Raw genomic sequence first — 64,808 nt, 5'->3', positions numbered from 1 at the left:
TCAAGTAATTCAAGAATTCCCCAGTCATGGGTGGAAGCAAAGGAGAGGAGGTAAGAGAGAACTGAGAGCCCTAGCCGGTTGGGCAGTGGTTAGTGTCAGCCCACGAACTGAAAGCTCTCAGGTTTGATTCCGACCAAGAGCATGTCCCTCGGTTACAGGTTCAATCCCTGGCCCCAGGTCAGGGCACGTGCAGGAGGCAACCAATTGACGTGTCTCTCTCACATTGATGTTTCTCTCTCAGTCGCTCCCTACTCCCTACCATTCTCTCTAAAAAAAAATCCATGGAAAAATATCCTCAGGCGAGGATTAACAAACAAAAGGAGAGAACTGAGAGGAAGTGAGAGAGAATGAGAATGTGAGGAAGCAGCTGTGGATCCCTATGCACAGCCAGGTGCATACACGCCTCCCTCTGACACTCAGGTGTGTGAGGTGTCCTGCAAGGCTTTGCACAGTTCTCTCGAGCAAGCCCTCCTCCTTTCTCATTTCCAAACCTGGGACTCTTAAGTGGTCCCCTCACCAACTACCTAGTACACACCTCACAGTTGCCCACCACACAACCACGGGCCCAGGGACCATGGTGGAGACCGCTGGTTGCTCAAGCTGGGAGTTGGACCCCACCTGCAGTCAACAGAGCCAGGTTCATCGCTTCCTGCAGCAAGAGAGAGATGGCATCTCAGGTCCTGGGCCATCTCAGCAGAAGGGCCTCGGGGAAAGAATTATGGAGCTTTTGAGACTAGAGGAAGTCACGGAGGGTCTTGGCAGGGGTGGGTCAGGTTGTATCAACTAGAGAGTGAGTGGTCTTGTGTTTCTGAGGGAGCAGGGGTCAGATGTTCATGTTTAGCCATTTGTGACACCAGCGCTCTGAAGGGTACAGTTTACAGGTGTGTGAGCCCTGGGGCAGCCTCTGAAATGCTGTATAGAGAGGGTGAGGGGAGGACAGCGGGAATCTGGGGCCTGCAGAGCCTGAGTGGGGAGTGGCTCCCATTCTGTCCCCAGTCCTCCAGGCTAATCCTTCCTTATCCCCACAGTCAGTGAATCTTTATGAAACGTGCTGATCGACCCTTTGTTTCAGCAGTGACTGCTGGAACAAGTAGAATGATCTCATCACTTGTTATAAAGTTAGCCAACTTCTCTTTCAAAAAAGAAAAACAGCCACCATGTTTGAAAATCAGCCCCCAGAGGGTCCCCAGTGACCCTGCACTCCCTGGGAGGTGCCCTGGCTAAGGCAGCAGCCGGCACACTGGTGCAGTAGTGCAGGGTGCTGACGACGGGCCCAGGGCTGCGGCGGGGGCTTTGGGCCAGACGTGTGTGCTCGGCAGCTGGTGGTACCCATGTTCCCGGATGGAGGGGACTGACTCTCGACAGATGTTCTGGAAGGGAGACTGGGGTACAGGGCATCTTAGTTTCCTGGGACTGCTGTATCAGTATCACAAATTAGGAGCCTAAAATCCACAAATGTCTTTCACAGTCTGGAGGCCAGAAGTCAGCTCAAGGTGTGGGAGGGTCCTTCCTGCCCATTCTGGCTTCTGGTGATTCCTGGCAATCCTTGGCATTTCTCGGCTGTGCAGCATAATGCAGTTGCTGCCTTCGTCTTCACCTTTCTTTTCTTCTAAAGATGCCAGTCATTGGATTAAGCCCCACCCTAATCTAGTAGGACCTCATTTTCCTCTAACTAATTGCATCTGCAAAAACCTATTTCCAAGCACCAGGTGTTAGGACTTGAACATATCTTTTTGGAGGACACTGTTCAGCCAGCAACACACGGCCTATCCTGCTCCCAAGACAGGAGGTTGGGACAGAGCTGGGTTTGCCTTTAGGACCTAACATCCCTCTGTGGGAGGGAAGGCTGCCTCAACCCTTCTCACCCGCCTGGTTTCCGGGTGTGTTTTTTACAGCTGGCACAGGGAGCTGAGAGCCTTCTGCTCCTCAGGCCATAGCATGACTTCACCAGCCCCTCATCAGGGGGTCTCTCTCATTTTTTCCTCTTTCTGCCCTGAATCACTCGGAATAGTAATGCTGGAGTAACAAACAATCCTAAAGTCTCCATGGCTTACAACAACAAAGGATGGTTTTCGCTCATTCTGGCCACATCGTGGTCAGCAGCTCCTGGTGTCCCTCGGCACCCGAGCTGACGGAGCGGGCTCACCTGAGGGAGTCACTTCCATGCTGGAGGGGCAAGGCCTGGGGGATCCGACCTCACAGTTCACAGCACAGCAGGTCCTGAGATTGGTGAGATGCTGTGGGGACTTAACTCCCGTTTATGTCCATCAGCCTGTGGTGAAACTGGTTTCATTATATGTCATTTCACTTAAAGTTGCAGAACGCATGACAATGTTAGTGAGGACTCACTGTATTGGCCTTGGGAGACCAGCACCCCTTCTTAGCCAGGACTCAGCCCACCGGGCCAGCCACTGGGCAGAAGTGGCGGCCTACCTCAGGCGCAGAGTGGGGACAACAGGAAAGATTTGGCCAAATTCACCAACATCTGCCACGAACACCAGGTTTTGTCTGTGGCTTGTCCGTCACGTTGCCCTTAGTTCCCGTGAAGAATCTGCTTATTAAGGAGGCCCTTGCCCCTGTTTTCTTCACACTTGTCTTTCTAATATTCCCTTCCCCAGCTGCCTCAGGGCCCTGCTCTTTAAAACTGAATTAAAGCCAAATTGGTGGCAGCATTCATGTTGGTTCTCATGAAGTTAGGGTCTTCAGTTACCAGTCCATGGAGGAGTCCTGAGCACCTGCCAGGGCAACCGAGATGCCTGAGCTGGTGGGGCCGGGTTCCAGACCAGGATGCTTGGGCTACAAATAGCAAGGCTCCATCTCAGACCCACTCACACCACAACCACGTCGCCACCTGTAACAGGAAGTCCAGAAGTGGAAGGTTCCAGGCGGATTCCCACTAGGACCCCAGTCCCCAGGCACCAGCTTCCCTTGTTGTCAGAAAACTGGCTTCTAGCATATTTCTTCTCATTCCCTCTGCCTGGACCGTCCCTGGACATGCAGCCCCCGGGGAACGCCATACATGGCTGCCTTGGGCTGGTCTCTGACACTCACTGGCTCAGGATGATGCACATTGGTTGCCTTGGAGCCTGGGAGTGAGGGTGGGGAGTCCCCTTCTCCTAAGAGGGGGGCTGAAATGAGGAGTGTATGAGTTTGCTGGGGCTGCCATAACCAAGTACCACAGACGGGGTGGCATAAACAACAAACCTTTATTTTCTCACAGTTCCAGAACTGTGATCACCAGAAGTCTGAGATCCAGGCGGCAGTCAGCAAGGTGGAATTCTTCTGCGGCCTCTCTCCTTGGCTTGTGTGGGCTGGCCTCCCCGCCCCACCTCCACGTGGCCCCCCTCTGTGTGTGTCTGTGTCCTAATCTCTCTCTATGAGGACATCACTCATATTGGAGCTGGGCCCCCCCGATGAGCTCACTGTAACCTTAGGTCTTTAAGGGCCCCATCTCCAAGTGCAGCCACATTCTGAGGCCCTGGGGTCAGGACTTCAACATAGGAACTTGGGGTGAGACACCGTTCAGCCCATACCAAGGAGGAAAGGCTTCTTTTCTGGAAGGCAGAAAGGGGACATGGATCCTAGATGGGGAACCAACAGCATCCGTGATTTGGGGAGAAACAGAAGCATCAGGTAAAGAAACACATTCAGTCCAAATAGTGAGATGTGTTTTTTAAAGAAAATGAAACAGGGTAAGGTGATCAGGGACACTGCAGGGGGGCGGCGGCATCGGCAAGGGTGGCTGGACGGCCCGAGAAGAGGACCTTTGGGCCACCCCAAGGGAAGAGCTGAGCAAGGTGGGATGAGCTTGGCGGAGTCAAGAAAGGAGGCTGGAGCGCATGGCAGCGTCCTCAGTGCACATGGCAGCGTCCTCAGTGTGGGCCAGGTGGGCCGGGGCCGGATGACTCAGGGCTCTGGGGGTCGGGCTGCATCTGCGATCGCTGCCTTTCCGGGAAATGGCGAATATACTGCAGAGACACACCTGTCCCCTGGGCAGGCTCAGCACTGGAGTGGGAGAGACACTGGTACCCAGAGCCCAGTGCTCAGCCCCACCTGGCACCCCTGCTGCTGGGCTAGGTGAGGAACACTCTCTTCCTGCGATGGAGCCTCATGGATGGGCAGGGAGGACACGTGGGTTTATGACACAGAGATCTTTACAGAAACATGACTCAGCGACTGTGAAAGACAGGCAAGCTGACTTTCATACAAGGGCCACTGCTCAGCCGCTGTACTCCTGCCTCGGTAAGCCAGGTGTGTGTGCTGAAGAGCCTGTTTTCCCCTCAAAAGTCTGTCTAAAAAGCTTCCTGGAGATAAAGACCTGGATTGCAACAATCTAATTCTTCCTTTAAAGGTGGCCAGATTCAGAAAACTCTGTCAGCGCAAACCCATTTTCCATCAAGTCTTATACTCTCTGGTCTGCAGGTCAGCAGACATTTCCGTGGCTTTGCCGATGCCGGGTTTTGTTGGAAATCCTCCTTGTGAGAGCGAGGATGCCCAGATGTGGCATTTGCCATGAGATTTCCTCTAATCAGAACCCTTGAAGAGCCAACTTCTCCAGACATTGGTGCCAACCCTGCCAATGGTCTCTTTCCCCTGACCTCTGACCCTGGTGAGCTTACAGCCCATTGAGCTTTGACTGTTTTCACTGTTGTCAAAGGTACCCCTTTGAGGTACAGGTGAGAGATCTCATCTCCCAACTTGAGTACAAACCCTGTCCGTGGCAGGACTGTCTGCTTGAACAGAGCACCCACAGAGCTTGAGCACGGAGGAAAGAACGCGGAGTTTCTGGGAAAGCACAGGAAGCAAGGTTTCACGGGACACGGGACACGGGACCCCACACACAGTGTAAAAATGGCCCGAAGGCCCTTTGAAACGTCTCAAATTCAACTCAACCCAATTCAGCAAGGACTCACGGGCCCATGCCCACTTCCCTTGACTCAGTGGGGCTTATGACTTCTTCGACCAGCAGAGTGTGGCACAGGTGACCCTCTGTGACTTCCCAGGTGGTCAGAAGGCTATGCAGCTTCTACCTTGTTTTCAGGACACTCACACTGGGAACCCTGAGCTGCCACATCAGAAGTGCCACCCTCTGCGGCCACCAGGCTCTGAGGAAGCTAACCCATGTGAAGAGTCCAAGGAAGGGGTCCGCTTGCCAGTCCTGTCTGCCAGGCCAGCAGGCAAGTGCGTGCACGACCCTCAGGTCACCTGGCCCCTGGCCAGGAGTGTTCGCTGCTGAGGGTTCCCAGCAGATGATGTGGAGCAAGTGAGAAGCATCTCCCTGCGCTCCATCGAGTTCCGGTGCATAGAGTCCATGAGCATAAAATGATTGTGTTAAGCTGCTAAGTTTGGGGACATTTTATAGCAGCATCAATAACCAAATGAAAAATGAGGTTCTGTCCCTGCAGGTCCCCCAGGGCCTCCTTTCCCTCCTTTTCCAAGTCAGCAACATTGTGTCTCCACGAAGCTGCCTTTGCTTTGTGCACAGGAACCCACTGTGGTCGCCCCAGGCCTCCGCATATCCCCTCTGCATTCCCACACTCCAAATTCCGAGTCACAAGCCGAACACCAGGAGCCGGGGTCTGTTACTACACACGATGACAGTGTTTGCAAAATCTGGGCTAATGGATGGTCGAGCTGCACACATTCCCCGCGTGCTGACCGCCCTCATTTGCTGCTTTCATTTTCATAGCACTCACCCCTCCCTGAAATCACAAGTCTTTCTTGTTTACATGCTCATTATCTTCTCATTTGCTGAAATGGAAGCTCCGTGAGGTCAGGGTCCCTGACAGTCCACCCATTATATCCTAAACAACTATATCCACCCATTATATCCTAAACCTGGAACACAGGAGACATTCAGGAATTTTCATGCCGTTTATAAAAACCTACAGATTTTCAAATGTATAGGTAAAAGCCACAAAAGCCTGCCTTCCACCTCTGCAGTGCGAGCTGGGTAAGGGCTGAGGCGGTGGCTGGTGGAACGTGACCACTGAGTGTGATGTCACGTCTCTCCCGGGCACATGCTCAGATCCCCACAAACCCATCAAGTTTACTGTGACTCTGCAGTGGTATTTTGTTTTAAATGTATTTTCCTTTTTGTTTGCTTGTGTTGGAGGTGCTACACTTTGAAAAGAAGGTGAGTTTGTTTTGCCCTGGCTGGGGTGTGGCTCAGTTGGTTGAGTGTCATCCCGTGTACCCAAAGGTTGCAGTTCGATTCCTGGTCAGGATACATGCCTGGGTCGAAGGCTCACTCCCCAATAGGAGGTGTGCAGGAGGCAGCCGATTGATGTTTCTCTCTCCCCTTCCCTCTTTCTTTAAAATCAATAAAAACAAACGTTTTTAAAATTTAGTTTAAGGAACAAGAAAATAAGGTGATTTTTAAAAGTTATCCGAAAACCTAGCTAACTTTTCTTTCTGGGGAGCCAGTGATCCCGTGGCTTGTCTCCTCGCTTCCTGGTGGCTGTTGACCGCCACTCAGGAGTCCAGTGCGAGCGGGCAGGCAGGCTGGCTGTGGAGTAGCCCTCCACTCAGGCCTCTCTGTCCTTCTGGGGGTAGGTGGGGGGAGCTTTGTGCAGATGTGAGAACCAGGGACACCCCTGGGCCTTGTTTGGTTCAGGAACATGACTCTCATGCATTGTTGTTGGGAAGAAAAAGTAGAATAGAATCCTTATGGAGGGAAAACTGGCCCCGGAGATACAAAGGCAAAAATACAAAAAGACAAATGCATGTTGCTGCAGTATTTTTAATATGAAAGGACTGGAAACAAACCCAAATGTCAATCAAGGGTGGCTGGTTGGATAAACACTGTCCTTATAACAGAGCACTTTATAGGAGAACGTTCTGTCCGGTGCTATGGGGTGTTAATATATTCCATATATACTGTTAAGGGGAAAAGCAGGACCAAGGAAAGTTAAAACAGCATGCTATCCTTCACCATCTGCTTACAGTGTTTTAAATGGAGGGGTAAAATGGGAAAAGATATTGATTATCTATGGCAGAAAAAAGGTAATAGGATGGAGGGAATATAAAATACAGACGTCTCTGAATACAGCCCATGTTGTGGATTTGACTTTGGAACCATGTAAATAATTTACCTAATTATAAAAAAAATTAAAATTAAAAAGCAGTCTCTAAAAATTTAAGCAAAACCAAGTGAATAACCATAACCCTAATTCAAATTTGGGGTATAACCACAGAGAGAGAGGAACTGTTCTGAGTTATTTTAAAAACAGTAACTTGACTGTACATCCCTAATGGCATCGACCTAGGATAGTAAGAATTGCAAAAGAAAACTTGGCATTGTCATTCTGAGGATTTAAGACAATGTGTGACTATTTTGGTAATTTTGAGAAGGGTCTTTTTTAAATGAGAGAAAAAAAGAGCAGGTGTAAGGTCAATGAAGTTACATTAAAAACGCTACAGTCTTGAGTTGAATTGGGAATACCAATATAAACTCATGTAGTGTTTTTCTCTTTAAAGAAAAACCTAAGAGTACATATTTCCTAGTTCTGTCCACAAAACCAAGAAACAACGACCAAACCACTACCACTGAGCACTCCTAGCACCAGAGTTTGAGCTCTAATGATCATTCCCCACTGAAAGGAACCAGAGTCCTAGGGGAGATGGATGGCTTCAGGGCTGTGGCACAGAATATACTAGATGAGCTTGAAAGATCTTGTCAAGATCACTACAAACTATCAAAGACCACCAGGGTCGTGTCACAAGGAATCAGCCAACTTGAAGCAGTTCCCAAGCCAGAGGCAGCACCATCTGAGCAACGGGAAGACTGAAACTGCAGTGCATTGAAACTACATCGGCTATGTTTAAGCCTCTAGTTTATCACCTACTCAGCACACAAAACACTTCTCCCTCTATCCACCTAGGACACTGATAAAGAAGAAACAGTCAAGAAATTTTCCTGCCTTTCCTATACAGACCAAACCTCAGGATAACGAAATAATTGATGAAAAGAGGTTTCTCTTTAGAAATGTGCCAGCTAATAAACAAAAAAGAAACAACAGCACCAGGATATCATTTGCAACGCCTAATGGAGTCATGGATCTGTCAATAACCATTAATGGCTGCAAACATCAGAAAAGAAGAGTCAACAAGAGATTCTATAGCTCTCACTGGAAGTAATCTTGCAAAACTAAACCTAAAGGGACCCTGATTAAATCTCTCTCTATAAACATCTATATATAAAAAAGCCTAATGGACCGTTATGACTGGTTGACCGAAGACGCTCAATGCAGGAGCTGCCCCCTGGTGGTCAGTGCGCTCCCACAACTAACCTCCCATTGCCAGCCAACCTCTTGTGGTCACCCACACCTGGCTGGACAGCCCCGAGGCCCTGACTGGGACTGGGTGACACTGCCTGATCAGCCCCGATCACTGGTCAGGCCAAGGGACCCCACCCATGCACGAATTCATGCACCAGGCCTCTAGTTGATATATAAAAAAACAGAGAGGACAGAGGAACACATTAAAAGACATAACAGAGATGCATCCAAGAAAACCCAGACTGTGAGAAATTCTACAGGACAAATAACCCCGTCCATTGTCTTCTAATAAGCCTCCAGGTTCTCCAAACAAACATATGCTAAGATGTACAGATGAATGGAGACTAAAGAGGCATATCAAAAAATTATAAATCATGGACCCAGAAAATCATGGGCCATTCAGAAATATTTGAAGGTATTAAGGAATTATTGCTAATTTTTAGGTATGATTGGAATTGAAGTTGTGCTTTTTTAAAAGTACTTAGGGTTTAGAAATACATGCTGGAACATTTACAGATGAAATGCTACGAGTGATGTCCAGGATCTGCTTCAGAATCATCATTGGGGGGTCAGAGTAGAGATGTAAGAGACTGACCGTGTGTTAATCACTGAGGCTGGTGATTCGGACATGGGCTCATTACACTAGTCTCTCTGCTTCTGTGTGTATTTGCAACTGTGCACGATACAAAGTTTGAAAACCCCACTGCCAAATACTAGGAACTTATGCCTCTTGGCAAGGGTACAAGTTAATGCTGTAACTGTTAGCTACTCTGGCCTGGCACAGATTGTGAAGGGACAAAGGAGAGTTGGCTTTCACAGAGAACGTGAGGTGAGAGAGAAGAGAGAACTCTATCAGGTATTACCCCCGGAGAAGGCCCAGGCATGATCCACAGGAGGGCCCGAGCAGCCGGCACGCTATGTGGTTCTGCGAGGGCAGATCTCGGGTGCAAACCACTGCTTTAGACTGGCCTGTGTGGCATCCAAGTCATCAAGTCATCGTCTCACAGTGCAGGTGGGGCACCTGTCCTGGAGACACCCCCCCCCCTCACCTGGAGCTGTCCCTACCCCAGCAAGGAATGGGAGCACACCGCTGGGACACCTCAATTTCAGGAATGTGGCCAGGCCCTTGGACTCTCCCACCTGGCCTTCTGCCCAGGGGACTGGGTGACATGCAGGCTTCTGATCTGTCACAGCACCGCTTGGAAATACAAGGCTTGGGTAACAGTTTCAATAGTCTTGTAACAACCTGGAAAGCAGATTGGCAGGCCCTGGTTCTGCTGTGGCAGAGATGACAGCTAAATCCATGGGAGGAGCCAAAACCGGTTTGGCTCAGTGGATAGAGCGTCAGCCTGCGGACTCAAAGGTCCCAGGTTCGATTCCGGTCAAGGGCATGTACCTTGGTTGCGGGCACATCCCCAGTAGGGGGTGTGCAAGAGGCAGCTGATCGATGTTTCTCTCTCATCGATGTTTCTAACTCTCTATCCCTCTCTCTTCCTCTCTTCCTTTTATTTATTTAAAAAATCAATAAAATATATTTAAATCCATGGGAGGAGAAAAACGTCACTCACTCTTCGTCTGACAAATTAAGACAAGGATAGTGTCCCAGAAACAGCCTGATGTGGGCTTCACCACTCACCTGGCAACACACGTCCTCTGGCTCCATCTTACACCAAGGCAATCACAAAGTGTTTTTAAATAATGCACCTGTGATGAATCTCACCTAGATGAACATGTATTCGGATACTGACACCTCCTCACGGCTCAGCCAACTTCTAAGTTTTAACCTGAATGGTGTCTCCCACTCCCGCCCCGCCCTAGCCGGTCACTGCAGCGTCTCCCACCCTGGCTCTTCCATCAGAAGCAGAAGGCCTGGGATCAGTGGAATTCAAGCACCTTCTTAAACTCCCCACAGCCAGGTGTTGCCTCACCAATCTCCCATTTGGCCAGGCCGGATTTCCCCTGGGGGAGCAATCCCACATTCACCCGTGTGTTCTTCCTAAGTCATTCATCTTAGTGGGTGCGCCTGGACAGGAAGAGGAACAGGGCCAGCTCATGTTCAGGGGCAGGCCAGGTGGCAGGGAGAAGCAAAAGGCTTTACTTACTCAGTTAGAATACCAGACTATGTTTTGAGATACGATTTCTCAAAAGGAATTAATTCAGGCAGAATCTACTCTTTAATGGCGGTCTCTTGGTCTAGAAGAATCAGTGTGGGGGTCCCGGGCCCTGCATCCCTCTCTGGCGAGAAGGCACGTCACAGAGGGGACACAGACAACAGCAGAACACTAGGTTGTGGCCGAGGACCCACCCCGGGCCACGCACACAGGGCACAGTCTGACCCTCGGCATGACTGTCATCATATAGGACTCGCAACCACCTCAGACATCCATGAGCCTCCCCTCCCCAGCTAGCTCAAACCCACAATGCCATTCGCACAGCATTTTCAAAAGCTGCCCATTCCCCTGGAAAAGAGATTTTAGAAAATTAGTGCATCATCAAAGGGAACAACCTTAAAGCAGAAAACAGAAGCGATGGCAGCGGTTTGGGTTTTGTGGCTGCCCGTCCGTGCGACTGTGGGCCAGCGTGCAGCGCTGCCCTGGATACCTGGTGCCTAGGCAGGTGGGCAGGTGGGCAGGGAGGGCCAGTGTCTCGCAGTCAGTGCCCACAGCCGAGGCTTTGAAGAGACGTGAGCCCAGATCGCCACGCCCCGTGCTCAAGCACCCTCAGAAGTCATACGGGGACACGAAGATGGTGACCTTGGACACGTGGTTGGCCTGGAAAGCGCGGTCTAGGTATTCTGACATGTCAACGTCCACCTCCAGCGTCTGCGGCCCCTCCAGGGGCTGGACGAGGATCAGCTCCCCGGTCTGGCGGTCTGCGCGCTGCATCACAAAGTGGCCGCGGCTGTTCCCACCGACGATGCCAAACCGCAGGCTGTTGGGTCCGGGTCGGCCGGGCACCGAGGCCATGGCCATGCGGAAGAGCGTGATGGGCGTTGTCAGGTTGGAGGGCAGAGACAGGTAGTGGAAGGAGATAGTCTTGGGCAGGTGGTGGCAGGGTCTGCTGTCCATGGGGCAGGGGTTTCGCTCACATTGACTGGATCAGAGAGGCAAGATGTAGGCAGTCAGCCTCCGGGAGACGCAGAGGGGCTGCCCTGGCCCGGCTTGTCCCCTGCCTGCCCTCTTGCAGAGGCCATTGGAGTGACCTCTCCCAGCCACTGGTCCCCTCACCACAGGTGCCTGCAGCTACAGGCAAGTGAGTGTGGCTGGCGTCAAGGTGGCCAAGGGAGAGGCACTCCCCTAACCCACTTGTGTATGCGTGTGCGTGTTCCTGTGTGTGTGTGTGAGTGTGCATGTGGGTGTGGGTGTGCAGGTATGCTATTACCATAGCTGTTACAGAAAAATAAAGCCAGGGGAGATTAAATAGCAATGGTGATGCTGTGTTCAGACCAGGCCCTGTCTGCACATGCTGAGACCTCCATCGAATGTGGGGGCCCAAGCAGGTAGCCGGGGACCTCCTGGGATATGGCGCTCCCCATGCTGAACTTCCTAAATCTCTAAGGGTCACTCATTCCTACAGCAGCAAACTCTCTCTGCCTTAACCATGTGGGGCCAGGGGCCGGAGGAAGGGCTGGCATGTCCCACAGGAACACGGATGAAGGTAAGCTAATTTGGTGAGTCTCCTCATCATGGGAATTGATGCAGGTTGAATACTACGTCTGGCTGTTAATCAAGGATGTCCCCAGGCCTAAGATGTGTAGGCCCCTCTGTCCTTCACTCTCACTAAACAGCTGCCACGCGCAGGGCCTGCCTTTCTCACCGCTACCCCTCTCCTGTAGCCCCCAAAGCACTTCAAGTATCTAAGCAGGCGAAGCGGGTTCGTTCTAAAGACGACGCTAGAGCTCTTGGGATCTTTTTAGAAGAAAATGCACGAACTTTGTCCTGGTTGTAGTTATTCTCCTCAAAGGCCTGTCTCCCATCTTTCAAAAGGAAAAAGCTCTATTAAAGCGCGTGGCTCCCAGGAGCCCTTCTAGCACCGCGGAAAAGCCGGTGACACAGGTTAGCAAAGCGCGCAGGATGCGCTGCGTGAGCACCAGAAGGTGGTCCTCTCCCAAATCAGTGTGATGGACACCTGCCTCCTGGCCGCATCACCCGGCCGTCTTCCCTCCCTGAAGCGCCCGCGCCCTCCGCGTCCGCAGGCAGCACTGGGAAATGACTCCTGTCGGGCAAACTGGGTTCCGACTGCACAGAGCAGCGATGCAGGTTCTGCAACCACTAAAGGGACACAGGAGCTCAGAGAACCCAGACTCCCAGATCCGCCCCTTTCATCTTTCCTCCGATGTAACTGCACCTTCTCCCAAGACCACTTGGAAAACCCAGCCCAGCCACGTGGGATACTCACAAGGGAGAAGTCTTCACGTAGCTCACGTTGCCGCTGCCCTCCGGGCACTCAGGGCTGACACACTGGAAGCCTCCACCAGTGTTGATGCATGTGGTCCCCCGGGGACACAGGTGCTGTGAGCTCCCACACTCATCAATATCTGAAATACGGGCACCCAGTTAGGGTGAAGACCGCTGACGTCCCCTCCATCACTGGCAGGGCCACCGGAGTGTGGTGTCCCACACGTTCTAATCTTTCCAAATGTTCATGCTGTTTCTTAGAGTGGGGACCTCTCCTCCCGGGATCCTGTCCTCCCTCCTGGGTGTGACAGCTTGCAGGGGGCTGGACAGCACGAAGGAGTGCTCCTGCCACAGTGCTTCTCTCAGACCTGCCTCGTCCGCCAAGGTGCCCTGCAGTCTCCCCTCCATGGCTGTTATCACGCCCTTTATGATCAAATCATTGAAAGCTTCCTACTCGGCCTCACCCCATGCCCAAAGCAGATGGCCTCCCGCTCCTCTGTATGAGTTCTCTGCTCCCTTCACAGGTGAGTTTCCCCACTGAAGTGTGTGTTTCTTCCCAACCCCACACAAACACTGTAGGTCGGACAGATGGAAGAACAAATGAATGAGAGATGGATGGGTGGATGGGTGGATAAATGAATGGATGAAAAAGATGAATGGATGGGTGGATAGATGGAGGAGACAGATGGAGATGGATGAGAGAGATGGAATGATCGGTGGATGGACAGATGATGGCTATCTGGATACCTTCTCCTACACCAATCCCAGGTTACCATTTCTCTGAGTCCTGCAGTGGAACCTCAATAGGATGTCACTGGGGAGCCACCTCCTCTCGGTTCCCACAGCCTATGGAGCCTTCTGCCCTCTCTTCCTCCTCCTTCTCCCCCAGCAGCTCAGAGCCACAGTCCAGGACCAGCTGGGTTCTCTTCTGTGTCCTGTCTCCGTGGGTGACAGCCGAGGAACACGGATTTGTCCCTCCTCTAATGTGAGGCGGCCTGGGCTAGCAGACCCAGTTTTCTGCAACCAAGAGACCTGCTATAGCATCAGGGTTCCAGGGCTGAGATGTGGGGTGATCACACCAGGGCACAGCGGCTGTAAGGTGCTTCCCTTTCAGCTTTCAGGTGGAGATGCAGGCCTGCACCAGCCATGGAGAAGGCGCATTACACCCGGGGCCTCATGTCTCCTCCCGATTGCAGGGCAGGGGGCCCAACTGGCTGCTCTTCCTTTGGGTCCAACCCTGGCTAAAGGCACCACTGAGTGGGAGGACACGGCCTGACCTTGCAAGCAGGTACTTGCAGAAGGTCACAAGAGACTATTTGCCAGGATGGTTAAGCAACTCGCTTTCCTATTTATGTCACTGCCAGTGCAGCCTGATGAGAGGTCCTTTTGTTGGTGGCCTTTTTGTTGTTATTTATTGATTTCAGAGAGAGGGAGGGAGCGGGAGAAAGAAATAGAAACATTAATGAGAGAGAATCATTGATCAGCTGTCTCCTGCACGCCCCCTACTGGGGATCGAACTACAACCTGGGCATGTGCCCTGATTGAGAATCGAACTGCTCATGGGTCAATGCTCAGCCACTGAGCCACACCTGCCAGGCTGTTGGTGTTTGTTTTTTTTCCCCCCAAGTATATTTTTATTGATTTCAAAGAGGAAGGGAGAGGGAGAGAGAGATAGAAACATCAATGTTGAGAGAGAATCATTGATCGCCGTCTCCTGCATGCCCCCTACTGGTGATTGAGCATGCAACCCGTGCATATGCCCTTGATCAGAATCACACCCAGGACCCTTCAGTCCACAGGCCGACGCTCTATCCACTGAGCCACACTGGCCAAGCTGCTGGTGGATTTTTAAAGACTGAATATATCCGAGACTTTGACCCCCAGAACCTCCACTGCATCCCATTCTGAAGTCCTGGCTGGTCCCAGGAGTAGCAGTGACCAGGTGCGGAGAGCCCCTCTCAGCCCCACAGCACCTGCCTCTGGTGCAGGTTCACTCACCCTCACAGCTCTTCCTGTCGGGCAGGGTCCGGTACCCGCTGGGGCAGGCACAGCGGTAGGAGCCAGGTGTGTTCACACAGGTGTGCATGCAGAGCCGGGGGCGCCCCTCCTGCTCATAGAGCTCACATTCATTCACATCTGGGGACAGAAGTGCCTGGGATAACTCCGGGGGCCATGCAGTCAGCCCTGTCCTCAGCAGAGCATGGGAAGCGGGGCGGGGGGTGGGGGGAGGGGAGAGAGAAGTGGGCACTCCCATTCTGCTGAGCCAAGGGCCAGAGGGCATAGGGAGGAGTGAGGGAGCTGACCAGGCAGCTTCCAAGGCTCCTCCATCTAAGGCTGAAGTCCCTGGAAAGGGAGACCCCACAGAGGCTGGCCAAGCAGGGCCCCAGGGCAGCCCAGAGAGACAGTCCCTGCTTCACCCCCAGACTCCCGGCCTAGTTTGTGGCCCCCTCAAAACCTCTTTGGGTTTTGTTTCTGCTGCAGTAAAATGAGGCTGTTGGCACCAACTGACCAATTCTCAGGTCCGAACCACTGGTCTGAGTTGTTTACAGAAGGAGCTTTGGAGGGTAAGATGGTCACTAGAAGTGGCCTTGTCCATACAGCTAAGCCCACCTCTGTGATTCCAGCCAGGATGCAGGGACAAGAGGCTCAAGGCCAGGTTCTGACTTGGGGGTGAGCCTGGGACCCCTGGCTACTTGCTCATGATGGCCGCCTCCCGCCATGTCTAGGTGTCAGCTCCGTCTTAGCAGCCACCAGGTCAGCAGGAACCGGAAACCACAGTGGATGGGACCTCTCAGGCTGCGCTCCTCCTTCGTGCTCTGGGTGCGGGCTGGGTGCGCCCATAGGTGGGTGGGCGGAGGTGGTGCCCCTTCCCTCCTGCGTCCCCCCTGCTGTGCCCATCCCTGGCTGGTGGGTGCCCTATTGTGTCCTCCCCACTTCGCGTCTCCTCCCCGCGCGCCCGCCCACCTACCCTGGCAGACGCTGTCGCCGCCAGCAGAGCCGCTCAGCTGGAAACCGGCCTCGCAGCTGCAGTGCCGGGTCCTCTCCACCTGCGCGCAGCGGGGCGCGCGGCTGAAGGCGGGGTCGTCGGCCTGGCGCTCGGGGGCGACTGCGGGGAGAAGATGAGTCAGGGCCACCCCCTGTCCCCCTGGACCTCAGGAAAGCCGAGGAGCCAGAAGAAGAGCTCACTCTGCAGGGGGAGGAAGCGGGGGGATTCACCAAAACCCCCATGCACGGCCCACCCAGGGTGCGCGGCACACACGCCGCACCCCCCAAAGCCAGGCTGAGGGCGAAGGTGGGCGAAATGGCCTCTCTGTTCAGAAAGGCTTCACACTCAGGCAGCGCTAACAGCCGGCACCGCAGTTCACACCTCTGCTGGAGGGTTCTTTCGTGTTGTGTTCTTTTTCTTTTCTACAGTGTCTGCGCTTTTGGTTTGTTTTTGAACCAAGAACAGAAATAAATGTTCTCATCAGAAAAAAAGTGTTCGTTTTTGGAAGTTGTCAAAGGATGTGCGTGCTCTCACGTGGTTGGGGAGGCTGTAGAGGAATGGGGGTGAAAGGAAGGGGATGCACAACAGAACACAGACTGTGGGGTTCCACTTAGTGGTCCTGAGAGGAGTCGGAGACAGAAGTAGCAGGGTGGCCAGGGGAGGGACTGGGTGCGGAGTTCCAGCTCCGCACCGTGAAAAAGCTCAGGGATGGATGGCTGCAGGCCCAGGATGAGGCTGCCCTGCCGGCCCAGGGCCCCTCCAGCTGGTCGCCTGGGGGCTGCTCTCTGTCAGAGGGAAGGTGGGAGGCAGGCCCCTCTGGGCAGCCCCACGGCCTCTCCTCCTTACAAACAGGACAGAAAGGGAAACGGGCCCCTCACAACCTCGCTCCGCCTCCCCTCTCGGCCCTTGCCACAGCCTGCTGCAGGAGCTCAGACTCAGTGCCCGAACCTGCCACTGAAGCCTACACTTAAAATGGCAACTTTTCTGTTGTGTGTATTTTATCACGACAGAAAAAACAGAAAAAAAGGTGAATGGGTTTAAGAGGAAGTACTGAGCGAGAGACTCCCCCCCAGGGAGCCGGAAAGACACAGGTGAGTAAGCTCCCCAGGCGTCTGCTAGAAGGTCCACGGATGCTGCGAGGCAGGAGCTGGCTTTGGTGCACCCGTCACGCCCTCCTTCCCTGCCCCGGGGGAGGGGCCCCGTCATAGGCTGCTTTATACCTGAAGTGCCCTGGACCTGAGAAACAATTGCCTAAAGGTCCTGACAGCAGACGCCGTCAGCCTCCAGGACCAGCACAGCTAGGTTGTGAGGGGCCCATTTCCCTTTCTGTCCTGTTTGTAAGGAGGAGAGGCCGTGGGGCTGCCCAGAGGGGCCTGCCTCCCACTCCGTCTGACAGAGAGCAGCCCCCTGGCGACCAGCTGGAGGGGCCCTGGGCTCCTGGCAGGGCAGCCTCATCCTGAGAAAACTCCCAGCAGGCTGAAGGGAATCAGGACACATAAAGCAGCAAATTGCTGGGGGCAACACTTAAAGGTGACCTTGAGCTGGGTCCAGTGCAAGGACACTGAGTCTTGACAAAGCTCCTAGTCTCCGGACACTGTGCTAACCGCCCAACTCCCCCCCTCCCCCTCTCCCCCCCCCAGCTCCCTCAGATGCCACACAGAAACCACACAGGACGTGCCAGGCTTTGGGGGCAAAGGAACAGGATATATTTAGGATCTGATCTATTTGTGTCATTTGGGTTGCACCACAATGTGGGAGCCCTGTCCACCCCTATAGATTCCTTGCATTTTCTTGCCATCCGCACGGCAGCCACTGTGTCTACCAGGCCTTCTGGCTGGAGATATGCGGGGACTCCGTGCGGACAACCCCACCACCACGCAGAGGAGTCGTCGCCCAGCTCTAAAGACACCTGGCCTCTAACAGTAGCTACGGGCTTGCAGGTGTGATGGGAAAGGAAGTCACTCGCAGGGGAAACACCAACAAGGGGAGGTGGCCGCAAGGAAACATCTCAGCCCAGCCCCACCTGGCAGTTTTCAGGCTGTGAATCAGTTCTTCCACTTGAATTTTCTCCCATAAAAAGGTTCAAAACTCTGGTTAAACAAAAGCGCTAAACTCCATCCCCTGTAACTGCATCGGGGAACCAGAGAGATCAATGGATGCGGCACAGAGAGGAAGAGCCCACACTGGCGTGCGTGCATCTGGTGGCCCCTGAGCAGGGTCCCTCCACAGCGGATGTCCTCGCCCAGCCCCACCCGGCCACGTACCAGTCTGGGCCTGGTGCTGACAGCGGCTCCCGGTCCTTCCTGGAGGGCAGACGCATGTGTACTGGTTGACTCCTTCCAAACACGTCCCCCCGTGCTGGCAAGGCTGGCTGGAGCACTCGCTGATATCTAGGAAGATACGTAATTTTCAAACACAAGTCTGAGTTCTGATTCTAAAACAAACAAACAAAACCCAAGATGGATGAACGGTCTTTACGTCGCAGTTTGACTCGGGCACTCCGCCGCCCCCCTCTGCCCTTGCCACTGCCTGCTGCAGGAGCCCAGGCGCAGCCCAGCTCCCTCAGCAGGCCACGTGCCTGCCAGCCTGGAGCTCTGCCGGTGGGTGCGGCCCATCACCGGCCCGTCAGCCAGCTCCCACGTAGAACACCTTTGGACAGGAACTCAGTTTGGGGAGTTATAAGAGGGAGGGAGGGAGGGATGGCCCATGGGATGTACAGAGATGGGGAAATGCACTTCCCGATCCCACCTAGAAGCCCTCCCGTCAGAAGTTCTCCTGACCCTGGACCTCTCCTTAATGTTGGAAAAGGAAACTGTTCCTTGTTCATCTACGCACAGTCCCGTGGAAAAGCTAGGTAGAGAGATACATGTTTTAACGGTGTAATAGGTTTTTCTCTGTTGGTAGTTTTTCTTATTTACACTTTGTTTCCACAATGAACATTCATAAATTTCCAAATCAGGAAAAAAAAAAAAAGATATTTTGAGACCCTCAGGCCCCATCTGCATGTTGTGAATCCCGTAAGCCCCGTTTTGGCGGTGGCATTCGGGCACCAGGGGCGGGTCTGGGGTTCCCCAGGCTGACCACAGCGTCCTGGGGACGGTCCGAAACACCCCGAGCGGCACCCGAGCAGCCTCTCCTGCCGTGTCCTTCGAGAGGAAGGGAAGGTCTTTGCTCCCGATGAGAACAGCAGCCGTGTGGGGCGGGTTGGCCTCCTCGTGGCTGGGGTGTCGTGTAGACTGTGACATGGTTTGTCTTCATCGCGGAAGGACCCGGACCATCCAGATGCTGGGAGGAGCCATTTCAACTTCTCAGTGACCTCAACCCGGCTGTGCTCCCCGCACAGGTTCTGTTTTCAGACGGCCGGCTTCCAGGAATGTGCCGGGAGCCACACTGCACACAAAGCCCCGGGCGTGGAGCTCCCATTTCTACCCGTTGTCCAGCCCGTCGGTTCTCACCAGCAGAGTCTGAAAGCAGCAGACCTTGAGGCCCTGAGGTCGTGGGCACAGAGCCAGGATTTGAACACGGGAGTCTTTCAGTCTGGCCCCGGTGGGACCAGCGCCATGTCTGCCCCCAGCCAGGCCTCCAGCAGAAGGCACCGAGCCCGGTCGCACCTGGACAATGGGGTGCAGGTGGGGTGGGGATGGTACCCAGGTGCCCCAGGCCCCTGTGCGCTATCTCCCCTCTGGATCTCGTGGCCCAGGTTTTCATTTCCAGACAGGATCCACACAGACGCTTAACTTGATCCACTCTTGGAGGCGTGCCATGGCGTGCCATCTGTGTCCTGACTGAAGTCCCGCTGTCATCACATCGTGTCTGTCCCTGGCAGTGGCACTTAGTTAAGTGCATGGTGACTTCAGAGCTGCAAAGGGGGCCCTGGAGAAGCGGTGGAGAGGCTGGGAAGGCAAAGGCACTGTGATGAGCCTGGCACTGGCCGTGTGGCTCAGTTGGTTGGGCACCATCCCATTCACCAAAGGGTTGCGGGTTCAATTTCAGGTCAAGGCACATACCTCAGTTGCAGGTTCGATTCCCAGTCATGTTGTGTGCAGGAGGCAACCGATCGATGTTTCCCTCTCACATCGATGTTTCTCTCTTTCTCTCAAATATGAACAAAAACATATCTCCGGTGAGGATTAAAAAAACAAAAAGCTCTGTGATGATTCTGTTGCCCTACTGACTGTGAAGTGAGCACTTACTGTGTCCCTGGACCTGAGCTGTGTTTTACACGCATGATCTGACTTCTTGTCCCTTTATTTTTAATGCTTTCCTGTGTTCTGTCATCTAGTTTCAAGCTTCCCATTTCTCCAATCACCTCATTTCTGAGGTTTTTCTAATTTTTACTTCTGCCGTCCTTTCACCGTTTTTATCTTTTTAAAATTTCTTGCTGCTTATTTGGCACTATTAGTCACAGTTCTCATCTGTGTTAGGGGCATGTCTTTCTGGCATTTCTTCATTGTCTGTAGACTTTACGCTCTGTTTTCTTACAATAGTTTGCATGGGCTTGACAAGTCCTTTCCTATGACTCATCTTCAGGGAAGTACGTGTTCCTGTGGAGCTTTTCTAGCTCCCTCACCCCAGGTCACAGCCCCGCTGTTTTCCGCGTGGGTCACACTGGCTCAGCTCTGCCCTTTCCAGTCCTTGTCTGGACCATCTCTTCCATTTGCACCGATTTTCCTTGCTGGGCTCAATTTGGATTCTCCTCCCACAGAGTCTCCACCATCTCGGGCTTGTCCTGGAACGCCCTGCGCGTTGCCAGGGGCCAGACTGTTCCAGAGACAGAGACTCCCTATTGACCACAGGAGCCCACACCTGAGGAACCTGGCCTAGGAAGGCCAGTCACAGGTTACTATGTGTTCGAGAGATTTCTGATGCAACAACAGTACCGGCCGAAACAGAAGACACAGAGGAACACATTGAAGATGCTCAAGAAAAGGACTCTCACCGGTGTTTTACGTCCCATCGAAATGACACCTGATGGGAAAGCTGCACCTTTCAGGAACGATGGAGAACTCAGGGGCTTGCCCCTGGGAGGGACTGACTGGGAGATGTCTGCCTGCGGAGGGCGACGTCACCCAGGGGCAGTGTCACAGAAGGGAGAGGACCATGGGGGTGACTCCCCAACAGAAGTCTCTAGTGCTGTCCGGCCAAAACAAAACAAAACAAAACAAAACGCTGTCCAGAGCTGGCCGGGCCTCTGGAGTTAGCTCCCAGTTTATGAGGAATACAGAGACAAGGGTGCCAACGCCCAGTTACACGTTAAGTGCCAAGCATGGCGGCTGTAGCGACAAGGCTGTAGGACACACAGGAAAGTGGTGAAGAGAGTAAACCCTAAGAGCACTCATCACAAGGGAAAAGCCTCTTGTCCTTTTCTTTGTCTCGATATGAGATGATGAAATCTCTCAGGATCAAGGGAAATCCAGATTCAGGTCCCCCGTGTGTCCGCCTGTGGCACCACTTGCATTTCCTGGCTAGCTGTTGATGGCTCTGAGAGCTGGTACCTGTAACCACCCTTCAAACCGCGTTCTTCGTTCTTCCCAGGAGATGGGAACCCAAGCTGAGATCCGCGAGTGTGGCGCCGCTCGCCTGTGCTTCTCGGGCCAACCCTCACGCCCGGAGAGACGGTGCAGAGCTGATGCTCCTGTATGCTTGCAAGCTACTCACGCGTTCAAATGCTGCTCTTCAGAACCAACTTGTGCGTGTCCTATTTGCTTTTCCCCTTCACTTCTTGGGCTACAATCATGGACATTCTGCCCCAGCAGACGGGCTATGAGGCCGGCCCTGAAAATGACTGGTATGCATGAAGATTGGACCATACATTTTTGAAAAGCCAACACGTGACGCGTGCCAAGTCTGATTACTCTCGGCATCAAAGGAACACTGTTTCCAAACCCAACAGAGAAGAGAAGGCTTTCACGCCTCCCTCTCTCGCAGCGGCCTCCCCGGAGCCGGTCACACCACGTCCCAAATCAGACACAAAGGACACCTGAGGGACTTCTCCAACCCCACAGGCCACCAGCAGCCTCCCAGGCAGACTGCAGCCCAGAACGAACGAGACAAGAGGAGCGTTTCTGGGCAGCGTCTCCCTCTTGTCCTTCCCCACAACCCACAGAAGGCGTCTCGGCCCCGGCGGTAGGAGCGGAGTGAGGTGCCGAGGAACGGACGCTGGGGTCAGAGTGTTGGCGTCAGAGTGGATCAGCTCAGCCTGTCCCCCAGCTCTTAGGTCTTGGGCATTCTATGCCTCCATTTCCCCATAGGCAAAACAAGACTAAATTGTAGGGAGGATTTAGGGAGCTGGGACAGGGGGAGCTGAGTCATCAGACACGGTGTCCGCTTTCCTGCGGCTGAAAAATGGTGGCGGAATCAGGTGGCAAGTGTCCCGAGGAATGCGCCTTCCTCCCCAGCAGGGCCCGGCCCCGGGGACGGTGAGGAGGGACCGACCTCTGCAGTGGGGCTGCTCCCCGGTCCAGGTGCCGTTGGGAAGACACACCACACTGCTAGGCCCCACCAGCTGGAACCCGGGGTCGCAGGTAAAATGGACTTCGTGATCCACTAAGTACTTGCTTCCAAACTTCCTGCCGTCTGGAGGGGCGTTCAGAGCAGGGCAGGAAACTACGGGAGAAAAGGAAGGACCACAGCAAGTTAGACGTCACTGTCCACTACCAGGCTCCTCCGAGCGCCTCCTCCAGGCTGCGCGCCCGGATGCACCTTCTAAATGTCTCATCGACTCCTCCGAGCGCGCGTGGCCGGGGGCAAGAACTGCCCACTCAGTGAAGGATGAGGATTGCGGCTCAGAGACGCCAAGTGCCGTGCGTGGGCCTGTCCGCGTGGGAAGCTCAGGGTGGGATTCCCCGCAGCTGTGCTGACACCTGACACTCTGGGAGCTTCAGACCGGGCGTGGCCTATGTCCAGGCCTTGGCGTCTGCTCTTCTCTCTGCCTGGGATGTTCTCTCCACAGAACGTCCCATCTCTGGCTCCTTCTCACTCACATGGGTCTCCGCTTGAATGCAACCCCCTCACAGAATGTTCTCTGACCACCATGCTCTGCTAAAACCTCCCAGGGCCCCTGCTATGCCGTGAGCTCCCTTTGCTTCCTTCCTAGATTTGTGACCACTGGAGGCATCTTATCACCGTGTTTGTTTCCACATCTGTTGTCACTTTTCTCCCCAGGAAGCAGCTCAAGGGGGCATTATGCCTGGCCTGAGTCCCTGCTGCATGCCCAGCCCAGCCCAGCTCCTGCCCCACAGTGAGCACCCAATTCATAATCCTTGAACACAGGAGTAAATGAAAAGTTATCTATTGTGTTCTTACTATGTGCCAGCACTAGATAAGCACTTGGGAGAATCAGTGAACAAAACCTTGCTCTCTGAACCCCTTTTTAGCAGGGAGAGACCATTGATAACCCAGGCCCACGAGCAAGCGGCAGAGTGAGGTGAGAAGGGATAGTGTCATGTAGGAAATAGAGCCGGGAATCCTGCTGGGTTGCACAGTGAGGGGTGTAGTTGTGAATGTGGTGGTCAGAGGAGGCCTCGCTGGAGCCAAGAGTTGAAGACGGTGGAGGCATAACCTCGTGGAACTCAGGACAGAATCCAGGTGCCTGGCAGGCCTGAGGAATGTGAAGGGGACCACTGTCAGGAGGGAAAGGAGTGGGGTCTCTTTGGGGTGAAAAATCTTTAAAAACCTCAAAGAAAGGAAAACCACCTGCTGGAGCAACTCACAGGTTAACCATACCCGCATAGGTGGAATAGTATCTGGCACAGTAAGTGCTCAATAAATGTTAGTGGGATGAAAGAATGGATACAGATCAATAAAAATCAATTTGCAGCCCAGGCGGCATGGCTCAGTGGGTGAGCATCAACCCAGGAACCAGGAGGTCAGGGTTTGATTCCCAGTCAGGGCACATGCCCAGGTTGCAGGCTCAGTGATTCTCTCTCATCATTGATGTTTCTATCTATCCCTCTTCCTCTCTCTCTCTCTCTCTAAAAAAAAAAATCAATTAAAAACATATTAAACATGTTTAATAAAAAATCAATCTGTAGCAATGATCCAGTCAAAAAGCAGGACAAAATATTTTTATATATTTTTAAATCTTCTTAAAAGCATCAAGTAGGTATAAAAATAGTGACGAGAAATTAATCTGTGAAGAAATTTGGGAGGGTGGCCGCAGCATTTACGCTGCTTTTGCCCCTGGGGGGAGTAAATGAGAAAAAAATCAATGTGCAGTCACTTCCCCAGTGTGAGCCAACGGCCTCTGTCCGGTGGACGGCGTGCCCCGTGGACGGCGTGCCCATGGCGGGCTCACTTCACCACGAGCCCGTCCCAGTGAGCCTGCAGGCCACAGGGACGCCCCCTGCAGCTTCCACAATAAGCTGCGTGTGCAGGAGTGAGATCAGCAGGGAGCCACCCCGGGCGACGGATGTGCATGGAATGAGGCCGCCTGGGCAAGCCCTGACGCCCACAGGCTGTGATGCTCGCAGGAAAGAAAGGCTGGGAAAGCAGCAGGGAGACACTTAGGACAGAAGCCCAAAGAGGAAGACGTAGGAGTCCTCAGGACTAGAAATTATTCTTCCCAACTCCCCCAAAATGCCCTTAAAAAAACAGCCAATTTCCCACTACCTGCTCGTTGACCTGGGGCGAGCGTCTGGCTCCCATGGCCCAGGTGCAGTCACCCCACCCTGCGATGGGGGTCCTGACAGCTGCCGGACCCCATGTCCAACACACGGAAGAGGTAGAATGCACGGTGGCTGGCAGTTTTTTTAAAAAAGAGAGTGCACCACTTAAAAAATCCTTGCATGGCTGGAGGAAGAAAGACCCAGAACCTGGAGAGAAGAGGATTAGTGACTTAAGATCCACCTTTCTGAGTGCACTACGGGCCGTGGCCGGCGGTTTTAGAAATGATCAGCTGCAGTTTCTTCTCTGAAACTCCCGGTGGCTGCTGGCAGCTCTGAGCCCGTGGGAAGAGGAGGGACCTGTGCAGTCGGACCTCTAGCAGGAAAAAAGGTCACGAGCTCGGGGACCTGCTACTGCTAACTCACTTCTCTTGGCCGCGGTTCCCCCTCTGTAGCAGGAAGGATAGATGCCCTTGCCTCTTCTCAGAGCCTGGCTGTGGGGAGCCCCCACAAGGAGCCCCTGGCATCTGGGAAAGGGTAAGGGGGTCTGGCTGGCAGGTCTGGCTCTGCGCAGGGGGGCCGAGGAAATCAAGAGTTGACTCGGTGCTGTTGAGACTCCGGATTTGACAAAAAGGTACAAAATCCAGCGCCTTCCCCAGGAAACTTCGTCTCACACAACCAAGGTCCTTGATAATTTGTATTAAGTGAGTGAATGACATCAGATACGCCACAGGCTCATGACTCTCCCCCCCCCCCCCCCAGATCCCATCACCCTGAGGAGAGACCAGAGGAAATCCAGCCCCCCACTTCTTGGCCTTAGCAACGTGAAAGCCATTCCTGGGACAAGCAGGAGAAGACCCTGGTGTCCGTCAGAGCCCACCTGCTGTGCTCACCAGACAGAGGGACGTGCCCTCAGCACCCCCTCCCACCCCTACCCTCCTCCCCCGCTGGCACGAGTGGGCCCTCCTGCTGGAGGACTGGAATTCATGCCTGAAAAACTGCAGCCAGTGTTGGTTCCTGGGTGGACCAGGAGGGCCGCCCCGGTGCCAACACCCATGGTGGCGACGTCGTGTGTGTTCGGGAGGGCGCAAGCGGGAACTCTGTTTTCCCCTCAGTTTTGCTGTGCACTTTACAGTGCTCTAAAAATTAGTGTTAAAATGTTAAACCCCCTGCCGAAACCGGTTTGGCTCAGTGGATAGAGCGTCGGTCTGCGGACTGAAAGGTCCCAGGTTCGATTCCGGTCAAGGGCATGTACATTGGTTGCGGGCACATCCCCGGTAGGGGGTGTGCAGGAGGCAGCTGGTCGATGTTTCTCTCTCATCGATGTTTCTAGCTCTCTATCCCTCTCCCTTCCTCTCTGTAAAAAATCAATAAAATATATTTTTAAAAAAATGTTAAACCCCAGACTGCAGCCAGCTGGAATCTACCTGGGCGGGGGAGGGGGATGAAGGAGGGGGGAGAAACAGCTCTTGCTCTAAAAGTGGTGCCTTTTGAGGACTGAGACCTTAACATGTAGACGTGAGCATTATGCAGCCTAGAATGGACAGATCTGAGCGGGAATAGGTGACATTCGGACAGGGGAGCCAGCAGGGGAGGCCGGGAGAGGCCTGGGAACCCACTGTGAGACACGGTCAAGTGTCACAGGTGAAGGGCCTGAATGCCCTGTGCCAAGTCATGCCGACGTGGGGACCCACCTGGGGGGCTGTCGGGACCCACTCTGTTGGCAGAGCTCTGGAGCGCAGCCAGCCGGCTCCTCACGTTGCGGAGGCCCTCGGCGAAGCGGGTCTCCTGGACCTTCAGCAGCTGCTGCAACTGGCGGATGGCCGTGAGGACCTGCTGCTTGCTGAGGCAGCTCTGGGGACAGAAGGACCACCACCCACTATGGCTGGTTCACTCGTTCTCGGCTTCCAAAGCCACCCAGACCCCTGGCCCAACAGGGGGATGTGAAAGTGGCCTCCTGGGCGTCCTTCCCTGCCCAGGGTTCCCGCTGGACCAAATGACACCCCAACCACACGTAGCGTAGCCCCGTACACCCTTCAACAAAAGCAAAACTCCCATCTTCAGAGCAAAGGGCAAAACTGATGATTCTATATGACTCGGGGGGGGGACGCTGGTTTGTACCCAAAGTGCCTTATATTCAGTAGCCTTCACTCCAAGACGTCCCCTACTCTGCACGCTAAATCAATGCTGCAAATCTGAGCCTTTGTCAAGTTTTTCTTTCTCCTTTGGACTTTTTAAAAGCAGGTGGGCAATAAGACCTATAAAACAGGCAAAACAGGAACCTCCGTGGGCCCCATACTTTTAACAATGTAACAGGGCAAATAAGAAAAAAACTATAGAGTTAAAGAAGCACTCAACAAAAGTCAATGCCCAGTTCTGATGATGTTTTAAAAGCTTAAACACACACACACACACACACACACACACACACACACACACACACAGAGGAAAAGGCCCTAGCTGGTTTGGCTCAGTGGATAGAGCACTGGCCTGCGGACTGATGGGTCCTGGGTTCGATTCCAGTCAAGGGCACATGCTCAGGTTCAATCTCCAGTGTGGGGCATGCAGGAGGCAGCCAGTCAATGATTCTCTCTCATCACTGATGTTTCTATCTCTCTCCCTCTCCCTTCCTCTCTGAAATCAATAAAAATATATTTTAAAAAACCAGATAAACAGAAAAAGGAGGCTTGTGCTCTGCATGATAAAGACTAACTTAAAGCCACACCTGCATCATACTGAGTGATAAAAGTTTTCAGGTTCCCAATCTCAACTGAGGAGTGAGGCTGGAGGGGTAAGTACAGTGGGTGGTGATAGGACGCGGGCTCACCTGGGGGGTGCGTGTCACCTCAGTGTGGCCGCGTCTGACCTGACCCATTACCTGCATGAAAACAAAGGAGAACATTAAGACGGCAACGGCCATTTTCTGTAGGGATAGGCTTATGGATCCGTTTTCATCTTATTTTTTTTATATACTGACTTTTTTTCTACAACGATTATTAGTTTTATAATCTAAGTTTTTTCTAAAAGGGCAGCAGGGCGGCGGGAGTCACGGGGCTTCTGGCCACCACGGTGGAAACAGAGTCGCCGCGGCTCTCCCAGGGAGCCTGCCAGGCCGCTGCACCTCGGAGGTTTCGCCAACAGATGACTCAGCGGCCTGACTCAATGGGCGCTTTTGACAAAGCTGACTCCCCAGTTGCCCTGGAACGCATTAACCCACGGGAATCCTTGGCTTCATCTGCCCTGACCAGGGCCTGACGGGCCTGGCCCCCAATGCAGCTGCTGGGAAGAGAAGTTTTGTTGGTTTCCTTCTTCCTCTCCACCCCCCCCCCCCCCCCCCCCCGCCCCCCGTGTCCTTCCCACGCAGGCCTGGGCGCCCAGGCAGCGCCTCTGGCAGCCCCTGCCTGCCCAGCATTGCCCAGACATCCCGCTCAGGCCTCACTTCCCACACCCACGCCCCTCCCTTAAAAAAGAGCTGCTTTGATTAAATGGCTTCGTGGCTTATGTGTGATTGACATTGAGAAGTTCACTTCGGAGAGTACTAGTGGCTGGAGCAAGGCTTGGGATCGTGTCTGTCACCGACGAAGATACAGAGGCTGAAAGTCAAGCAGCTTTCCCGAGATCATGGGGCTTAGGCGCTATGGAGTCTGGCTGGGCCCCAGCTGGCTCCCATTTGCCAACCTAAGCCGTCCCCCACAAGCCCCTGGACGATGAGTGATCTTCTTGATTCATCTGAAATAGAAATTGGTAACTCGATGGCCCAAGCAAAATACCCCATAGGAGTAAATTTCTAACTCTTTGCAAGGCTGCATGGCCTGGATGGTGGAGCTGGAAGTGGAGAGGGAGTGGAAGAAACATCCCTCTCCACGTTGAGCCAAGCCAGCAGCTGCCTCCCTAGCTGGGAGAGGGCTCGCTGGGCTGGGGCTGCCCCAAGGGACACAGAAGGGCTGTTTTAAAATTGGGGAGAGGAGGAGGAGATTGGTGCCAAGACCACTGTGGCGAACCTGGGGGTGGCATGGAGCCCCAGAAAGAAGGGGAGCGTGTGTGGAGGGAACGAGGCGCAGCAGCCAAGTGTGTCTACGCCCGTGCATGTTTGGGCACAACCATCCTCTGGTCTAGGTACCCTTCCCGGGACCCCCGGCCCCCGCACTGTGGAAAGTGAGCACCAGCTGCTTTCCCCCTAAATGCTCATTAGGCGTGAGAAGGGCTCATCCAGTCATAATGGAAAACCCTTCAGACCAAGCACACTAAGGCCACATGCCAGGCGGGAGGGAGAGGTGAGTTGTGGGTGGACCTGCTGAGGGAAGGTTGGGAAGCCGAGGCCCATACATTCCCGCCTCCAGCATCGAAGGAGTGATGCTAGCAGAGGAAGATCCTTGAGAGCCTAGAAATAAATCCATGGACAGATGGTCAATTATTAATGCAAAGGAATCAAGAATATACAATGGGGAAGGAAGACAGTCTCTTCAACCGATGGTGTTGGGAAGACCGGACAGCCACAGATAAAATAATGAAATGGGACCCACCATACACAAAAGTCAACTCAAATTGGAATAAAGACTTGAATGTAAGACGTGAAACCATAAAACTCCTAGAAGAAAACATAGGTGGAAAACTCCTTGACACCAGTCTCGGTAATGATTTTTTTTTGGATTTGACACCAAAAGCAAAATAAGCAAGAAGGACTACATCAAACGAAAAAGCTTTTACACAACAAAGGAAACAAACCATCAATCAAATGAAAAAGCAACCTACTGAATGGGAGAAAATATTTGCAAATAACACATCAGTTAAGGGATTAATATTCAAAATATATAAATAACTCACACAACACAACAGCAAAGAAACCCAAACAATCCTATTAAAAAATGGGCTGAGGCCTGGCTGGTGTTGCTCAGTGGTTGAGCATCGAGCTATGAACCAGGAGGTCACGGTTCCATTCCCAGTCAGGGCACATGCCTGAGCTGAGGGCTCGATCCCCAGTAGCGGGTGTACAGAAGGCAGCTGGTCAACTATTCTGTGTCATCACTGATGTTTCTATCTCTCCCTCTCTGAAATCAATAATCCTATATAATAAAAGGGTAATATGCAAATCAACCAAACAGCAAACTGACGCTCAACGCAGAAGCTGCTCCCTGGTGGTTAGTGCACTCCTACAGGCAGAGCACCACTCTGCCAGAAGCAGGGCTCATGGCTGGCGAGCGAAGCGGTGGTGCCGGGAGCCTCTCCCACCTCCGACTGTGGACATCCCCCAAGGGGTCCCAGACTGCAAGAGGTGCAGGCCGGGCTGAGGGACCCCCCCCCCCCCCGCCGAAATGCACAAATTTTTGAACACCGGGCCTCTAGTATATATAATTGGACAGAGGATCTAAATAGACATTTTCCCAAAGAGGACGTGACTAACAGGTACATGAAAAGGTGAGTGACATCATTAATCAATCATCAGGGAAATACAAATCAAAACCACAATGAGCTAGCACCTCACACCTGTCAGAATGGCTATAATCAATAAACCAACAAACACGTGTTGGTGAGGATGTAGAGAAAAGGGAACCCTCTCCCAGTGTGGATGGGAATACAGATTGATGCAGCCACCGTGGAAAGCAGTATGGAAGTTCCTCAAAAAATTAAAAATATAGCCCTGGCTGGTGTGGCTCAGTTGGTTGGGCATCGTCATGTCCACCAAAAGGTTGCCAGTTCAACTGCTGGTCAGGGCACATGCCCAGGTTTTGGGTTCAATTCCTGGTAAGGGATGTGTAGGAGGCAGCCAACTGATGTTTTTTTCTCACATCAATGTTTCTCCCCCTCCCTTCCACTTTCTCTAAAAATCAATTAAAATTTTTAAATTAAAAATACAACTATCTTATGACCCAGCAATTCCACTTCTGGGTATTTATCTAAAGAAAACGAAAACTGTAATTAAAAAATGCACTCCTATGTTCACTACAGCATTCTTTTTTTTTTAATTGATTTTTAGAGAGACAGGAAGGGAGAGGGAGAGAGAGTGAAACATTGATGTGGGAGGGAAACATCCATCAACTACCTCCTACAAGCCCCTATTAGGGATTGAGCCCCAAACCCGGGCATGTGTCCTGACCAGCAATTGAACTGGCAACCTTCCCGGTGCATGGGACGACGCCCAACCAACTGAGCCACACCGACCAGGGCTACAGCATTATTCTCAATAGCCAAGACATGGACAGAATCTAAGTGTCCACTGATGGATGAATGGAAAAAGAATGTGATATGTGATATGATATATATATATAGTCCCAAAAACATATATATATGCACACTTTGAATAATTATAAAGGCAATGTTTATTAAAATACATTTCATTTTCACAATTGAGCTATCAACTGTTAAAGTGTGTATATATTTTGGGGGACACCCTGTATATACAATTCCGCCATAAAAGATGAAGAAAATCCTGCGATTTGCAACAATATGGATAGACCTTGAGGGCATTATGCTAAGTGAAATAAGTCAGACAGAGAAAGATAAATACTGTATGATCTCACCTGTATGTGGAATGTAAAAAACAACAACCAACAAACTCATGGATACAGAGAATAAATTGGTGGTTGCCAGAAGCTGGGGGTGGGTGATGGTGAAAATAGTTGAAGGTGATCAAACGATAAAAAGTCCCGCTATGGGTCCTGGGGACCTAATGTACAGCAGGTGATGTAGTCAACAGTACTGGGCTGCATGTTTGAAAGTTGCTAAGAGAGTAGATCATGAAAGTTCTCATCACAAGAAAAACAATTTGTAATTATGTGAGGTGATAGACATGAACTAGACTTATGGTGGTGATCATTTCACAATATATGCATATATCAAATCACTAAGCTGTACACCTGAAACTAATACAGTGTTGTATGTCAATTATAGCTCAATACAACTAGAAGAAACAAAAAGGAAAGCCCCCAAGAGGGGGGAATAAAGGAAGGCCCTTGAGGTCTTGGCAGCCAGCATGTGGGGTCTGGGCCGGGTACCAGGGAAACAGATTTAGTGCCTGCGGATGTGACGTTTGATGAGTTGGCGGCAGCTGCTATTATAAGGGTGGCTCCCTGATCCCAAAGTGCTAAATGGAGCCCTTGGGAGCCATGCTCAGAATCTGTCACCTGCCGTTACCTGAATTCATCTGCAGAGCCAGGTGCTCAAGAGATCTGCATTATGGGCACAAATGGGGCCGTGGAGGGCACAGGAGACCCGAGTGTGTCCCCTTTTTAGACCGAGAAGGCGTTATCATGTCACTTGGTCATAAAGCATACTCCCTACAAAACCTCAAGACAAAGAACCAACCCCGTGACCAGCGCCACCACTGCTAACTGCTGTCGGTCCCACTTTTGGATGGGACACACGTGCACACACGAGGGTCCTCACCACACGCTGGGCCACGGGGCGCAGGCTCCGTCCGCTTTCTTGTGGACACTGGGCTGTGGCATCGTTTCACACCAAGAAGCAGAGCAGCTTGTTGGACCCGGGCCTGGATACCACTTCTGCTCCTCTGTGCTCCTTCAGTCTGGGAGGGGCTCCGTGCTCCCTCCATCTGTCTGGCCGCTTCCCTCCCACACTCACCGCATCCCCTGCTCTGGACCACGAGGAGCCCCGGACTGAAGACAAACCATTTTCCTCCTCAAACGTAGCCTTGATGAGGTCACTGGGGGATGTGGGGGCCTCCGAGGCTCAGGGACACGAGCAAGTTGGACCCTCAGGTGTCACCACCTGCCCTTCAGCCTGGCCCTGCCACAGCAAAGGGGCCCAGATCCTAACTGTCCAAATCAACCACAGCTCACTGCCCTTCCACAGCTGACCTCCCGCTCCGGCGGAGGCTCCTGGGCTGTGATTGGGCAAAGGTCAAGTCCACACCCGGGAGGAAGGTATCCCAGAGGCTGAGGAAGGCTGGTGTCAGGGCCCCACCTCCACAAACCTCTTCCAGGGCCTCAAGGGACCCTCATCTTAAATATTTTTAAAGAGATCCCCTCAGATGGTGGAGGTTTCCATCCCTTCCGAGCCTGGCTCCACTACCTGCTTACACCGTGGATGATAAATAATGAAAATAGTTTCCGTTTCTTTAAATTAAAAACTTATTTGAAACGTGGGGGTGGCAGAGGTGGCTCTGAGCACAGGCCAGTGCTGAGAACTGGGAGGGTGGGGCCTGGCCCTAAGGCTCTGGGGAGCCATGAGGCCACAGAGCTACCCTCCACCCACCTCCTGCCACCCCCACAGGGAAATCGTGTCCATGCTCCCCCCATGCTTTCTCTTGAGCTCCTGCGGTGGTGGATCTAAGGGAGATGCCCAGAGCTCAGGGCACTCCCTCCCTCGGAGCCGAGACAGGGCCCTACCCGCTGGCCCAGGCGTGATGTCGCAGACGATGTGTGTGCCCCCCCATTCCAGCTCACCCCATCACTTTGCCAGACTTGGTAGGCCTGACTCCTCCCACTCCATCCAGGCCTCCTGGACTTTTGGGCTCAGTGATTGAGCATTAACCTTTGAACCAGAAGGTCAGTTTGATTCCTGGTCAGGGCACATGCCCAGGTTGCGGGCTGGATCCCCAGTGTGGGGCGTGCACGAGGCTGATCAATGATTCTCTCTCATCACTGATGTTTCTCTCTCTCTCCCTCTCCCTTCCTCTCTGAAATAAATTTTTAAAAAATCAACAAAATAAATAAATAAATAAATGATGTTTAAGACGCAGAGTCTGTTCTCAAGACAGCAAAGGGAGTGAAGCTCCAAGGACGCGTGGGGTGCATGGGGAGTGGGGAGTGTTCTTTGAGGCTGTTGTTCTCACATGACCTGTCTCGATGGTCTCCCCACCGTGACAGTCTTGGAACAGTGACTCTGAGAACCATCCCAGTGACCCCAAAGCGACCACAGATGACCCCGCAGACCTTGAGGGGCCGTCCCCTGAGCTGGTTTCGCTTGAGCCGCAGCTATGCGTCTTGTCAGCATTTTGCTAATGGGAACACATGTTTTGATACCGTTGGGTCTGCGAGAGGCCCGAGCACACTTGCCAAGTGGGTGCCTGCTAGCCAAGCTCGAGCCCTTGGCGTCTGAGTCATGTCGGATCTGCGCGGGTTCTTCTCCAGAAGTTATTTTCATTTTAGACCGAGTCAGAGGTGGGTTCTAACCCCCTCGACATCGCCTATTCCAGTGGCCTTTGCCCAGCACCCACATGGAGGAGGGGAGAAAGTGGGTGCTCCTGGGAAAGGCCCTGTGGCCGTCAGGGTCCCCCAGAGAAACAGGACCAAGAGGACGTGTATGGCACATGTTTACATCTGAGAGAGACAGTGAAGGCAGAGAAGTTTGCTGTGCGGAACTGGCTCACGCGATTTCGGGGCTGCAAGTCCACACCCGCAGGGCCGGGCAGGCTGGGACCCGGGAGGAGTGGAGGCTGGGACCCAGGAGGAGTGGAGGCTGGGACCCGGGAGGAGTGGAGGCTGGGACCCGGGAGGAGTGGAGGCTGTGACCTGGGAGGAGTGGAGGCTGTGACCCAGGAGGAGTGGAGGCTGGAACTGGGGGTGAGCGGAGGCTGGGACCAGGAGGAGTGGAAGCTGGGACCCTGGAGGAGTGAAGGCTGGGACCCAGGAGGAGTGAAGGTTGGGACCCAGGAGGAGTGGAGGCTGGGACCCAGGAGGAGTGAAGGCTGGGACCCGGGAGGAGTGGAGGCTGGGTCCCGGGAGGAGTGAAGGCTGGGACCCGGGAGGAGTGGAGGCTGGGACCCGGGAGGAGTGAAGGCTGGGACCCGGGAGGAGTGGAGGCTGGGACCCGGGAGGAGTGGAGGCTGGGACCCGGGAGGAGTGGAGGCTGGGACCCTGGAGGAGGGAAGGCTGGGACCTGGGAGGAGTGGAGGCTGGGACCCGGGAGGAGTGGAGGCTGGGACCCTGGAGGAGGGAAGGCTGGGACCCGGGAGGAGTGGAGGCTGGGACCCTGGAGGAGTGAAGGCTGGGACACAGGAGGGGAGGAGGCTGGGACCCAGGAGGAGTGGAGGCTGGGACCCTGGAGGAGGGAAGGCTGGGACCCGGGAGGAGTGAAGGCTGGGACCCTGGAGGAGTGAAGGCTGGGACACAGGAGGGGAGGAAGCTGGGACCCAGGAGGAGTGGAGGCTGGGACCCTGGAGGAGTGGAGGCTGGGACCCTGGAGGAGTGAAGGCTGGGACACAGGAGGGGAGGAGGCTGGGACCCAGGAGGAGTGGAGGCTGGGACACAGGAGGGGAGGAGGCTGGGTCCCGGGAGGAGTGGAGGCTGGGACCCGGGAGGAGTGAGGCTGCAGCTCGAGCCCAAGGTGTGTTAGAAACGTTCTTGGTGTCTCCGTCGGGATGTCGGTCTTTTGGACGGAGACCCACACACCTGCTTTATGCTTTAATGCTATTTATGTCCAAAAATTACCTTCACAGCAACTCCTAGCCTGGTGACTGACCAACTACCTGGATGCTGTGGCCCAGCTGAGTGGACACATAAAATGAACCGTCTCCTTCAGACAGAGCCTCCCTCTAGGGTCTGGGCCCGGGGTGCTCAGGGCATTTGGGGTTTTTGCCATCCTGGCTGCCCATAATTATATATTCACACCCAAGCCCCCTTCCCGTCTGCTTTGTAAAACGGCCAGGAGAGCGGGGGCCGCAGGGGGTGCCAAGAGCTGGCACTGTGGCCACACTTCACACGAGTCACGAGATGCTCACGTCAACCACAGGAGGTGGCACCATTATTGTGCCCACTTCACAGACAGGGAGCCAAGTAGTCACGGCGACACACTGAGACCTCAACCCCAGGGCACCTTCCCCAGCCCCTGAAGTGACAGGAAGGCTGGGCCCACTTTAGAGGAGTCCTCGGGAACCCCCAGGGGCCCACCTCTGCCCACCTCCTGATCTCGTGTCGCAGCACCCCTTGCTCCCTTGAGGGCCACCTCTGGTCACCTGCCCCTGGCCCCTCTGCATGCCTGCGGGCAGCAAACAAGCTACCGATAACTTTGAAATCTGGCTACACGCGATGCCCACGCGAATGAACCTCCAGACAGACGGAAGGAGGAGCAGGAATGAGGTAGTGTGAGCCCAGGCAGTCCTATTCGACTCACTCCCCAAACCCACCCGATTCTTTCACCTGCTTGCTGTCCCGTTGCCACGTTCACCTGCAGACCAGTTGTGCCTTTAATAGCATCAGTGTTGTCTTCAGTCAATATCTCCCCTAAGGCCCATCCATTCGGAGAGCGTGTTCACCCAGGGCAACCAGGATGAGGGGCTCAGAGAAGGCCCCCAGTTTGTGCGCAGCCCCTCTGAGTTCCCCACTGCCCCCCAACACAGATAGGCCCTCCCAGGAATGTCTGCACCGGTGCTGGTTGTTTCAGTGCAACACACGTGTGTGTACATCCACACATGATCCAAGACTCATGTGACTACTGAAAACTGACATCTGCATTTGCCGAAGGCTGGTCTCCTACTGTCGGCTCCGTGGAGGTGGGGTGAGAGGGCGGGAGCCGAGGGCCTGGTCCCGGCAGGAAGTATGGGCAAACCCAAAGGAGGGACAATGAGTGCTGTACACTTGGCCTTGGCGTGGGTTCTGGGCCTGGAGTCCTTATTCTTAGAGTAACTAGCCTGGAGCTGTGGCAAATGAAGCAGGTGGTGTTTTCCGCTTGTCCTAAACTCTAGAGAAAACCCCCAGTGTTTCTGGGTGCAATGCACCTGTGCTGTCCTGGACCCCGGCATGTGCGGCCCACCTGCTCTCCACGTCCTCCCTCTCCTTCCTGGGATCTCTGAGGCTGGAGGCCAGACGGCATCCCTTCCTTGTGAAAACCCCGCAGGGGGTTCCCCCCGCAGCCCCCGCCCCACCTCCGGGGGAATTCAGGCACACGCCCCACCATGGAGCTGACCGTGTACGCGTGTCTGTTGCCGCTGTAACAAATCGACATAAACTTGGCAGCTCACAACACAAATGATTACTTCACAGTCTGTAGGTCAGAAGTCCGACACTGGGCTAAATTCGAGGTAAGGCTCCCAGGTTTCAGGGATGGGAAGACAGATGTCTTTGAGGGGCATTACTCTGCTCCCTCTTCTCCGAGCTCAGCATTTGGACCCCTCTGTTCTCCACACGCCTCGGCAAGCTCCTTTCCACGGCGCAGCCTTCGCACTGGCTGCTTCCTGTGCCCAGAAAATCTCCCCGTCCTCAAAAGCCAGGCTCCCCTGTCCACTTCCACTAGAGAGCCCTGACCTGCCTATTGAGTAACAGGAACCCCAGCCTCCCGGCAACACAGCACCCCACTCCAGGTGTCTGCTTTTGATACGTCTCAGGTTAATGTTTTCTCTCCCGGCTTGGTGCTATGTGACAGCAGGGCCTGGGTCTGCCTCGTCTTCTCTCCCCTGGCACGTACCGAGGCTCACTGTGGACCCTGTTCTCTGACATTCACTTCCTCCTTCGCAGGACCCCACGAGAGGGGCGTGTCTATTACCCCCACTGGTCAGAGCAGGACCCCGAGTCACAGGAGGTAGGAACTTGCCGCAGGGCACGCAGCAGGAAGAGGGGGGCAGGCCCGGGCACTGGGCATCTTCTGCACTTGCTGCACTGCCGCCCAGGCCCAGAGCAGCACCGGCCCGGCAGCGGGACCGTCCCAGGACACAGGTGTTGAACGAGCTTGTCATCTTACTATGAGCTCCTTCCGGGAGGGTGAAGTCTCTAATGAGGCAATCAGAGAAAAGGCCTAGATCGCAGGAGCCTTGAGGGGTCAGGTGAAGGAACATGTGTACTTGCTACCGTGTAAATGACTGCCTGGTGTCTGTCATTCCCCTCAAGCGGTTCTGTGCTGCCTGGGCTTCTACAGACACCCTGCCTTGGAGGTCTGGGCACTTCCCTTTCCTTCCTCTCAGCCTGAAGCCGTCTGATTCTCTCAGCTCCCTGGGCTGCACAGCGGGTACCGGTCATGCTCTCGGACCCGGACCCTGCGCCCCCTGCAGAAGTGGGTGAGCAGAGGGAGGGTCCTCCAGGGCTGCAGTGCACCCTCCCCTTTAATGAGGGTCCAGAGATAACATGATCTTCAGTGGAAAGGGAAAGGTCTGAGCCAGTGGCCAACCCGATGGCCTCAGTGGACAAAGGGCAGCTTGGGGACGCGGAGGCCCTGGAGCTCCACCGGCCTCCCACCTCTCTTAGTCCCGCTGGGACACCAGCCCCAGGACAAGTTCCTCGGGCCTTGCTCTCCCTGGGAAGGTCCTGGAGGCCAGGCTGCCAGAAGCGTACACTGTCCCAGGCACAGGGACATGAGTCATCCCTTCCCTGAGGTGCAGGTGGACATGCTGAAATGGGTAGGCCTGGGTCCCGTCAGATGACAGGTGCTGTTCCTTCTTCAGTGAAAATGCATGTAATGGCCTGCATTTAGGTCCCAGGCAGTTTCTGAGAAGCATGGAAGATGTTGGCAGAAGGTCTGAAAGGATCTAGAAAGTTCCACCACCCAGGGAGTCTGCCCTGTGTCCCCAGGGCAGCACAGCCCATGGACAGATCCTCAGAAGTCCAGCAGCCCCACCGCTGCCCTGTGGGTCCTGGGAGCGACCAGCACAGTCAGGCCTGTCAGTAGTCAGGAGAGGAAGACTCCTCCTGGGGCAGCGGCCAGGACGCAGGTCTGGGCAGGCGTGTGGAGGGGGGACAGTGTCCACATGGTGCGGGGAGCAGCCTCCCAGATCACAGTGGCTTGGTGGTCCTGGGATCCAGTCTGGTGTCCACAGGATCCTCTGGGGCGAGTGGGGCCGGACTGGATCCTGACTCAGGGACCCCAGGCGCACCAGGAAACCGCAGCTGCTGCTCTCGGTCCACACCCTCCACACCCACTGCCCGAGGCCCTGGGGCCAGGCGCTGTCCTGGGGGTAGAGAGGCCTCCGCTCTTCTCAGCAGCCGGGGCGCCCGGGACAGGGCTCGAGCCCTTCCCTAAAGGTGCCGGGAAAGGGGGAGGCGCTGGAGAAAGCCACCACGTCAGCAAGGCCTCCCTTTGCCCATCCTCACCCTGACTGCACCCTTTCGTCCAAGCACAGGGGCCTGTGGCGGGTGCATCTCTGGGTCCCGTGATGGAAGGTTTGCAGCGATCGCTACAGGCCTCCTGCCCACTCCCACACCATCTGCAAAGAAACGGCCGCTTTTCCCATAGAGAGGGAAATCTGTTTTCCCGCCTCTCGCATCTGGGCTGGCCTTGTGACCTGCTCTGGCCAACAGGATGCAGTGGAAGCGAAGTCCCAGTCCCGGGACTGGGTCTGTATTAACCACATGGTCTGGTTTCTGTGTCTGATGTCCTGGCTTCTGGGGCCTGTGGACTCAGGCCAGCCGATTGCTGGAGCTCTGGGACAAGGGAACACCCTCCCTGCCCCCAGCACCCCTTTTACAGCAAACCAGCCCATCCCCCTGCCTTTCTACTCGTACACTCCTGAGACACCAGCGCCCCACACCCACCCACCCAGTCCATCCGCCCCAACAGCCCGGGTCAGGCACAGACAGCTGGGGCACCCCACACTGTGACCTGGATGAACCTAACTCCCAGGCCGTGCTAGGGCAGGGTCTCAAGAGCTCTGGCGCCTTCTGCAGAGTTCCTAAGAGCTTGACACCAAAAGTGCGATCCATAAAATAAAAAATGGATCAACTGGACTTCATCAAAATGTAAAGCCTTTGCTCTGGGAAAGACACTGAGACAAACTACTGGGAGAAAATACTTGTAACTCACAGGTCTGGAGAAGGACTTGTATTTAGAACATACAGAGAACACTCAAAATTTGATAAGGAAACAACCCATTTTTAAATTGGGCAGAAGGCTTGAGCAGACACTTCACCCAACGACTACTCATCTGACAAATAAGCACACGAAAAGCTCTCCAAAGTAATTAGTCCTTAGGGAAATGGGAATCCAAACCTCAAGGAGATACACTATTTATTCCAATGACCCAAGAGCAAACAAACCAGACAGTACTCGGATGCAGAGTAACGGAGCCTTATACACTGCTGGTGGGAACATAAGAGGATACAACTAATAGGGAAGATCGTTCGGCAGTTTTTTCCGAAGTTAAATACACAATTGCCATATGACTCGACAATCCCACTCCTAGATGTTTACCCAAGAAAAATGACCATTTACAGTCCCACAAAGAGCCGTGTGGGAATGCTCATGGCAGCCCTATTCATAATCACCCAAAAAACGGGAACTGTCACCACGGGTGTCGTTCAGTTCAGCGGGGGCATTGATCAACAAACTGGCCCTGGACGGCATGGCTCAGCTGTTGAGCGTCAACCTATGAACCAGGAGGTCAGGGTTTGATTCCTGGTCAGAGCACATGCCAGGGTTGGGGGCTTCATCCCTAGTGTGGGGAGTGCAGGAGGCAGACGTTCAATGATTCTCTCTCATCGTTGTTTCTCTCTCTCTCCCTCCCTCTCCCTTCCCTTCTCTGAAGTCAATAAAAATACATTTTAAAAAGCATGAAAAACCGTGTGCGTCCACACAGTGGAAGACTACTCAGCAGTAGTAAAAGGACCATGGGTACTCGGGACAACATGGAAGAATCTTAACTGTGTTGTGTTAAACGGGAGAAGCCAGACAAATTCCTGTGCGCTCTTTGATTCTGTTCATGTGACACTGTGGGGAGGACAAACTGCAGGATGAAAAGCAGGTCGGTTTGGGGGCACTGTCCTGTGTCCTGTCTGTGGTGGTGGTTACCATGCACAGAGTATAGTTCTGCGGTCAAAACTGTGGACATGTGCACCAAACACATTTCCCTTGAGCTATAAAAGGCAGCATTTCAAACGGAGGAATTTGGAGCCTGTGACATAGGATCACAAAGAGAGGTTCTGGGGAGGGGGGAAGAGTTCTGAACACATAGACCAACCCCCAGGCAAGGAGCACGCTGAGGCCCTGAACCCCCGCACGCCCAGCGCGGGGCATTGTTCAATGTTCTCCCTTTCAGAGTGGACAGCAGTTTTAAGGAAGGGCCTCCCACTCGTGGGATCCCCACACCGCTCAACCTCCCTCCTTCCCCAGGACCACCTGCTCTCCTCAGCAGGTCACCTGCAAAGTGGGCTCAGGACAGATGTGCTGACAAGAAGGACGCGAGAGGAAAGCCATGGAGATCCTCAGAAGAGCAAATGAAACTGTCCGTCCCCGCGAGGTCCTCCTGCAGACCCTTGCAGAAGCAGCTCCCCGCCACCCCATAACACACATGCACGCACACATACATGAAGGCACAGCACAGACATGCGCGTGCACGCACACACGCACTATCACACATACAACCAAGCATTCACAGACACAGAGGCATGCACACACAGTCACAGACACCTACACACATACACACACCATGACATCTAATACAACACAGTGAGCACACACGGGGATCAGGCACCCCAGACGCCTGTGGGCTGCTGCCAGGAGCTCCCGTGCCTGTCCCTCGGGGCCCTTGGGTTGTGTGCACCCCGCCTGTCTCTTCTGTGGCGGGAGATGGTCCCACGGATACAAGTCATTCTCCAAACACTTGCTGAGTCTCCACCAGCCAACAGGTCTGGCCCGCGGTTCATCCTGTGTTCAGATCAGGCGAACTCCAGTCACACAAGTCACCTCAGGTCCTCATGAGTCCAACCCTTTGTCCACTCAAATTTTTCTGCCTTCAACCCCTTCCTAGTCCACAGCTTTTAACGCTGAAAGCTGGGGTTCCCTGGGTTTTAGGCACCTGCTTGATTAAAATCACTAGGGACAATTTTTTAAATACTGATGCCTAAGTCTCAACCCAGACCAGGTGAGTCAGAATCTCTGGGTGAGGCAGGCATCAGGATTTCTAGAAGATCCCAGGTGACCTCATGTGCAGCTGGAAGCTGCCCAGCCGGGTCCTGCTCAGACCACCACCAGCATGCCCACGCTCCATTCATTCCACTGAGCTCCTACCGGGAGCTGGTCCCTGCCCCTGTAGTGGGAAAGACGGGCAATAAACATGAAACCTATCACAATGAGTCATTACAAACGTCATTGGGTGCAGTAGGCATGTGCAGGCTTTCCTTCCCCGTCACTGTTATTGCTGCGGGCGGTATTGCTGGGGCACAAGCTGCGCCTCCACAGAGCGGGAGCTCCTCTGACCCCAGAGCTCACCTGGTGGTGCTGGCTGTGAATTCAGCACTTCCAGGTCCACCACTGGAAGATGCATTTTAAAAACATTTATGTTTTTATTGATTTCAAAGAGAAAGAGAGAGATAGAAACATCAATGATGAGAATCATCGATCGGCTGCCTCCTGCACTGGGGATCGAGCCCATCGAACCCAGGACCCTTCAGTCTGCAGGCCGACGCTCTATCCACTGAGCCATACCAGCTAGGGCCGGAAGATGCATTTTTATCTGGACAGATGTGCTGACAAGAAGGGGCTTTTTAAAAAAATTAAATTTATTGGGGTGACCTGGTTAACATTATATGCGTTTCAGGTGTACACTTCTATGATACATCTGCTGCTTATTGCATTGTGTGCATTCTTACCTTAATTTTCCTCACCATTGTGTGCATTCTTATCTTACTGCTTCATATAAAAGTGAGTCTGGTCCAATCAATAAACCCAGTGAGACGCCATTGCACACAAACGGGAGGGAACGCGCGCGTGGGAAAGTCCGCGGCAATGGGAGCAAGGGAACCGCACGGAGATGGGAAGTGGGAGGGCGGGGACTCTGACCCAGTTGGTACCCGGCACTGCTCCTGGGGACCCAGTAGAGACCACCCTTTCCTAACCCAGGGAGACCTTCCCCCAACCCGACCCGACCCCGGCAGAACCCCCACGGCCGCAGGGGCGAGGGACTGCGCGGTGACCAGCGGGAGGACGGGTGGGTCCGGCGCCTGTCCCTGAGAAGCAGCCCAGCCCCAGGTCGCTCCGAGCCCTTCGCCCGCGCCTCCAGCGGAGGTGGCCCAGGTCCGCGCACCGGCCGGGAGGCGGGAGACACTGACCTGGGCGCCGAGCTGCGCCGAGCCGGCGACGAGCAGCAGCAGGAGGAGGAGCGCGCGGGGGCCGGGGAGTCGCATCTCGCCGGCGGGGACCTCTCCGCCTGGGAGGGAGCGACGCTGTCCGCAGGCTGCCGAGTGTGTCCCGCCGGTGCCGAGGGTACCAGCCAATGCCCCGTGCGTCCAGCCCACAGGGTCCGGGCGGTGGAAGCGCGGCCGGCCGCCTGGGAGGGGAGCGGAGGGGAGCGCAGTTAAGCCGGTGCGCGCCGCCTGGGGCGCCTGCGGCCACCCGCGCCCGTGGTCCAGCGGTGGGGGCGCGGGAGGGAGGCGCCGGCCCCCAGGCCGGGAAGGAGGAGGGGCCGCCCGGCCAGGAATGCGCCTGGAGCGCGCCCAGCCCGAGCCGCAGGCGGCGCGACGCCAGGACCTGGACGGTGGGGAGTGTGCAGGGCCCCGGGGAAGGCGGCGGGGTCCGCACGGAGCAGGAGCTCAAGGCCAGGCCGGGCGCGCACCCGCGCGAGGCCTCCTGACCGGCCCCTTCCCGGCGGGGAGACTGCAGCTGACGACCCGCCCCCCCCCCCCCCAACTTCACGCACAGTGCGACTCCCACCCAGTTCTGTCCACTCCACAGCCACCCACGAACACCGTCCTCCGCCGCAGTGTGGCGAGGAGATGAGCTTCAGAAACTCGACAGGAGGCCGACCAAGTTCTCCATCCGCAGAGACTAGAGTCCTTCTACTGTTGGGGTTCAGGGACTCCGTGCTCGGGGACTAGGAACTTACTGTCCCCCGCCACCCAGACGGAAGGGGACAAAGTCTAAAATGGAGGCGAGTTGTGGGGACACTGGACGCTTTGCTGCAAACGGTGGGGAAGCAGCGCTGGGCAGGGCAGAGGTGAGCGGGCTGAGGTCCCTTGCACCCGTGGTCTGTAGGAGGAAGCAGATGGCCTCCCCGCACTCCTGGAAAACATTATCTAAGTTCTCACTGGAAAATGTTTTCAGAGGCAACGCTGCAGATGGCACGGTGCACACCATGTGTGCCAAGCCCCACATCGAGTCCTTTTCCGCACCTCACGTAGCAGAGCCCACTCGGAGCTCAGCAAGCTGCGCCTCCGAGCAGGAGTGTTTTCCTTGGAAGGCAGCAGGGGTTTGGGAGTCCCCTGGGAAGCGTGGGGCAGAGGGCAGCGGCCACCTGAGCGTTCACTCCCCAGAAAACCCCATGGTGCCTCCCTGGCCACCTTCCTGCCAGAGGAAGTGGAGCGGCCCATGTCAGTGCACGTGGCATCCCTGGTGAGGCATCTTGAAGAGAGACCTGGGCAGCATTGCGGCTCCCTTGTCCGGGTGGAAGGGGCCAGGCAGCCTGTGGAGACTGGCTTACTGCTCAGCCTGCCATGTGTTTGCTGTCTATGTCCACGCCAGTGTCCCCCTTTCTCTCTGTACCCCTCACCCACTAGTGAAAGGTTCGTTCTGGCCAGTGTGGTCGTGTTCATGTTGCATTCTATCCCACCTGTGTTTACGCTGCAACCCCCCCTGGAACGAGGGGCCCCAGGAGGCTGATCCAGACCAGATGCCAGAGCCCTAAACGGAAGGCGGCCACAGGACAAGGATAGCAAATGGAAATTAGTCAGCAGGAAAAAATACCAACAAACAACCACGCTCCCAAAGCCCCCAAAACCTCGGCTCCTGCGCACAAAACTCCTGAAGTCCTGTGCCCAGTGCATTTAAGTGAAAGGTGGGACGAGGCCGAAGGCAGCCTGTCCTCTGCACACGTGGCTCTGGGAGGAGCCCTGAGATGAGTTTGCCTCTGGGACAAGTCACTCAAGCACACTCCATTCACTTTCTTCATCCTCGAAGTTGGGAGTCGGGGTCTCTTCCAGCTTGACGAACCCATAGAGAGAGCAAGAGAAGAACAAAGAAGGCCAGAGTCTGGGTCCCAGGGGCTTGGTTCTCTGTCCTCACCTCTCTGGATTTTCAGTGATGGATAAGGTGACCAGATTTTAACATTGGTAAAGCAGGACACCATTGACTAGGGCGGGCGGGGGGGGGGGGGGGGGAGTTCTTTTTTTAAAATATATATTTTATTGATTTTTTACAGAGAGGAAGAGAGAGGGATAGAAAGTTAGAAACATCGGTGAGAGAGAAACATCGATCAGCTGCCTCTTGCACACCCCCTACTGGGGATGTGCCCGCAACCAAGGTACATGCCCTTGACCAGAATCGAACCTGGGACCCTTGAGTCCGCAGGCCGACTGCTCTATCCACTGAGCCAAACCGGTTTCGGCCCGGGGGGGGGGGGGCAGGGGGGGCATTTCTTGATTAAAAATTTGGTCTATATTGTAATCGCTTTTGGTTTTTTTAATAAAAGGAAATTCACTTCTTAGATCATCGTTGAATTTGCATCCTCTTTTCTTACTCATTATGTTAAAAATCTAAAAAAAATAATTTAAAATTATATTAGAAATTATTATATACATATTGCTTAAAAACATAGTAAGTAGGTACATAATTACATGAACATATTTTATTGTTAGTTTATAAATTAAATTAATTTGATTGTTATAAAGTAACTATATTTTAAAAATTATTTTAATCCTATATTTCTTTCTAAATAATAACAATACTAACTTGTATTATTTTTCCTCTGAATTTGCCGTAACGTAAGTCGTAAGTGTCACTTTCAAGGCCAGCGCTAGACTTTTTGCCGCCAATATAAAATATAAATAATACGAATACTGTCTGCTAAATTCAAGAAAATTTATGTATTTATGAAATAAATAAATTACTTACCTAAATTATCTGAATAGCTGATTTGTAATGACATCACTTGTTTAACTAGCTTACTAGCACGCAGTACGATGTGTATCGTCTGAGAGACAGTTACAAAATGTTTTCGTCGTTGCCAGTCCCAAAAAATGCCATTGTTCATTAAGTCCAAACAATGGTGGTCGAATTCTAACAACTGATCAACAATGCGAACTTTGATAAGCAGTTCTCGATAATCAGTTCTCAACAATTATTTGTTATTATTAAAGTTTAACATTATAAAATTAACAAAAATAATATAAAACTCATATCCTGGCTAAATAGCCACATGGCCGCCGAAAACCGTATATTCCCTTCCCGTTCTCCCGCTGTTCCCTAGCTTGTCGTGCATTCTTTCCAAAAATCGGGACTTTTTTAAAATGCCACGGGACGCGGGTCAAATTGTTAAAAATCGGGACTGTCCCGCCAAAAGCGGGACGTCTGGTCACCTTAGTGATGGAGGCAGCCAGACCCTGTCAAGTTTATCTGAAAGCAGAGACCAAGGCAATAAGCCAAGAAGTGCCCTGCATTCAGGGCTCCCAAAATTAACCTTCACCTTAATATAATGGTCCCGTCGGCTGTGTTGTTGCTTCTGTCTACAAAAGAAAGTTCAGCCTAGGAAAATGTCTTATAAGAATTTATTTGAGCCAAACTAACGACAGTTGCCAGAAAGCAACATCACAGCAGATTGAAAAGATGCTCCAGTAAATGGCAAGTTTACAGCTATCCTACCTAATAATAGACAAATATGCAAATTGACCGTACCTTCGCTATGCCCACGATTGGCCAGGAGGCACGGGCGGGGGCGGGACTCGGGGTGGCCGGGGTGGCTGATTGGGCTGGCGGGATGCTGAGCTCGCATCGCCAGCAGCGGCGCAAGCTCAGCGTCTGCACCATGGCTGTGCTGTGGCACAGAAGGGGCCTCTGGGGCAGCGAGCTCACATCCCGCCGCGGACCATCAAAAGTCGGGGAGCTGGGTGCCTGTCCGCTCCGGCACCAGGCCTTTCAGACTCTGGCGTGGCGGAGGCTTCTGAAAGGCCTGGTGCAGGAGCGGACAGGCACCCAGCTCCCACACTTTGGCGGAGGCTTCTGAAAGGCCTGGTGCACCAGTGGACAGGCACCCAGCTCCCCCGCGATCGAAAGCGAAAGCGTGTAGGGGACCCTACACGTGCATGATTTAATCATGCACTGGGCCTCTAGTCTTCTATAATAATAAAAGGGTAATATGCTGATTAGACCAGATGTCATTCCAGATGTCCTTCCTGACAAAGCCAGAGCCAGGGGGAAGCCAGCCGGGGTCCCAGCTGCTGGAGGAAAGCCAGTGCCGGCAGCTGGGGGAAGGAAAGCCTACTCTGGCACGAATTTTCATGCATTTGGGCCTCTTGTTTTAGACATAAAAATCAAAAGAGGGTATGTAAGGAGGGTTACATGAAATCCATTAGTGGTTGATTAAGGGGGTGAGAGAAAGCCAAGTGGGGAAACCTCTGGGATTGGATAAAAATAAAATGGAGAGACACTTTGACATCGGTAGGTCCAGGACAGTTAACAGTCGCAGCACAAAGGTATTCGGGGAACAAGATAACAGTGAGGGATTCTGAGGCCTCGTGCTCTGGTGCACGGGGTGTGCCCGGCGGGGTCTGAAGATGACTCTGACATTTCATAGCTACAATATTTTAGATGCAAAGAGATAATAGACAGTTTCGCTCAAGGTAAGGACTTTCCTTTGTCAAGGAAGCTACAGGCCTAGGATGTGACTCCTTTCTAGATGTGGATTTTTATGTTCAGACCATTCTATGTGGTTTCTTTGGTCACTTTCCGAGTGTGTAAGGCCCACCATACAGCTAAGCTTGTTAACTTCCGTATGTGGCCACTTTTTTTTGTCCACACTTCTGTTTCCTCTATAGTTAGTTTCCGAGAGAATATTCTTGAGTCTTGGTGGATTGGGGTTTACACATCTAAAGGAAATATGTTTAAAGGTTTGGGCAAAATCAGTTGCCATCTCCTGAGCTCAGTGCTCTCTTTGATAGCGCGTTCCTTGTGTCATGTGAGAATGCAAAGCAAGGCAGGAGGGTTTGCTGGGAAGTCTAGGACCTGACCGGAAGCGGCCCCAGGTGGAACAGCCCGTTCTGCAGGGCCCTCTGGTCCCGGGAGGGGCCCCACCCCACCTGGCTCACTCTCTGGGTTTCATGGGCTTCTTATCCACTCACCTGTGGCCGAACCCTGCCTGCTGGCTCATTGCTTCTCTGCCTTTAGCTCCTTCACCCCACATTCATGTGTGCTTCTGAAAGTTACCAGCCCCCACTGGCCAGTACAAGGGTCACAGGAACAGAGCCCCATGCGCGAGTGTGACCCAGGATAACAGGGCAGTGTGTGAGCAGTCTGAGGTCCCTTCATTACACAAACACTTATGAAATGTAAGGCAGGCACAGCCCTGGGCCAGGCGCTACATTATCCTGTCACATCTAGAGCCGGAGCCAACAAAACTGTGAGTCCTGTGTTGAACTTTGAAGCGACTGTCTGCCCATGTATGATGTCATGACAGCGAGGAGAGACATTTCCCCCTGGAAAACAGCCTCCAATTTAATAAAATGAAAATCGGTGGAAAAACAGATTTACTTGCGCTATGATTAAAGACCAAACCCTCTTACCACCTGCCAAAAGGAGGAAAACGTTGCAAATCCACTGATGCCATTCCAGATGCCTCTGGAAGGGACCGAGGGGTGGGTGCAGTGAAGGACACACAGCCCGAGGAATCAGACCCACGCACGCCAAACCTCACCCTCCGTGCTGCCGGCGTGGGCCTGCACCGCTCCTAACCTGCGCAGGCCTGTTTCTTCATCCATAGGATGGGAACAGTATTTATCTGAAGAGTTATTGTGACGGTTCAAGTAATGGATATAAAGCACACAGGGCCTGGCATATAGTTGGTGTTTACTTAAGCGGGGGGGGTCGTCTAAACGGACTCTGGGTGTCCTTCGTGTGGGGACAACATAAGAAAGAAACCAGTATCTCAACGTAAGAAAGAAACCAGCACCCGCTGTAGGCGAGGCCCTCTGTTAAGCACTTTGCGACAACCCAGCAAAATGGGTCCCACTGTGATCTCCACTTTGCAGATTGTGAAACTGACGCTTAAGCTGCTTCAGTAAGTTGCCGGAACTCCACCCATCACGTGGCAATTGGGAAAGACAGGATTGACGCTTGGCTGTGCGATGCTGGGGAGTGTGCTGTCCGCTGCACCAAACACAAGGACCTGCTCCTGTGCTCCCTGGCTCTTGGCCCACAGCTTCTAAGGCAGATGTATCCACATTAGCCTCTGAAGAAACTTTCCAGGGTACATTGTTACTGTAAACTGACATTGCAAGTATTTGGGTTAGGCCCAATTACAGTAACCTCCAAGGCACTGCGGAAATTAATTCCTGGGTCTAGCATCTCATCTTCAACAGTGTTCAAAACAGACGGCTTCGCCAGGAGACGCTGTGTGGCCCTCAGATGCACTCTGCACCTTTCCCCACCCGCTGTCTGTCCCGGAGGCCAGCCTGTAGGGACAGCATCAGGTGACCGTGCCTCACTGGTTGGGTGTGACCAGTGAGAGCACAGTTGGACGAGGGTGATGTCATGAGGTTGAGTCAAGCTGGCTGTGTCCCTTGATGGAAGGTCACTACCCTTTTCAAGGAGACCTGTTCTCCACAGTCTCTCTCCTGGGGGATTCCGGTCTCAGCATAGTAACAGCACCTGCATTAGGAGCCCTCCTGGTCGGTACTTCTACCAAAGATCGGGTCCTGTCCATAACTTTGCAAAAAGGTCCTCTTCACATTATCCTCACTTCAGCAAGCCATCTCTTGGCTTTTGACTGATAAAGTGAGCATCAGAAAATATGTTTTGCCTCTAGAATTGTGCCTCTAATAGGAAATGAGGTAGAACGCACATTTGATCAAGCTTGTACATGTCCGGAGCCAAGAGTTGATTAAAGGGTTAACTCTGACCTTACTTTAGCAAGTTATCTAAACAGAAACTCACAGAAACCAGGCCCACCTCCTCTCTCTGAGAACAAAGCATTCTTTCCTTAGTTAGCCTTTAACTGCCAAATTCTTTATCTAGTCACCTCCCTTTACAACCTTAGTTAATTGCCTAAGTCCACATGATCCCTTCAGCCCCCATCTCCCCTAAGACATCCCCCCTTCTAGAAACCACATATAAGGAGTGCTGTAAAAATAAAATTTCGAGGCTTGATCAGAAACCCGTTTGTCTTGCCTCCTTTCTCTGCGTCCCTTGTCTGTTTTCATTCCCTTAGGTGCGCTGCCTCGGTACCCCCGTTAGAAGACCCCGCAGGTCGGGGAAATATTGGCGCCCTAGACGTGGGGCACGAGAGTCGGCTCTCCGGGGAACATCTGCACATCGGTCCGGCCGGACACCCTCTTGAGTCGCCGTGGAACGCCACGAGTGAAGACTCTGTCACTTGATCGCCGCGGAGCTGCCCGTCCGTGAGTATGATCTGATTGTAGTTGAGTTTTGCAGATGATCTTTTCAGACAAGATTTCAGAGAGAGTGAATTCCTTGTGAGAATGAGTTTTTGTGCCCTTTGACGGATTTCCTACACTTTGAGCTTCTCGATTCAACCTCCAGTCCGCTAATAAGCACTTGTCTCGCCGATCCGGGAAGGGTTAAAGGTACCGAGATCTGGCCGAGCGAGATCTCTGAATCACCCTGAGGAGTAACTTGTCTCTGGTCGGTTCCTCGCCACGTCTCTCGCAAACCCTGAGCTCGCTCTATCTTAGTGGTCGCTAACCTGGCATGGGGCTTATACATCCCGACCTATGATACGTGAGCAGGGGCCTTTGGGCAAACAGAGATTGTTGACGAGACAACTGTCCTAGGCATCGGAAACTCAGGGCTGACCTGGCACGGGGTTTATACGTCCCAGAGGCTTACGCGGAGGAGGCAAAAAATTGAGAAGCTCCCACATCAACATGGGCACCTCTCTGTTCTCACAAGGTATTCCTCGGTGGGCTCAAGGAGTCCCCTCAGGACGCAAGGAGTAAGGGTAAAAAGAAAGGCATGTCCCTGGTTTCCACTAGTGGGCACCATCGATTCAAAGCGATGGAAAAGAGTGGGCGACGCCCTTCAGGATTATTATGAGACTTTTGGCCCAGAGAAAATTCCCATACCCGCCCTCGGCTTGTCCGTCGGTCGCGGTAAAAATGCCAGAAAACCCACCTCAAAAGGATCTTATGGAAGAAATCAAAGAAACTCATCCTACCCCTAGCACTAAGGTCCCCGGTATCTATCCCTCACTTAAAGGTTTAAATAAGACCCCCTTAGATGATAAACTCTCCCCGGAAGATCAGCAACTGCCAATCTTTTTCTTTCCATAATAATAAATAAAGAAATAAAAATAAAAATTGCAAAATAAATAAAATAAAAACAGATGCCAGACCATTACTGAATCTTCCCCCTAAGAAGGTGGTGGGGGAAGGGAGACACGTGGCGATCCAATATGGACGCCACTCCCCAAGAAAGCCACTTTGAAAGGCCTCATCTTCGCCATCTTTATTTATTTTCCAGCTAATGGCTTAAAGCTTTTACAAATTCATAAATGCATCCGGGATTTCTGTGCACATGTAGAGGGAAAAGGCCAGTTTAAAAACGAGTGCGCATAGTTTTGAGCTGAACTTAACTCTTTGCTGTGTACAGAATAAAAACCCGAGACTGTTTTGGCCTTGAGAATGGCGGAGATGAACCGGAGAAAGAAATACAGACTAGTTCCCCAAGGCCATCTAAGGTAGCTCTTTTGAAGTTTCCCGCCCGAGGCAGGTAACCAGCAAGTAAATAGTCAAGTTTACATATGAATGGCTGAGAATTTGCTTCTTGACTTCCCCAGCAGGAAAATTGTGACCTTTTGAAATTTAGTGGCTGGGCCAAGCCTATCGGCTGGAAATTTAAAAGAACTTGGAAGTTTACTAAAGCAAATGATAAATTTAAATTAAATGTATTGAAATTGATAATACTGAAATGTTGATCTAAGTATGCCTAGTATGAAGTCTAGATGTTATAAGTTAATCTATTAATTGAATATGCCTTATATTTTATGTGAAATGTATCCTTAACAATGTAAAAGTATTATTGATCTGAGAAATGCTAAGTATTTGATTTTGCTAAGATTTAAAACTCTGAAAGTTTAAGGTCTCTTTTTTCTTCATTACAAGGTTTTAAAGCTACACCCTTTTTTATGGAGGGAGGGATGGACACGCCCTTCCCCTAGCATGCAGGTAGGCTGGTTCCCGCCAGCGGCCATTTTTAAAGAATGTTCATTTGCATTTCAATGGCTACACCTTTTGCTAGCTGACCTTCCCAGAAAAGGTCAAATGGTTTTTCCTGAAAAGGTGGCTCATTTAAAATCAGCTTTCCACCAGTAGTCATTTTTAATACTTATAAGTTTGCTTCTCAGTTTCCCTAGGCAGAAATAACATGGTTTAAAGTTGACTATTAGATTTTAAAATTTATTCTTAAAGCTATAAAGGTGTTATTAATCTAAGAACTGCAAATATTTGACTTGCAAGCTCTGAAAGTTTAAGATTCAGATTGAATTGTGAGAAATTATAGAACTGTGGTAACTAAATGCCTAGAGTATTGCAACTTAATTTTTGAGAAAATAAAATGTTTTCTCTTAAATAATTAGAAATTCAAAATATGTTACTTCTTGGTCTGATTTTAAAAAGGAAATTCTGTGATATAGTTTAAATTTAATTGACATTCTTTAAGATAATTTAAGTATATAATCTTTAAATCATATATATTATATATTTGATCTTTCCAGGTGTATTTCAAGGTTTTGAGAATGGCTTTTGAGACATTTCACTGGGCCCTTGAGGTGTATTTCAAAAGTCTATTCTCTCTTAAAATAAATATTTTTTTAATTAAACCGATTGATACTTGAAGTTGCATGGAAAGCTTTATCAAATAAAAATTAATTAATATATTTTACTTACATAGACATATATTAAATGTTATGGAAGTTTTTACCTGTAAGAAGGGTAAAAACAATATGTTTCTTAAATATAGCCAAAATTTTCAAAAGCAGTAGAATTTCATAGAAAGACAAAAGCCTCAAGCAGCCTGCATTTTTGTATCGGCTGGAGGTGGGACACTGTTTATGCTTTTGGATCAGACCAATAAAGTATCGAACCTATAAGTTTTACTGAATAAGTTTCTTTGCTTTTTAAATTAAAGATACCTACTTAAGTTACCTTATAAATTGGATTTTTAAAATATAATCAATGTCGCATATAAATTAAGTTACATGAGAAGCCAATGTTTTTATAAATAATTGAATCCTGACTCGTAGTAGCCTGCATTCTTAATTAAGCTAGAGGAGGAGCAACATTTGCGGCTCGTGAGGCAGCCGCCATCTTGCCTACCCCTCTGGCCATGTGGTTACTGCCCGCCATCTTGAAATAACAAAGGCCAACCCCTTTCTTTAAATAAGCCTATGTCTTTATAAGCAATTTAAATAAATCTTTTAAGAAAGTTACTGAAGCCTTCCCATGATCCCTCTGTATATGCAAATAAGCCTAAGAGGATACTTTAAAAATATAATTATAAATTTAATAAAAATAATAAATTAAAAATTTTAAATTCTCTTTCACTAGTATTTCCAGTGTAAACTAAGATTATTGTTAAAATGTTAAATCTCAAAGTAAATTAGTAGTCAGCCTTACTGAAGAGTACTTGTAATATAGCTAGCTAGTCGCTTGAGGCTTACCTTTCAAGCTGTAACCATACAGATTGCTTGTTTTAAAAAGAAAGATTTTTAGGTGAAACTCTGTAGCCTGAAAATTATTTTGGAAGGAAATAAAGAGAGGTTTTCTTCAAATATCATAGAGATTGTAATTGACAACCAATGCATTAGGCCTCAGAAGGTGGAGATAAGAAAAGATTAAATTACTTTTAGAAATTATTAGGAGACTTTAACTGGTTAAAACCTTTTCTATACAAAAAGAAATTGATAGCCAGTTTGAGATTGAATTACCATGGCCTAGAACAAAGAATATTCTTACATGATATTTTACAATTTCATTATAATTTTTGATATTTTACAACAGCATATTGTACAATTATCCCAAACTTACAAATTAATTCTTTGAATGTTTGGCAGCAATTTATAAGGATATGAAAGGATTTAATCCCTTCCAGTCTGTGGAAGGCCCCCTAGGAAAGCATTTGAGCATTCTATATTGGCCCTTCTTGCTCCTTTTGCCAAGAGGACCCTCTTCTCACAATCCAATTGCCCACAGCTGTTGCCTGAGTTTTCAGTTCATGCTGAGGTTGAAGCCTCATAGTGGCTGGTACCATGGATCTGTCTCTTGCACAATGGTGTGAGCTGGGTACCCCAAGATCTGTGATCAATGCCGGGGCCCCACCAGCAGGCAAGGGGATCCCAAGGCAGGTACTGGGCATGGAGGCCATAGGGGCATAAGATACCAAGGAGACAAAACTGAACCTCACATCACCCTGCTTGGCCCCGGAGGATGGCTGGTTAGTCAAAGACGGGTAAGATTCCTCAAGGGAGGAACAACCTAAGACAGGCACAGTCGCAGAGGGGCCATCAGGAGAGAACTTGGGGGTCAACAGAGGTGGGGCACAGAACCTCACCCCCCAACATTGCAGGGGCTTGAACACTCGCCCCTTCTGAGGGAGGTCTCCTGCCCCATGGCTGCTTCGCACTTCCCATGCCCAGCTCAAATCGGGAAGAGACCCAGATAACAAGAAACTTGGCCCAGCTCAGATTGGGACCCAGGCAACAGAGAGTTGGCCAATGGCAGCTACCCGATGTCTAAATCTAGCCTAGCACCAGGAATGCTCAGGGCTTTCTCAAGGATGCAAAATAATCCTTTCCATTAATATTTACAGAGTAAACTAAGATTTTTGTTAAGAGTATTAAATTTGACAGTAAAATAGTCAAGTTTTCAGATTAATTTAAATTGGCTAATTAAAAATAAGTAAATATTCAAGAAAATTTAATGGTACAAAAGCTGTTCCTAAAGTATTAACCAAAATTTCTATTGATAGTTCATTTCATGGTAAAATTACTTAACATGCAATGAACCTAAAGCAGTCACATTTTTGTGCAAAAAATTAAAATTTAAAGTTATCAAGACTGCATTATAAAAATCTTCCAAAGCCTCCTAATAAATAAAAATAAGGGGGGATAGTGGAGTAATATTCTGTAAGGAAAAATATCCTGAAAGCAAATTACATCTAGAAAATTTTTACTTTGAAAATTAATTTTTATTTGTTTGTAATGCAAACAGCAAGACACCCATGAAAAATACATGGTGTCAAAATAAACCAAAGGAAAATTGTTTGGGCAAAAATCAAAGTCTAATTTATAGAAAAGAGTTCTTTATTAACCTTTGGTCGAGAATATGTTTATATTTCCAGAAAACTCCAAAGCCCATATGGATTCCTGCAACAACAGATCTCAGAGAGGACCTGATAGGACTACTGCAGCCACAGAATAAGCAGTGGCCCCTGAAAATAGGAGAAATAATCCAGAAATAAAAATAGTGAAGATGCCTTGCCATGCTAGCAGTCAGCACCTGTGCATTGCTGCAGGTTGACCAAGGGCAAGGAAGGTCGGTGTGCACGCGCTTCCAGACCATGTGTGCACACCTTCTGCATAGAAGTCAAAATGTTTGATGTTTTGTGTTTTTACCAGGACCCCTGACTTGAGGGTCTTGCTTTATTTCTAACACAGGGAATAGTATTAACTGCCACATTAAAAGAAATTGTTATACCTCAGGCATTAACCATTTTTATAGATGGATCCAGTTCTAGAAAGGCTGGATCTACTGCAGCAGGAGAGCAAATATCTTTCAAGCTTTTTATATTTCAGTAGAAATACAAGCTCTTATTTGTGCCTTAACAGATTTTGCTACAGAGCCCATCAACCTATAGTAATAGTGCTTATGTGGTAAGTATGGCAAAAATTATTGTAACAGCTACTATAGGGCACACTAATTCAGAGGAAACTTTTCATTTAATTTTCAGCCTTTAAAATGTTATTAGAGAAGGACAATGTCCATGTTTTATTGGAAGCAATGTCCTCAATGTGTTTATCCACCTCTCTGTGCCAACTTTAGGGGGTAAATCCCCGAGGACTTAAACCTAATCAAATTGACAAAATAGATGTTACTCAATTGTGGAAAGAGCCAATCGTACTCTTAAAATCATTTATTAAAACAAAAAGGGGGAGATAGGTGTTATGTGTCACCTCTAAAGAGGCTCAGTCAAACCTTTTATACTTTAAAAAAAAAAAAAAAAAAATTTTAATGCAAAAGATTGTACAGCAGGTGAAAGGCATCAGGCCTCCTGTACAATAGCCTCCACTGAGTCAGCTAGGTGAAAGGAATCATAAACCAGATAAGAGTTTTATCAGATTCAGTAATAATGTGGGGAAGAGGTTGTGTTTTATATCTTTTCAGAAGGAGCAATGCAGCCAATTCGGGTGCCAGAGCATTACGTCTGTCACCACAATGGACCCAGAGAAGCCCCTATGTCCTGCCCCCAGGAACGATGCTGCTTCTACACCAACAAGTCTGGCATCGTCCGAGACGAGAACAAGAAGACCTCGTCAAGAGACGAAAAGAGCTATTTGAGAACCCGCTCTGGAGTGGACTTAATGGACTCCTCCCCTACCTCCTCTCCATCCTTGGTCCCCTTGTTGGTTTTCTCCTTATTCTTACATTTGGCCCTTGGGCATTTAGAAAAATAACTGACCTCGTAAAACAGCAAATAGATTCAGCTTTAGCAAAACCCATTCAGATTCATTATCAACGCCTGGAAATGGCCAATAGGTGGGACTCGGATTGCCAAGAGCACGAGCACCTCCGGACCCAGACTCGCTCCTTCCCTACGGGGACAGCATCTTAACCAGAGGGATGCTTACCTACGCTCTAGCCAGAGCCAGAGGTATGGGTATCGAACCGAGTGCAGAGCAAAGCATTGCAAGGGAAGGTTGGAATATTTTCCAACCTCCTCTGGATTTCCCTGAGAGTATACCTGGTTTGCATAGAGGTTGACATCGATAAAATAATGGCTCTGCCTCTCCTCCCCAAAAAGGTGTCAAGAGCCACACACAGTGGGTATGCAAAGCCCACGGGAGGAACCAGGTCAATGTCTCCTCGGTCGATTAATGCCCACTCCCGTTTCTTAAACAGAGAGGGAGGAGATGTCCGGAGCCAAGAGTTGATTAAAGGGTTAACTCTGACCTTACTTTAGCAAGTTATCTAAACAGAAACTCACAGAAACCAGGCCCACCTCCTCTCTCTGAGAACAAAGCATTCTTTCCTTAGTTAGCCTTTAACTGCCAAATTCTTTATCTAGTCACCTCCCTTTACAACCTTAGTTAATTGCCTAAGTCCACATGATCCCTTCAGCCCCCATCTCCCCTAAGACATCCCCCCTTCTAGAAACCACATATAAGGAGTGCTGTAAAAATAAAATTTCGAGGCTTGATCAGAAACCCGTTTGTCTTGCCTCCTTTCTCTGCGTCCCTTGTCTGTTTTCATTCCCTTAGGTGCGCTGCCTCGGTACCCCCGTTAGAAGACCCCGCAGGTCGGGGAAATGTACACACACACACTCTGGGGAAGGCACTGAGATGATATTGACTGACCAATATCCAGTCTTCTCCCTTACTAACACAATCCAATTTTTGTTCAGGGCTGTAATATACCCAGTTAAAAATGCCCCTCCTCTCACCCCTGTAGATTGGTGCAGCCACTATGGAAAACAGTATGGGGTTTCTGCCAGAAGCCAATTCCAGCATGTCAGCAGGGCTGAATCATCTGGAAATGGCTGCATAAATTGATTGTTTACTGCCAGACAGCTAAGGGCATCTCAATCTACATGTTATTGCCTCCTACTGGCCAAACACCTGAACAGCCATAGGCAGCTTTACCAATCTGACAATGGACTCTGTAGACCAAACCCTGGCCTTTGAAGTGTATATCTACCTTGCCTTAGGACAATTTGTGTTAATAAAAAGCAAGGGGTCCTGAGACAAGGGACGACTTGATTTCATCAGCCAAGCTCCTTTGGCACCCTAAATGCCTTCCAAAATTATGTTTCGTCTCTGGACTCTTTAATAACTTACACACAGGTCTTCTCCAGATTCCTGAACCCTTCTAGATGCTGGATCAAGACCATTGGCAAGTTTCCTCAAAAAAATTAAAAATGGAACTTTCATTTAACCCAGCAATCCCAATTCTGGGAATATATCCTAAAAATCCCCAAGAATCAAACAGAAAGAATATATGCATCACTATGTTCATAGCAGTGTTATTTACAATAGCTAAGATTTGGAAACAGTCCAAGTGCCTATCAGTAGATGAATGGATAAAAAAGCTGTGGGACATTTACACAATGGAATACTATGCAGCTATAAAAAGAGGGATCTTTTACCCTTTGGGACAGCATGGAAGGACCTGGAAAACACTATGCTAAGTGAAATAGCCAATTTGAGAAAGACAAATATCACATGATCTCACTTATTTGTGGAATCTAATGAACAAAATGAATTAACCAACGAAGATGAAGGCATGGAACAGACGGACAAACTTCAATATGGGGGTTTGGGGGACAAGAAGAGGTAAACCAAAGAAATTATATGCATAGCCCATGGACACAGGCAATAGGGTAGTGAAGACCTGGGTGGGGGTGAATGGGGGTTGGGAGGGGGGATAAAGGGGAATAGACAGGAAATATCTGTAATACTATCAACAATAAAAAATATTTACTTTTTAAATGCCCCCAAACTCTTCAGACTTCTTTGCAATTTAGACTCCCTTAATTCAGACCCTGTTGGCTGTGTGACCTGCTCTGGCTAATGAGATGCAAGTGAAATATACTGGGTGGGGCTTCTTTGAGATTTCCTACTTATTACAGACTTTTTTTTTCCTGTTAGGTCCTCGAGCACAGACATAATTGCTGCTTTAAAATCCTTGACTGATAATTCACCGTCTGTTATACTCTCTGGTCAGTAGCCACTGATTGTCTTCTGAGTGTGGATCATTTTTTCTGGTTTACTGGTATGCCTAGTTGTTTTGGGTTGTTATCTAGGGATTGTGAGTTCTATCTTATAGATACTCCTTTTTCTGTGATGTTACTCTGAATATCATTTTGAAATGGAAATATAATTCACAGACCATAAAATCAATCACTTTACAGGGTATACTACCATGGTGTTTTCCAGTATATTCACAAAATTGTGCAACCATCACCAATCATTGCTGAACATTTCATAACAACAAACAAACAAACAAACAAACAAACAAAAAACCATACCCATCAGCAGTCATCCCCCATCTCTTCATTACCTCAACACCTGGCAACAACTGATTTCCTTTCTCATCTATATGGATTTGTCTATTCTGAACTTTTTATAAAAATAGAATTATACAATATGTGGCTTTTTGTGACTGCCTTATTTCACTTAGTATAACATTTTAAAGGCTCCTTTCATATTGTAGCATGTATCAGTGCTTCATTCCTTTTTATGTTGAATAATATTCCATTGTATGGACATACCATATTTTATTGATTTATTTGTCAGTTGATGGACAGTTGGGTTGTTTCTAATTTGTGGCTATTATGAATAATGCTGCAAGGAGCATGTATGTAAATACATGTTTTCATTTCTCTCAAGTATATACCTAGGAGTGGAATTACTAATGGTAATTCTTTAATCATTTGATGAACTGACAAACTACTTTCCAAAGTGGCTATGCCATTTTAACTTCATGCCAGTAAATTATAAGGACTTCAAGTTATCTACTTCCTTATCAACACTAGTTTTTTTTTTCCCTTTTTCATAATAAATAAAAATCAATATTATTGTTATAGCCATTTTAGTGGGCATGGAGTTATACTGTGGCTGTGATTTGCATTTCACTGATGACTAATGATGTAGAGCAGAGATTTTCAACCTTTTTCATCTCATGGCATGCATAAACTAATTACTAAAAGTCTGTGGGCTATAATTTTGACCAAAAAAAAATAGCTATAATTTTGATTGATTTACAAAAAATACCAATCCAATTAGAAAATGGGCAAAAGACCTCGATAGATATGTCTCCAAAGAGGACATACAAATGGCCAATAGATATACTACTGGTAATTATCTACCCTTTTTGCTCCAAAGTGACTTTTTAAAAAGCCAGGTGCCTATCTAGTATATAAAAGCCTAAGCAACCATTTGACCATTCAACCGGTAGCTATGATGCGCACTCACCACCAAGGGGCAGACGCTCGATGCACAGATATGAAAACATAGTACAGACTGATGAATCTCAGAGGGAAGGGGGAGGGAGGAGGGTGGAAAGAGATTAACCAAAGATCTTATATGCATACTAGAGGCCCGGTGCACGGATTCGATGGGGTCCCTCGGCCTGGCCTGTGGGGGGATCAGGCTGAAACCGGCTTTCCAACATCCCCTGAGGGGTCCTGGATGATGAGAGGGTGGAGGCCAGGCCAAGGGACCCCACCAGTGCATGAATCCATGCATTGGACCTCTAGTACTTATATATAAGGATTTCTGGTACCAGGAAGTAACTGATCAGACGCAACCTTATTATGTGACATGACTAATAAGATGCAACTCTATTATATGATCTACATATTTATGGTTCAGGATAGGGCATTCACACCAGACAGCTATTGTGTTGGCTGTTGTAATTTTTTTTTTCAATCTAAGTAAAAAGAGGTGAGTGCCCCAACCAAATAGTCAGGTATTGCATGTTTTAAAAATTCTTGGGGCACACCAGTTGAAATTGCTGATGTAGAGCAACTTTTCATCTGCTTATTGACTAATTGTATATCTTCCTTGGGATAATGTCTACTTAGGTCCTTTGTTGTTGTTTTTTTGGTTGAGTTATTTGTCTTTTTATTATTGAGTTAATGGAATTCTTTACTTTAAAATTTTTACTATTATTACTTTTTTAATAAAAAATCTACTTGATATTTATTATACTTAGTTTCTCCAATGATGGTTTAGCAAATGAATTCTTTATATAGTCTAGATATATGATTTGAAAATATTCTCTCCCATCTGTGGGGTTGACTTTTCTTTTTTATTGAATTTATTGAGATGACATTGATTAATAAAGCTATATATTTCAGGTGTACAATTATATAATACAACATCTGTATATTGTATTGTACTGGGGTTCACCACCCCAAGTTAAGTCTCCTTCCATCACAATCTATCCCCCTTTTACACTTTTCTACCTCCCGCACCTCCCTTTCCCTCTGGTAATCACCATACTGTTGTCCGTGTCTGAGGTTTTTTTTGGTTTTTTTCTTTGCTTAATGGCTTCACCTTTTTCACCCAGCCCCCAACCCCCCTCTCCTCTGACAGCTGTCAGTATGTCCTCTGTCTATGAATCTGTTTCTATAGTATTTGTTAGTTTTTTTTACTTGATTCCACATATGAGTGAAATCATATGGTACTTTTCTCTAACTGGCTTATTTCACTTAGAATAATGCTCTCCATGCCCTGGCTGGTGTGGCTCAGTTGTTTGGGAGTTGTTCTATGCACAGAAAAGTTGCTGGTTCGATTCTCATTCAGGGCACATGCCTGTGTTTGGGGCTTGATCCCTGGTAGGGGGCTTGCAGGAGTTAGCCGATCATGTTTCTCTCTCACATTGATGTTTCTCTCTTTCTCTTCTCTCTCTCTCTCTCTCGCCCTCTCCTTCTTCTCTCTACAAAATCTTTTTTTAAAAATGCTGTCTAGGTCTATCCCGATAACACAAAGAGTAAGATTTCCTTTTTACGGTGAGTAGTATTCCACTGTGAAAATGGAATACCACAGCTTTTTTTACATTCTCTTCTACTGATGAACACTTAGGCTGCTTCCAAATCTTAGCTATTGCAAATAACACTGCCATGAACATAGGGATGCATATATTCTTTTGAATTAGTGTTTCAGGTTTCTTTGGATATATTCCTAGAAGTGGAATCGCTGGTTCAAAAGGCAGTTCCATTTTTATTTTTTTGAGGTAACTGCATACTACTTTCCACATTGGTTGCACCAGTCTGCATCCCCACCAACAGTGCACGAGGGTTCCCTTTTCTCCATATCCTCACCAACATTTGTTTGTTGGTTTATTGATGATAGCCATTCTGACAGGTGTGAGGTGAAATCTCATTGTGGTTTTAATTTGAATTTCTCTGATGACTAGTGACATTGAGCATCTTTTCATATATCTATTGGTTATATGTATGTCCTCTTTGGAGAAGTGTCTATCGAGGTCTTTTGCCCATTTTCTGATTGGATTTATTTTTGTGTTTTTGGTGTTAAATTTTATTAGTCTTTATAAATTTTGGATATTAACCCCGTATCAGATACATAATTGGCAATTATGTTCTCCCATTCAGTGGGTTCTTTTCATTTTTTTAATGGTTTCCTTTGCTGTGCAAAAACTTTCTAGTTTAATGTAGTCCATTTGTGTGTTTTTTTCTTTTGCTTCCCTTGCCTGAGGCCATATATAAGAAAAAATATTGCTGCAACAAATGTTCTAGATTTTACTGTTTATGTTTTCTGCTATGGTTTTAATGGTTTCAAGTCTAACATTATAGTCTTTAATCTATTCTGAGTTTATTCTTGTGTATGCTGTAAGAAAGTGGTCTAATTTCATTTTTGTGCACGTATCTGTCCAATTTTCCCAACACGATTTATTGAATAGACTCTCTTTATCTCATTTTATGTTTTTGCCTCCTTTGTCAAATATTAATTGACAATGGATTTATTCCTGGTCTCTCTATTCTGTTCCATTGATCTATATGTCCGTTTTTATGCCAGTACCATGCTGTTTTGATTACTATGGCCTTATAGTATACTTTGATATCAGGTAGTGTGATTCCTCCAACTTTGTTCTTCTTTCGCAAGGTTGCTGTGACTATGCTGTTCCGTATAAATTTTTGGAATATTTGTTCTGTGAAATACACCGTTGGTATCTTGATAGGAATTGCGTTGAATCTGTAAGTTGCTTTGGGTAGTATGGACATTTTAATAATTCATTTCTTCCTCTCGATGAACACTGTATATGCTTCCACTTATTTGTATCTTCTTCAATTTATTTTTTCAGTGTCTTTTTGAAAATTTTGTGTTTTTTTTTTTAATTTTTAGAGAGAGAGAGAGATAGATAGATAGAATGAAAGGAGGAAGGAAGGAAGGAAGGAAGGAAGGAAGGAAGGAAGGAAGAAAGGAAGGAAGGGAGGGAAAGAAGGAAGGAAGGAAGGGAGGAAGGAAGGAAGGAAGGAAGGAAGGAAGGAAGGAAGGAAGGAAGGAAGGAAGGAAGGGAGGGAGGCGGAAGGAAGGAAGGAAGGAAGGAAGGAAGGAAGGAAGGAAGGAAGGAAGGAAGGAAGGAAAACATCAATTCATTATCTCACTTATTTATACATTCATTAGTTGCTTCTTGTATGTACCCTGATGGGAGATTGAACCCACAGCCTTGGCATATTGGGATGATGCTCTAACCAGCTGAACTACCCAGTCAGGTCTCTTCAGTGTCTTATGATTTTCTGAGTACAGGTCTTTTACATCCTTGGTTAAATTTATTCCTATGTATTTTATTTTTTTGAAGCAAATGTGAATGTTCTCTTAGTTTCCCTTTCTGATAATTCATTATTGGTATATAAAAATGCAACTGATTTCTGTATATTTATTTTGTATCCTGCTACTTGCCTAAATTCATGTATCAGTTCCTGTAGTTTTTTGGTGTAATCTTTAGGGTTCTCTGTATACAATATCATGTTATCAACATATCTCAAATAATGACAATTTTACTTCTTCCTCTCCAATTTGGATACCTTTTATTTCTTCTTGTCTGATTCCTGTGGTTAGGACTTCCAGTTCTATGTTGAGTAAAAATGGTGAAAATGGATATCTGTGGTTTTTTTCACTTTCTTTTTCTTATTTTCTTTAAAAAAAATTATTTATTTAAAATAAACTTTATTGTTGAGAGTATTACAAATGTGACCCCCTTTTGCCCCTCCTCCCCCATTACCCCTCTCCACCGGATCCCACCCCACCCCAGGCCTTCACCATCCTATTATCTGTGTCCATGGGTAATGCATGTATGCATATAAATTCTTTGATTAATCTCTTCCTGTCACCTGCCCTTTCCCTCTGAGATTCGTCAGTCTGTTCCATGTTTCATGCCTCTGGTTCTACTTTATTCATAAGTTTATTTTGTTCATTAGATTTCTTGTTTACTTATTTTGATTTTTAGGTTCAATTATTGATAGGTATGTATTTATTGACATTTTATTGTTCATATTTTTAATATTTTTTGTTATTCTTTTTCTTACTGAAGACCCTTTAACATTTTATGTAATACTGGCTTGGTGGTGATTAACTCCTTCAGGTTTTTTCTTGTCTGTGAAGCTCTTTATTTGACCTTCAATTCTAAATGTTAGCTTTGCTGGGAAGAGTAATTTTGGTTGTAGATCCTTGCTTTTCATCACTTTGAATATATTCTTGCCACTCCCTTCTGACCTGAAAAGTTTCTGTTGAGAAATAGCTGACAGTCGTATGGGAGCTCTCTTGTAGGTAACTAACTGCTTTTCTCTTGATGCTTTTAAGATTCTCTCTTTGTCTTTAACCTTTGGCTTTTTTTAAAAAATATTTTTATTGATTTCACAGAGGAAGGGAGAAGGAGAGAGATAGAAACATCAATGATGAGAGAGAATCATTGATTGGCTACCTCCTGCATGCCCCCCACTGGGGATCAAGCCCACAACTCGTGCATATGCCCTTGACCAGAATCAAACCTGGGAACCTTCAGTCCGCAGGTCAATACTCTATCCACTGAGCCAAACCAGCTAGGGCAGATATTTTAATTATGATGTGTCTTTGTTTGGGCCTTGGGTTCATCTTGTTTGGGATTCTCTGCACTTCTTTGCACTTCTTAGACTTGTATGTCTATTTTTTTCACCAGGTAAGAAAAATTTTCAGTCAATATTTTAAAATAGATTTTCAATTTTTTGCTCCCTTTTAGCACCCCCATGATGTGAATGTTGGTACACTTAAAGTTGTCCCAGAGGCTGCTTATGATATCTTCATAATTTTGGATTCTTTTTTCTTTCTCTTCTGATAGGGTGTTTTTTGCTTCTTCATATTCCAAAACACTGATTTGATTCTCAGTGTCTTCTAACTCTACCGTTAAATCCCTGTAAATTATTCATTATTTCAGTTGGTGTATCCTTCATTTCTGACAGGTCCTTTTTTATGTGGTTGATGTTCTCAGTAAGTTCCTTTAAGTTCTCACTAAGTTCTTCAAAGTTCTCATTAAGTTCCTTGAGCATCCTTATAACCATTGTTTTGAATTCTGAATCTGGTAGTTTGCTTGCTTCCATTTCATTTATTTCTTTTTCTGGCAATTTCTTCTGTTCTTTCATTTGCGATGTTTCTTTGTCTCTGCATTTGGCTGCTTTCCTGCGTTTGTTTTTATGTATTAGGTAGATCTGCTATGTCTCCTGGAATTGGTAGAGTGGTGTTGTGTAGTAAGTGTCCTATAGGGCTCAGTCGTTCAGTCTCCCCAGTCACCTGAGCTGGGCACTCTAGTTGTACCCCTGTGTGGGCTGTGCACACTGTCCTGTTGTAGGTGACCCTTGATTGCTATTGGTGTCACTGAGAGGGATTGACTCCCAGGCAAATTGGCTGTGCAGGCCAGCTGTGACTACAGTGGAAGAGCTGCTGTGCAGGAGACACCCCAGTCTCAGAGTGGCATATTTCTCTAGTTGTAGAACTTCCATTCAGCCAGATTTC

The 64,808-nt window shown here is 50.0% G+C and overlaps 1 protein-coding gene across 1 annotated transcript; it reads right to left on the bottom strand.

The window, feature by feature from the left end:
- Positions 1-10,936: 10,936 nt before the first annotated feature.
- FBLN7 (fibulin 7) lies at positions 10,937-42,267 on the bottom strand. Its single transcript, XM_054728543.1, has 10 exons — positions 42,193-42,267; positions 28,905-28,947; positions 27,111-27,154; positions 25,960-26,119; positions 22,098-22,268; positions 17,927-18,052; positions 15,645-15,782; positions 14,675-14,812; positions 12,678-12,816; positions 10,937-11,372 (listed from the first exon to the last, which is right to left on the bottom strand). The coding sequence occupies exons 1-10, from the start codon at positions 42,265-42,267 to the stop codon at positions 11,000-11,002; spliced, it is 1,407 nt and encodes a 468-aa protein (XP_054584518.1). The 3' UTR covers positions 10,937-10,999.
- Positions 42,268-64,808: the final 22,541 nt, after the last annotated feature.

The sequence above is a fragment of the Eptesicus fuscus genome, chromosome 16, assembly GCF_027574615.1.
Source record: "Eptesicus fuscus isolate TK198812 chromosome 16, DD_ASM_mEF_20220401, whole genome shotgun sequence".
In the NCBI taxonomy this organism is placed as follows: domain Eukaryota; kingdom Metazoa; phylum Chordata; class Mammalia; order Chiroptera; family Vespertilionidae; genus Eptesicus; species Eptesicus fuscus.
The sequence above is the reverse complement of the archived record's forward strand: the minus strand, read 5'-3'. Positions and strand labels throughout refer to the sequence as shown.

Excerpts from the sequence above, each read along its gene's own strand:
- FBLN7 (XM_054728543.1), bottom strand. The coding sequence starts at position 42,267 with ATGCGACTCCCCGGCCCCCGCGCGCTCCTCCTCCTGCTGCTGCTCGTC. Across the intron at positions 28,948-42,192 it reads CGGCGCAGCTCGGCGCCCAG|TCCTTCTTGCTTATTTTGCT; the intron begins GTCAGTGTCTCC and ends CGTTTGATGTAG. Across the intron at positions 26,120-27,110 it reads TCAGACGCGGCCACACTGAG|AGCTGCCTCAGCAAGCAGCA; the intron begins GTGACACGCACC and ends TTCTGTCCCCAG.